The sequence below is a fragment of the Perca flavescens genome, chromosome 6 (genome assembly GCF_004354835.1).
Source record: "Perca flavescens isolate YP-PL-M2 chromosome 6, PFLA_1.0, whole genome shotgun sequence".
NCBI classification, from domain to species: domain Eukaryota; kingdom Metazoa; phylum Chordata; class Actinopteri; order Perciformes; family Percidae; genus Perca; species Perca flavescens.
In genome coordinates, this window is record NC_041336.1 from 33,647,521 (window position 1) to 33,719,609 (window position 72,089).

The 72,089-nt window shown below is 40.7% G+C and overlaps 2 protein-coding genes across 2 annotated transcripts in view; both read right to left on the reverse strand.

Moving 5' to 3' along the window:
- Positions 1-13,002, reverse strand: part of cdk14 (cyclin dependent kinase 14) — a 261,388-nt gene extending 248,386 nt beyond the window's left edge. Inside the window, exon 1 of the mRNA XM_028580347.1 lies at positions 12,497-13,002. Coding sequence (XP_028436148.1) covers positions 12,497-12,590 — 94 coding nt within the window. The 5' untranslated portion in view covers positions 12,591-13,002. The remainder of the gene's footprint in view (positions 1-12,496) is intronic.
- Positions 13,003-23,367: 10,365 nt separating this feature from the next.
- Positions 23,368-45,145, reverse strand: LOC114557812 (pituitary tumor-transforming gene 1 protein-interacting protein). The gene is made up of 7 exons (XM_028581480.1): positions 44,824-45,145; positions 44,551-44,597; positions 43,717-43,825; positions 37,909-38,023; positions 36,093-36,158; positions 28,891-28,937; positions 23,368-23,821 (listed from the first exon to the last, which is right to left on the reverse strand). Exons 1-7 carry the CDS (start codon positions 44,942-44,944, stop codon positions 23,772-23,774), a joined length of 555 nt encoding a protein of 184 aa, XP_028437281.1. The 5' UTR covers positions 44,945-45,145; the 3' UTR covers positions 23,368-23,771.
- Between the last annotated feature and the right edge of the window lie 26,944 nt (positions 45,146-72,089).

The window sequence follows — 72,089 nt, forward strand, 5'->3', positions numbered from 1 at the left end:
TGATGACACGACTGATAATAATGATACAGTTGAAAGGGTGGCGCTGTAACCGCTTAAGCAAACATTAGCTTCTCAAGCTGCCGCTGTATTTATATAGCACTTTTCTAGTCTTAAAGGAATACGCCACCGTTTGTTGAAATAGGGCTTATCACGGTCTACCCTGGCTGTAGATAGGTGGGCCAACACATTTTTGTCTCAATGCAAGTAACTAGGTTGCTTTTTTGTCTTTTGTTGGCTCACTTTTACTCACAACATGCTAACCGGCAACATAGGATTCCATTCACTATGCTAAGCTAACTAGCGGCAGCGCTGCCGGTGTTGCACCGGACTAAAACGATGCATGCACAAAAAATGCGTTGGCCCACCTATCTACAGCTAGGGGAGACAGTGATAAGCCCTATTTCAACAAACGGTGGCGTATCCCTTTAACGACATACTCAAAGCGCTTTTACATGGGCTGCATCTCACAGTCCTTATTTGATAGCTCCGCGACTCCTCGGCCCTCGGCTGAACCGGAAGTTGTTCTGTCCCTCCTCGGTGAAGGCCGTCTCAAAGCCCTTATATCTGCCGCGAGGACCGAGGAGGGATCATCAAGGAGCGATCACCAAGGAGGGATCATCAAGGAGGGATCACCAAGGAGGGATCACCAAAGAGGGATCATCAAGGAGGGATCACCGAGGAGCAATCACCAAAGAGGGATCATCAAGGAGGGATCACCGAGGAGGGATCACCAAAGAGGGATCACCAAGGAGGGATCACCAAGGAGGGATCACCAAAGAGGGATCATTGAGGACCGATCACCGAGGAGGGATCACCAAATAGGGATCATTGAGGACCGATCACCGAGGAATGACGAATTCATGGGACGCTTCAGGAGGAAAGGACACTCGTTGCCTCTCTCCTCCCGTGATTTTCCTCGCGTCTCTACCGTGCCTCCTCGGTGGGAGGAAGGGAGGCAAGTGGAGGACTCGAGGAGGCGATTTAAGAGACATGAGAAGCACCGACAGTCTTGCCCAAGGACACTTCGACATGGGACTGCAGGGCCAGGGATCAAACCACCAACCTTCCGATTGGTAGGTGCCCACTCTACCACCTGAGCCCCAGCCGCTCGCTAATTGGCTAATAATAGTAATAGCCTATGTGAAGTTAAACAGTGGATTCCATCAGCTGTGTTCGACCAGCTGTATGGTATTAACTTTCGAAAACTACCATTTAGTTCGAAAACTAAATCATTTAGGCGTTTTTAAAACGGTAAAAACCGACACCGGCCCACAGAGAAAATATAAACCAGACAGCCAAGAGTTTCTCCTGCTGCAGAACTCTGCCGGCAGGCAATTAGCTTTGCTTAGCATAAAGACTGGAAGCAGGGGGAAACTAAACCCACCAGCACCTCTAAATTAACACATTGTGTTCCGCTTGTTTAATTTGTATTCAACATGAAATGTAAAAACTGCATGTTGTGGTAGGACGGGGGTTATGTGCAGTAAATATTATTTGGCATCATCCCTGACTTCATAGTTACAGGACAGATATGAGAGTGGTACCTTTTTTCTCATCTAACTCTTGGCAAAAAAAAGAAAATAAGCATATTTTGTTAGAAACAAATCGTTCAGCCCTAGATATTACGTATGACAGTATTTCTCATGCAGAGAGAGGATCAAACTGGATCTTAATGGGGATTAAGAGATTTCACATTTCTCATGTTAAAACCAACCCGCGCAGAAAGCATGTGCTAAAACACTTATGGGACTTTTTGCAATGTTATATGAATAAAAAGATATTTTGAAAACTTTCCAGAAAAAAAAAAATCTGATTCATCTTCATCTTATATGTGCTGAGGGATAGTCTCAGGGACACTAAGTGAACAATGTCAAAAGATTTAGATTGTGATGCTGCTGAGATGCTGTCAGAGCATTCCCCTCTCATAAGCAGAGCAATATAGTTATTTCTAGAGTGCATACCGAAAATAATACTCACGTTCTGAAGGAAATAATGAGAAGGAGAAATATTACAGAGAGAAAAGAAGACTGTTTTCCCCAAACTCACTGCAGAAAAACAGCACAAAAAAAGAAAAGAAAAGATAAGAAATGCCACTTCTGCCTTAAAACCCATAACACCTCATTACTGCTTGTACAGCCTTTCATACCGCATCTCTCACTTGGAAAAAAAAAGCCTTTTGATCAAAGTTGTGAGGAAAACATTAAGAAGCCAAGCCTCTCATACAGAAAAGGGTGTTGCCATTGGTAAATTAACATCAGAGATGGGCTGATAAATCCAGCTGAAGGAACTATCGGAGTGCAAACTGCGAAGGGCGGCTGTGTGCACACATCCACACATTATCCAATCGATCTGATGGCTACTCTGTCAACAACACTTGCATTGCGTCAAAAAGCGACGCCTGGTCAGGTGCCTTTGGCGTTTGTTATTGTCGCTAAAAGTCTCCATTAGCACCATATTTAGTAGGGATGGGAATTAGAGGATGGATACCCGAACCCAGCCCGTCGGGACCGGGTGGTACCCGACGGGCTGGGTTCGGACAGATATTTAGAAATGATGTTCAGGATCTAAGGCACGCCCCTGTGGACAAGATCAAGGCAGCATGGGAAAAAGACCTGGGCCTCTCATTGTCGGAAGATACATGGAGTTCTGTTCTTAAACTGGTTAATTCCACCTCTCTATGCGCTCCCCACTGTCTTACTCTATTCAAAGTGGTCCATAGGGCTCATGTCTCAACAGCCAAACTATCTACTATGTACCCTGACGTTAGCCCACTTTGTGTTAAATGTCAAATGTCTGAAGCCTCTCTTATCCATATGTATTGGTCATGTCCCGGCCTTAACAAGTTCTGGAAGGGGGTCTTCCAAACATTATTTCCGGTGTTTAAAATCGTATTAGAACCAAACCCTCTAATTGATCTTTTTGGGGTCACAAAAGAAGAGGTCAGATTATCTGCAGATACACAACGTACTATATCTTTAGCCTCTCTTCTGGCCCGGCGAGCAATTCTGCTAAGGTGGAGGGAATCTGCCCCACCCACTCACAATACTACACAATGGCTGACAGACATTAAGTCCTGCCTAAAGCTTGAAAAAAAATCAGGTTCTCGCTTCAGCATTCAAATGCAAGGTTTCGGAAAGCATGGGGACCTTTTTTGAACTCATTCCAGGTTTTATAAACATTTATTAATCAAGCACAGTTTAATAGAATTACAGTGTCACTGGGACAGGCGGATACTGACTAGTGATTTGGGAGGGATTACTTTGAGTATTTTGGGCTTTCTTTTGATGTTGTTGGTTTGACTTGTATGGCATACACTGTTTTCTGTTTGTTCCTTACATACAACCTCTCCTTGACGGGTCGACAGCTTTGTACGTTGATGCACTGGAAACTAAATAAAAAAGATGTTGATTTAGAAATGATGTTCAGGTTCGGGTTGATCTCGGTCACATCAGCGCGATAAGCATTGAACATTTTACATTTAAAAAAGCTTATTATGTAGGTGCGCGGCTGTGTTAACGTGCTTTTGGTGCCCCGTGTGTGCTGATATGCTCATCTGTTGACATTTCCGAATGCCTTCCTACAAACGTACACGTGTCATTAGTATGAGAAAAAAAAACACAAGATTTTAACTGTGTCGGGCTCAGACAGAAATATCTTAATGCCTGTCGGGCTCGGTTACTGCTCTGTCGGACGCGGGCCGGGCTCGGACAGAAAAATGCGGCCCTATCTGCACTCTAGTGGGAATCAGCAGGGGTCCCACGATACAATATTTATATTTATGCCATTTTAAACATATTGCGATATTCTCGTATTTATATTGCAATTTATTACCATTTAAGCTACCCAGGGATGTACAAAGAATTCCAGCCTTTGGCTGACAATAAAGTTGTATCGTATCGTATCATATTTTCCAACTTCAAATGATTTCCCCAAAAGAAAACTTTGTCACTTTGTTTGTGTTAAAGAGCCAGAAACTAAACAGTGTTAAGTTGCTATCAGCATTAACTACATTAACTTCTATTTTCAAAGATTGGTCGGCACTCTTGGCGTCACTTTTTGACGCTCTGGGTCGGGTCGTACGTTTAACTGACATGCAGCACAAGAACGGGACAGTTAGGTTTAGGAAAAGATGGTGGGTGGGCTTACAAAATGTACGTTTCAGTGACACAAGGGACAAGAACGGGACATGAACCCCGGTCTCCTGGGTGAAAGTCAGCTTGACATTAACTTTTTGAGGCACTTGTCCTTCGGACAAGTACATTTACGTTTCACTTGTCCATGCATAAAAGTCACTTGTCCGAGTAAAGATTCATAATTTTATAAAAAAAAAATTGTGTTTTGCTAATGCAGAATTTGAACAAACCGTTGAAAGCATCCAAACACTATCAACATTAATACAATTCTGTTGAAACCGTAGAAACAAACTTGCCTAAACTTGCCTCTCCAGACTCCATAATACAAAGTAATATGTTGCACGCCGGTGTGCAGAAGTTAATATATTGAGATTCTAAGTCAATATTTTAAAGTTTGTCATTACTTTCAGATTCCTAGTCAATATTCTAAGTTACTTAGTCAATATATTGCGATACTAAGTTGATACTTTGAGATATTGAGTCAATATATTGAGATTGTAAGTCAATATTTTAAATGTTCTTATTGGTTTGAGATTCTTTGTCAATATTGTGAGTTACTAAGTCAATATATTGAGATACTAAGTCAATATTTTGAGTTAAATCAATATATTGAGATACTGAACCAATATAGTGAGATATTAAGTCAATATATTGAGATAAGTCAATATATTTAGATACTAAGTCAATATTTTGAGATAAATCAATATATTGAGATACTGAACAATATAGTGAGATATTAAGTCAATATTGAGATACTAAGTCAATATTTTGAGATAAATTAATATATTGAGATTCTAAGTCAATATTTGACATTTTCTCATTACTTTGAGATTCTTAGTTTATATTCTGAGATACTAAGTCAATATTTTGACCAGAGGTAGTGGTGACTTGAACTTCTACTATATCTAAAATAATTTTGTAGACATAACAATGGATTTTGCCACTAAATGTTGGTGTTAACTTTTTTTTATACAATTTCACAAATTTCTACCCGGCAGAGGCTGATTTACCGAAAGGATCCTTTTAAAAAGGTGTAGCTACTTTACAGTTGATTATTACCTGATATTTAATCAGCATATTTTTTTAATAATTTTTTTTTTCCAAAAAGGAGCAAAAAAAAAAAGATTATAGAACTGCTTGTTTATTGCTAAGGCTAAATTAAATGATTTATTAAAAATGTAACAACAATAACTTATAACTAACTTATTTCACCAGTAAGTTCTTGTTAAACGACAAAAACAATCACTGGATAGGAAAAGGGAATTTTACAACAACTTTGAATGAAGCACGACGCTGGCGGGGCGAATTTCAAGTGAACGCAACATCTGTGTTTTGCCGACAACAGCAGCGGCACACTGTCATATGTTCCTCTCCAGTGAAATACAGACACACTTTTACACCGTTTAGCTGTCAGCATTTTAAATTTTTACTCCAGCTGCTAGCTAACGATAGGCTAACGTTACTTGCTTTTGAGTGTAGCGTTAACTAGCGTAACATGCGGTGATGTTTAGGTTGCCTCTAACGTCCATTTTCGGAGAATCCGAGAGAAGCGCAGGCATTTCAGTGGCACCGCGTTGCAATTCGGTCCGGTAGATAACGGTCGTTAAGGCACCGGTGCCGTATTAGCACCGGTCTCTCGTTTTCTGTCAACGATGTGGCGAGGAGGTAACGTTAAGGCGGAGTTAGCAAGCTAACGTTAGCTAACTAACACCGGCAGGTTCGCCTAGCTTTCATGCTGCATCGCTTACAGAGAACGAGCTGAACAGGGGGCTGGGTCTAACGTTAGCGGTCCGCTGACCGGGATTGCGGGGGGAAAGAAATTATCTTTTCAAATCGGTAACATAGACGTAATGAGTGGCACATGACGTGAACTAACATGGCATTTTAGTTTGTTTGAGTTTTAACTTGTCCAGTGGGACAAGTACATTTCTCTTCCACTTGCCCTACAAAAAAATCCACTTGTCCCGGACAAGCCTTGTCGAGCCCTGCGGGGTCCTGTGTTGTTTGACCCATCCACCCTCCCCCCCCAACCAACCAACCTCCTTACTCTGATTATTGGTCTTTCATACTACGCTCTACCGTTGACAGACACACACACACACAGACACACACACACACACACACACACACACACACTTTGCTAACTTATAGTCTATTTCAACGACATTCCACTCCTGGGATTGCCTGGGATTGTTGGAATTTTAAATTGGGTGGATTTATGAGGACTATGGTTAACTGAGACTAAAACAACCTTTGAACATCCACATTCCACCAAAACAAGTTCCTTCCCGAGGCTAATTTCTAGAGGTTCTGTTGCTCCAATTGTGATTGGTTTAAAGAAATGCCAATGAACCAGAGCAAGTTTCTTTCCCATGTCGGAATGCTGTGTGTGGACTAACCAGACCTTCATCTGCAGCGCTATGGAGGAAGGTCTGGCAATGCGAGACTAGCTCCGCTTATTAAATCCACGCGTCAGCGTTACTTTATGTGGTTAAGCGACTAATGCCGTTTTGAAATGAATACCTGCACAGCAGTGTTAAGTTTGTTAACAATAATAGCCATTATGACCCACAGACACACCCGGCCAGCTCACTCCGTTTCTGTCCGTGTCTCAGGACACTCTTAACCCATATCTTTGCAGAGTCGAATGTCTGTGATTAGTTCACGTCTGTAATTACACCAGCTGCATTCAAATGTTTACTTGAGGTAAAAGGAGAGGCATATCAGCACATTGTACTTAAGTTTCCTCAACGTCTGTTTAAGGCGGAGCTTTTAACTCTAATATACTGCTGGATAGTTTCGTGAATAATAATGCATCATATTATAATTGTAATATTTTGTTAGAATCTGAATGTGCAACATGACCAGTAACCGTTCTCTGTCAGGTAAATGGATTAGTACAATGTTTTGTAACGGTAGCAATCGGCAGTTCCAAACATGCACATTTTGAAGGGACACCAGTGGCGGTTCTAGACCATTTCAAAAGGAGGGGCCAGGCTGGGTCCACGTGCCATTTTAGGAGCACCAAATATATTAAGCATAAGTGTTACATACCACAAACTTTCCATAGGTTTGGTTCTACAAAAGACTAAAGATACACATATAACAATAAATACAAGAATACCCATTCAGTGTTAACCTACATGAAATTATTTTCCACAGTTAAGGCCAGAGGGGGGGGCCAAGGCTTAATAATAAGGGAGCACTGGCCAACTGACGGACACTGCACTAGTACTATAAAGTCACATAAATTTGGGAGCTTAAAAAGTGATTTTCTGGCTTTGCTAAGCCACCCAATCAGGGCAGAACCTACCCTTTCATCCAGTAATGTAGTCCCAGGGTCAGGGCCCCCACAGGAGATTTGATATTTGATATACTTTTAATTAAAATGTATTAAAAAAGGGGGGTTTTGAGATGTTCCATCATTTCCATATAATCCATCTGGCGCTTTCTTCATGATCTTGAAAACACAACATGCCACCCTCACATTCACATGCCAAACTGACAGCTCTCATAAGGATCAAACCTGGGCTCAGCCAAGCTCGAGAAACTCTGCATCCGTCCACTAACCAGGTTTGAAGCTTTTAAAATGAAAGCATCCACAGTGCATCATGTCGCACAGTGCCATAATTTGACGCGTGATGCAGCCCTGCCCGCTGGGACCGGTTGGATCAACACGGTTACAAGGACATTAAACAATAAAAAGGTGGCTCTTGACTGTGCTTTGTTAAAGCATCCGTAGAGCAGGGGGCAAGAGCCCGATCAATGCTCAAGATGTGTTGATTTAGATGGGAGGAAAGATGGCCAATAGGAGATGAGCGGCAGCACAGCGAAAAAGTCAATGCCAATCTTTCTTTTCCCCCACAACATCGACCCAAACTCAATTCTGTCCATGTCTCATCTTTTCTTATAGGCTGCATTCAGCTATGCATTCTGTACACACACTGCTTTGAAGGCCAATGAACTCAAGCTCTGTGTGTGTGTGTGTGTGTGTGTGTGTGTGTGTGTGTGTGTGTGTGTGTGTGTGTGTGTGTGTGTGTGTGTGTGTGTGTGTGTGTTAGGAAAAAAAAAATGGCAAGAGCGAGAAAGAAAGGTGAAATGATATTTGATGGCTGCACTAGTGGCGTGACTGTGTGTGCGTGATGATTTTTTTGTTGAGAGTCACATACGAGGTTACTTTAGCAGCATAGCATTCATTATCAGATAAGAACTATATCTAACAACGGGAAGTGAAAAGAGATGATGATGATGATGCAGGGATTTAACTCTCACAATATCCTAACCGATTTTTTTCACAGTATTACTATGTATCGGAGGCAGAATGATTTATTGGTAGGGTTGGGTATCGTTTGGGTTTTTTTCCCCCCCAGATACCGGTGCTAAAATGATACGGTGCCGGTGCCTAAACCGATACAACAGTCGGGCGACACTAACGAACGGCAATTTTATTTCTTTGGCCATTCGGTCCAATTTAAATGATTTATTTAGCGTCATGACCATAATTTATTTCACCAGTAAGTTGCTGCAAAATGACAAAACAAAGAACCAATTAATGGCAGAAGGGAACTACACAAGCTTGAGTTTCTCGAGTTTCACTTGAATGTAGCGCTGGGCGATAAGGAGAAAATCAGATATCACGATATTATTGACCAAATCCCTCAATGTGGATATTGTGACGATATTGTAGGGTTGACAGTTGGCGTTTTAACAAAATATTTAACAATTACATTTTAGATAAATAATCATCAATAATGTGGATATAACGACTGAGTTAGAGGTAAAGGCAAATAACAGAACAGCTAGAACAGTCTGGTAAATTCCGAAAATGACATCGCTTTACTGTAACGCTGCCTAAAACCAGAAAAAGACTAAACTTACCGTATAACATTATAACAATATCCAAAATTTAAGATGAAATCTAAGACGATAGGCTATATAGTCTCATATCACGATATCGATATAATATAGATATATTGCCCAGCCCTACTTGAATGCACCATGAGCTTACGAGTTGCAGTTGAACGCACCAACAACTGTGTTTCTCGGACAACTCTGACAGCGGCAGTGTCCACGGTGTCTCAATGTGCAGCTAGTCTCCTCTGTGTCTTCAGCTGCAGACTGATGGACGTCCCCAGTGGTGGAAGAAGTATCCAGATACTTTACTTAAGTAAAAGTACTAATACCACACTGTAAAAATACTCCGTTACAAGTAAAAGTCCTGCATTGAAAATACTAAATTAAAAGTCTGTAAGTATCATCAGGAAAATGTAGTTAAAGTATTAAAAGTAAAGAACTCTCCTCCCATTGTAGAAAGTGTAAAGGATCCAAACAGTTGTGTGTTTAATGGTCTTATCATCTCAGCTGGACCTGTAGGCTGTTATATTGTTGGCTAGTTTCACTTATAATAAAAGATCAGATTTTATAAACTACATGTGTTTTGTGTGCAGAAATCTTAATGTGTAAAGTAACTAGTAACTAAAGCTGTAACAGATGAATGTAGTGGAGTAAAAAGTACAATATTTCTCTCTGAAATGTAGCGGAGTAGAAGTAGAAAGTGGCATGAAAAGAAAAGACTCAAGTAAAGTACAAGTACCTCAACACTTGTGGGTTGTAACTAAGTACATTTACACATGTACTGTACTTAGTTACATTCCACCACTGGACGTCCTGCGGTTGGAATCCTTTCCAGTGAAATAGAGCCACACGTTAGACCGTTTAGCTGTCAGCATTACAACTATGTTTAAGCCAGCTACTAGCTAATGGTAGCCTAACGTTACCTGCTGCCAAGTGTAACGTTAACTAGCATCACTTGTTATTGGGTCGCGTAGATACCGGTCGTTTCGGTACCCAACCCTATTCATTGGCATTGTTCATTTTTATATAGTCCTGAAAAAAAATATTTAAAAATCAATTGGTCAATTGACAGATAATCGCCAACAATTTTGCTAATGATTCATCGTTTAAGTCCTTTATTAAATGTGTGGGATATATATATATATATATATATATATATATATATATATATATATATATATATATATATATATATATATAGGCTGTATTAATCAATGAATTGGTTTCGGTGAAGCCTGGGATTTTATGTGTCTGAGTTGTGAGGTTCAGAGGAGACTGAGCCATTATTAATGTGACTATTATCACCACTGTTTATCACACCCCCAACCGGCCCGTCAGACACCGCCTACCAAGAGCCTGGGTCTGTCCGAGGTTTCTTCCCAAGAGGGAGTTTTTCCTCGCCACTGTCGCACGGCTTGCTCTTGAGGGAATTACTGGAATTGTTGGAATTGTTGGGGCTTTGTAAATTATAGAGTGTGGTCTAGACATACTCTATCTGTAAAGTGTCTCGAGATAACTCTTGTTATGATTTGATACTATAAATAAAATTGAATGGAGAGTCAGCATTGAAGGGGACGCCCCTGTACTGAGGAAGAGCTAAGATACTGGACAAATGATGAAGACTCAGTGATTCAACCGACTGTCATGATGTCAGCAGCCGCTGTTCGTTGGTTTAACCGACGCTAGGGCTGTGCAATTAATCAAAATTTGAATTGCGATTACAACTGTGGCTCCTAACGATAAGCGACTTTGAGTTTGTGAAAAGCGCTATATAAATTAAATTTATTATTATTATTATTATTAACAATCACAAAACGAATGGAAGTACAAGGGAAATTTCAAAGTTCAAGGTGTTTTCACTGTTGGTTTTTTTAACTTCCAGAATTGCACCATTTTTTCCAACAGACAATGAGTAATTGTGCTAAAGAATTGCGATTTCAGTATTGACCAAAATAATTGTGATTATAATCTTTTCCATAAATCGAGCAGACCTACCTGATGCTATGTAAAAGGCACTCGGAAAGTCTGTAGAGAACACCACGTTTGGGTCTTTTTTCCATGCCGCATCAAGTAAAGAGATTAGATTCATCACATTGACTCTGTTATTTTTCTAACAGAACTAGAAGAACTTCTCCGACACAAGCAAATCTAAATTTTTTTTATTTAATTTTGGACTGTTGGTCAGATAAACCAAACCATCTGAATAAGTCAAGCTGGACCCTGGAACTTTACCGTTTTCTCATATTTTAAACACAAAAATACTGGTCAGATGAATCAGCAACAATAAGTACAGTATAGTTGCAGCCTTTCACTGTGAAATTACTAAACATCTGTTCAGACGGGCTCCGAGCGATTTTCAGGCAGCTGATCTGATCATTTCAGTGAAACAGTGAACTGTTTAATTGAGAAATTATTGATGGATTCCACGATGAATGGGAATTTATGTCAAATGGCAGAAAAAAATCTGTATTATTATTGTATCTCATTTTTCTGAAATATTGAATGAATATTACTGGTTTCACCTTCTTCAAATAAGAACAGCTGAACTGAAATGGTACACCATTTTTTACTATTGTCTGACATTTTAGAGACCAAAGGATTCACCGTTTAATCAAGACAACCGGCCGATTAATCGATAATGAAGAAAATCATTAGTTTTGGCTCTAAACAGCTGGAATAATTATCACTCAGGCTCCTGTGTGTTTCTGTTTAATGGCAACAGAAATGGCAACAACGCTTACTTAATAAAGTTTTTTGTGGAAAATCTTTTTTAAATATATAAATATTAGGTTAAAGGTTATGGTCATCGTGGTTCCACCTCCTTTACTGTAAATTGAGTCTACATGGTTCACATTCTGTTCTTGCATACGGACAGGAAAATGGCATTGTGGTTTAATTTGACATTTAACATTTAAAGAAGTTTGAATTTAAATGTTAAGGTCAACTACATCCTATACATGAGATTCAAACCCAATGGAATAATCAATGAAGATGATGATGATTCTGTAAGCTGAGTCTACATGGTTCACATTTTGTTCTTGCATATCCTGACAGAAAAATGGCATCCAAGTTTAATTTAACAATTAACATTCAAAGAAGTTCTGAGGTCAAGATCCATAAGTTACATGAGAAACAAACTGATGATTTTATGGAAAATGATGTAACCTGAGGATCAGAACTGAGCAATGAATCTCAAATTCAACAGATTTTTTTTCAGGGAAACATTCCATCTATGTTTCGTCAGACTTTGTCCTCATAACTCTTAAGAAACCTGACCGTATTTACTATGGATCTGTCTCTTAGAAATCTGGCAGTACCCAAAAAGGAATTGTGCTGAGGGAAATGTGGACAGGCCAAGTTGATGCAGGTTTTCCATGGCCGCTAACCCCAAACTGTGAGCAGGCATCACCGCGGTGAAGGAAGAGACATTCACACTCACATTTTGGACAAAGAGCTGCAAAATGGTCTGGAAAATGAAAAAAAAAAAATAAAAAAAAAACGTTACTCACCAATACTCCTGAAACTCTCGGACAAAGTTCTCCTCAACTTTTTCATTTTGCCTATTTTCTCCGGGGGCTGGGAGGCTGGCATCAGGTCGCACATTTCTTTTCCACCGAGTTTCGCGACAGCGGGATGGGGCAGCGGACTGGCAGCGGACCGGCAGCAGTTAGAAGCGGGGAAGGAGGACCGGTGCTCAGTGAGCCCTGCGGGGCTTCTTCAGTCCAGCTGCAGCGCTGCTGCTGGGAAACAGGAAACGGAGCCTTAACGGCTCTCACTTCTCTCATCAACTAGCAACAACAAACGCCTTCTGGAGATTTTCTCAACAATGCAACTCCATTTCCAAAGAAGCGATAAAAAGTCTGAAGCAGATCCAAACTACACGCCGTAATTTGCTGTGCCTTTCTGCTGCGTCTTCTCTTCGGTTAAGATCTATGAATCGCATGAGCTAGCTCGGACTTCTTTTCTTCTCTCAGCGTCCCAGGCGCTCCCTTGCTCCTCCACCGCAATCGAGATGTCATTTTTGGGATTCTCTATCTGGTTTCGACCCCCTAGGCCCCGCCCTGGATGCGAGGATTGGAGGAACTCCCGCGGAGCACCGCGTTTCCATTGGTCCCTGAGACTGGCCGTCAGCGAGTAGGCCCCGCCCCGTTATGTGTTGCAGGAGGAGGGATATTTTTTCTTTTCCCGGGGAGTCAGATTGTTGTCAGCGCCGCTGCTTGAGACTGCTGCCCTCAGGGCGACCCTGTGGCCGGGTACAGGGCGAGGTGTTCCCCGAGCAGCAGCCTCAGCAGCGGGGTGTTCATCCGTTCACCTGGGAGAACCAGAGGGGATGTTTCAGACTTAATACAAGCTACCAGATTAGCCCGGGCTCTGCTGTGATCCGTGTTTGATTTAGACTCAGAATCAGAAAAGGGTTTATTGCCAGTGGTGTAGTCTAGATCAGGGATCCTCAACGGGGGTCCTCAGAGTCAATGCAGGGGGGCTCCCGAATTATTGTTAATTTTGGAAAGTTTTTTCAAAAATTAAAAAGTATTAACATGAATCCAACATATTATTAGCAAATATAAATCCCCACTGCTTACAAGCCTAGGTGGTCTCTAAGGCAATCCACGATACAGTTATTCTAAGGATTCACTGTGCCACATGTATATTTAACATTAAAACATGATTTATAAAACCATGCCAACAATTATTAGGCTATTTTTAATATCTTAATATTCTATGCAAAAAAACTATGTATATAGGCTTTAGGCCACCCTCAACATTATTGTAGGCCCAGGGTTGGGGGGTAGAGATCTCCATTTTTTAGCAAAATTGAAATTTTTAATGTCAAACACGCATTCTGGTGAAATTCTGCAACAATTTGTGCCTTCTCTGCATCAAGTTATGGTGCAAATGTCTTTATTTATGTAAAGAAAATTCTAATAGGGTTTTGGGATAGATTGCGCTGGCCAGTTTTGATTATTTACATTTACATCCCCCCTGTAAATGATGCCTATGAACGTAGGCATACTACTACATATAGTATGCCCACTAAAAAAAAAAAATGGAAAAATGGAATTGATATTAAGGCTTTTAAAGTAGGCCTAGTGTGATATTAAGGTAAACAGATTTAGTGCCCTGTGTATTGCTGTGCCTTCAACCTAAAGCAATACAGTGGTGCAGTAAACTGATACTGGGGTCCTGTCAAATGCATTGTGACCGATGTACCGAAGCAAATGTCCATATAGAATCAGCTAATACCGTTCATTAAACTTCCTCCAGTTTCAGCAGAGTGAAGAGTTAATATGTAGACCTACTGTTATGAAATATATATATATATATATATATATATATATATATACAGTATATTCATTTATATGCATGTTCTGCAGCGTTTGTTAGTTGTTAATTGGTTTATGGCGTGCGCCTGCGTATCACATAGACTATACCAGTTTATTGCCCCTATAAGTTACACTTGCGGAATTTGCCTTGCCATTAATATGAAATAAACTATAAATACAGAAACAAATATATACTGTACAAACAAAATAACGACTAATGAAAAAAAGTTGATTGCAGAATGTGCATTTTTTATAATGGAAGTAAAGGAGTAAATAAAATCACAATATTTAATTTCACTTATTTTTCATTTATGTTATTTATAAAGGACAACGCACATTAATCAACATTTCTGTGAATGTGCCAGTGTTACCCTGCCGGTTAATTTTCAACTGCAGTCCTTTGGCTAGATGTTTTGAGAGCAGAGCAACAGAAAACAGCAAGACATTAGTACGGGTTAAAACATACAGACAGAAGTCAATAAGACACCATAAAGACAGCTATAGCAACAAAATAAGCTTTCTCAAGAAGCCATGCAGAGCGACAGGAAGCAGCAAGCAACTAAGCACAGTCAAGCAACACAGATTAGATTAGATTAAACTGATTTTCTTTAACCATGCAACCATGCAAAGCAGTAATACGCAATGACACAAACATTTAATTAAATACATCACTCATGATGGAGATCTTGATACAATATTAAAAGTTGCAGTAATTCATTTAAATTTTATTTATAGTATCAAATCATAAGAGTTATCTCAAGACACTTTACAGATAAAGTAGGTCTAGACAACACTATAATTTACAAAGACCCAACAAAAAAGCATTTAGTGCAACAGTAGTGAGGAAAAACTTCCTTTAGGCAGAAAACTCGGACAGACCAAGGCTCTTGGTGGGTAGCCGTAATAATCATTATAATAGTTGGTATGATGAACAGTGGCAATCATAGTAACAATAAAAATAATGGAACTATGACTAGAAATAATAGTTGTAGCAGTTCAGGGCGTAGCAGGGCATCAAGCAGGGCACCGACCATGACCTCGGCTGCTGCTGCAACCACAATCCAGGTGCCACCCCAATCCAAGGAAAACTGGGAGGCGAGAAAACTTAAGGACTCCGGGGAATAAGCTCCCCAGCAAAGTTAGTAACAAGCATTACTGGGACATGGATGCACAGAGATGGAAAGAGAGAGGAGAGAGGAGCTCAGTGTGTCAAAGGAAGTCCCCCACCAGTCTAAAACGATAACAGCATAACTATTAGCTGGTCCAAGGCAAACCTGAGCCAGCTCTATAAGGGTTGGTAGATGAATCTGATGACTATGAAGAGAAGCAGATAAGAGAAGGGGTGCAGTGTCTGTAGATATACACCCTCCCACGCCAGTCTTGGCAAACACTGAAACTCCTCACTCCCTAACTATAAGCTTTATCAAAGAGTAGAGTTTTAAGTTTATTCTTAAATGTGGAGACAGTGTCTGCCACCCAAACCCAGATCGGGAGCTGGTTCAACAGAAGAGGAGCCTGAGAGCTGATGGCTCTGGCTCCCATTCTACTTTTAGAGACTCTAGGAACCACAATTAACTCTGCATTCTGGGAGCGCAGTGCTCTAGTGGGGCAACAGGGTACTATGAGCTCTTCAAGATATGATGGTGCTTGACCACTAAGAGCTTTGTAGATCAGGAGAAGGATTTTAAATTCAATGCTGGATTTTACAGGAAGCCAAAGCAGAGAAGCTAATACAGGAAAAAAATGATCTCTTTTCTTAGTTCTTGTCGGTACACGCGCTGCAGCATTCAGGATCAGCTGGAGAGTCTTTCTATTTTTTATGTCTCATATTTCTGCGAAAATACAGTGCAGAAATTTGGTTTGGATATAACAGGAATCGGCAAAATCTCCACTTCTGCTGCCTTTTATCCCAAGATCATGTCGTGTCACTCACACGGCGAATTAGGAGACAAGGAAGATGGCTTGTGATACTCTTCATCTGCGTCTCTGTGTATAATTGGTGGACTTGCGTTGGTAAACTAATGAGTGTAGGTGTCAGGCTGGCCGAGTGCTAAAAACTACAACTGAAAACCACAACCATGACAGTAGGTGTGTTTTCAAAAGAGATTTGAAGAATTTTACAATAGCGAACATCAACTTTTCAGCTTTAGGGCCAAAGTATCTCTTTACAAATTGCTCTGTGACAAATATAGGCGTCACTATACAGAAAGTTGGGTTCGTTCTGAACATTTTGATATGAAACACATGGGGATCAGTTATATATGCAAGTACCCTTAAAAGGTGAATTTAGAAGATATGTAAAAATCGAGACAATGCCCTTAGACTTCAGAGGTTTAAAACCAGGAAAAGACAACACTTGTGGTGTATCACAATATCATGACATCCAAAATGTAACAGGATATCTAGCCTCATATATCCATGTCGATATAATTGCCCAGCCCTAATCCAGCAGCCCATTTCTGCCACAATAGTATCATATTATGTCAGTTCATTTACAATAGCATAGAGATGGGATTAAAGCTAAATCAGGCCTATCCAACCCCTGCATCAATAATCTAAATTCTGCAGCAGCTGGCCCATGAGCTCCGCTCTGCTTCTGCCATGTGTCTCTATGTGCTGGCTGCTCTCTCAGCATGTCTGCACTGCAGTCGCCACTGCAGCTGCATGAGTAATTCAGAGGCATCGGAAGAACAATGGCGTGGCAGTCTATGTGTATAGCTGACATGAGGGGTCTTCAACGTTTTTTAAGCCTGGGACCCTATAACTGAGAGTGATGGAGCAGGGACCTCCTACTACATATATTCTATAAAATGAAGTTGCATATTAAACTGGGCCTGCAATAATATTTAGGGCTGCCCACATATCATACCTTTTAGTGCATAGAATACTAAGCTATTAAACTAATAACTGTTGACATGATTTTATAAATCATGTTTTAATGTTGTGGCATTAATGTGGCACGGTGAAGCCTAAGGATGAACCCTCTGAGGTCTAAGGGCATTTTCACATGTCTTCTTTACCTTTTTAAGGTATTTGCATATACTGTAACTGATCCCCATGTGTTTCCTATCAAAATGTTCAGATAAAACTCAGCTTTCTGTATAGTGAAGCCCAATTTTTTTTTCTAGAGCGATGTTTAAAGAGATAACTTGGCGCTAAAACTGAAATGTAGCTGTTTGATTATTGAAAGTTCTCAAACCTTAACTTATGACATGTTGTACGAATTGTTTCGGTGCTTGAAATGAGCTTATATATGATTAAAATAGTAAATAAATGTCTGAAATGAAATGATTAAATATCGCTTTTTGAGTAGATGCACTGGTGTGTCTTTTGTCCTCAGAGGGTTAACTGTATCTGTGCATGGTTACCTTAGGGACCACAGTACTTTACCTAGCATATCATCAGTGGGGGCGGGTGGTTCACAAATAGGCAGATTTTAATTTGCCAATAATGTTGGATTCATGATAAGACATTTTAGTTTTTGAAAATAAAAACATTTAAAAAATGAACAATAATTGGGTTCCCCCCCACCCTCTGCAGCATCTCTGAATGGAAGAGACTTGTGTTGGATCTGGTCGTCAGTTAAACTGTCAGAGAGCAGCATGGTCTGACTCGAAACACCTCTGGAATGCAAAGGGCTGAAATGTTTTACGGGCTAATTGCTTTGACTGGAGCACAGCGATAATTGAGACAAATATACAGCTTCATTAGTTTGAATTGGTTCTTCATTATAGCGCCAGTGTTAATGATGCATGCACAAGTTTTGCCTCAATTGAACAGCACACCTCTACAGTCTGTGTTACAACATTATATAATGCAGAGATCTTACACAGGGGGTCAGGGACACCTAGGGGGCCCCCAGAGATACTGCAGGGTACAGCCGGTCGATATGCAAAAAAATCCAATATCAGGATATTTTTGACCTTGAATGCATCGATGTTGATATTGCGGTGATATTGTAGGGTTGACTATTGGTGCTTTAACAAAATATTTACACAATAAGAGTTTTGACAAATAATCATCAGTAATGTGGATACAATGACTAAGTGGGTAAAGGCAAATAATAGAACAGCAGGTTAGTCTCATAAGTTTAGAAAATGACATCACTTTACTGTAATGCAGTTTTCAAAACCAGGAACAAGACAACACTTATCACAGTATTACGATATCCAAAATTTAAGATGATATCCAGCCTCATACAGTATATCAATGTTGATAGAGTATCAATATATTGCCCAGTCCTACTACAGGGGGGGCACCAAATAATTCTTTATTAGCACCTAGACAATACACTACCACAACGTTTACGTTTAATTTAATATTAAAGGTCCCATATCATGCTCATTTTCAGGTTTCATTTGTATTTTGGGCTTTTACTAGGACATGTTTACATGCTTTAATGTTTAAAAAAAAAAAGCATTATTTTTGTCATAGTGTCTGTGTGAATATACCTATGTTCACCCTCTGTCTGAAACGCTCCGTTTTAGAGCCTGTCTCATTAAGGCCCCCTCCTGAAAAAGCCCAGTCTGCTCTGACTGGTCAGTCATATGCCAGTCCTCCGCATCTGTGCTCTTGGAGTTTCTGCACCGTCATTGCAGCCAGGGAATGACTGTAACGGCACAGTAGCGGCATTTTCTACCTATATAGAGCATAGCTGTGACATCACAAGTACAGAAGTCCTGACGGCTCATTTAAAGACACAGTTTCTGAATACAGGCTGAGTGCATTTCTCTGTGGATTGAGTGTTTCGATACTTTCACAGTATTTATATAGCACCTCAACCTGCTTTATAATAAAAAAAATGCATGACAATCTCAGTTTTTACAATAGGGACCTTTAATGTTTTGAGTCACCTGGCTGCAGTTCTTTTCCTGGTGACAAAAGATGGGGCAGAGGGTGGAGCCTGATTTTATGCAGAGGCCTCAGTCTTATGGCGCTTTTCCATTACATGGTATTTTGGTTTTCCATTACGAAAAAAAGTACCTGGTACCTGCTAACAGGTACTTTTTTTTAGTACCTGCTCAGTCGAGGTTCCAAGCGAGCTGAGGCGAGCCAAGAAGGTGACGTGAAACCCTGCAGGCTGCTGATTGGTCGGAAAGAAGCGTCACTGATCACTGCATTGCTAGCGAGAGACGGCATTTTTAAATAGTTTAGCCAGCGGTGTTTTTTTGCTGCCGGAGGCTCCACGCAGAGCTTTCTCCGTAGCATACAAGTGGCCTGATGGTTATACTGGTGCGCTGGTGTGTGCATGTGTGATGTGTGTGTGTCGAGTCGCCGTATGTGTGTGTGTGGGGAGCTAGTGAGCAAGGGAGAAGTGAGAGAGTGACGGCGATTATCTCCGCAGCGAGTAGCAACTCTAGAGTCATATATATGTGACCACGGTGGGAAATCTGGAGCAGTAAACGTTAACTATCTCTTTGATATCATGTTGTTTACGGAGAACCAGGAAATGCGTCGGGGATATGTCAATGGGAAAAAACAAGCTACTAAGCCACGCCCACGGCAGTCGCTATGACGACCAGCCACGCTGAGGCGATACTAAAATCTGCAATGGAATACGGACGCACAGCGAGTCGAGGCGAGTAGAGTCAAGGCGAGTCGAGCAGGTACCATGTAATGGAAAAACGCCATTAGATCTGACAGCAAGAGGTGAATCAAGTTTCTTTCTGGAAGTTTAAGTTATTATCCATGTTGTCCTCCCCTCTGTGTGTTTATTGGTTTGATCAGTTTGTATCTAAGTGTCCCTCACGTCTAATTTGGGAGGTCTGTAAATTGAATTAACCTTTCGATTTTGTTACCCTTATTTTTCAGTAGAATTGATGTTTTGTTGACCATTTTGTAGGGCCCCATAACTCTTTAGCTCATTTGCTTGTTGAATCTTTGTTTTGGGAAAAATTAACCCAACTTTTTTAACTTTAAACCTGTCTTCCTGTGTCCCTCCCACGACACAAACAATGGAAATACTTAAGTAAAATACAAATACTTTAAAACTTCACTGAAGTAGAGCACATGAGTAAATACACTGAACTGATGTTCTGTGACAGTTGCATTTCAATGGTGATGTTCGGAGAGGAGCTACTTAAATTATTTACATACTGTTGGGTAGTTCACTCTATACAAACATATATTTCATAGGCTGAGGATAACCTATGTGTGCACAATAATAATCTGTGAAGTAACTAGAATCCAAAGCCGTGGAAACAAATGTATAAATGTAGCGGAGTAGAAAATATGAAATTTCCTTTTAAATTGTAGTGGAGTAGAAATGTTCATTAGAAATTATTTCTCTAGCGCCTTTAACACCATTCAGCCTGTCAGATTGAGCGACAAGCTTGTGCAGATGGGGGTTGATGCTCACCTGGGATCCTGGATAACAGACTACCTGACGGAGAGACCACAGTTCGTCAGGCTGCAGCACCGGAGTGCCTCAGGGGACTGTGCTTTCACCGTTCCTGTTCACCCTGTACACTTCTGACATTGCAATTGTGGGGGTGTATCAGGGATGGACAGGAGGACGAGTACAGGAACCTGGTGGATGGATCAACCATCTGCAGCTGAACGCAACAAAGACCAAGGAGTTGGTGGTGGATTTCAGGAGATCTATCCACATATGCCACAAGTCTCCATTTGAAGGGGTCAGCGTTGAGGTGGTCAGCACATTTAAGTACCTGGGGGTACACATGGGCAAAAAAACGGACTGGTCAGCCAACACGGATGCGCTGTATCGGCAAGGGCAGAGTCAGCTTTACTTCCTGAGGAGGCTGAGGCCATTCAATGTCTGCAGTAAGCTCCTCTGCACTACCACCACACAGGCTACCTTAGCACCTTTAACTCTTTAAAAAGTGATTTTTATAACTCTTTAATTTTCTGCGAGTGATTTTTATGTATGTGAGATATATGTGTGTATGTGTCTGTTGTGTTATGGCGGTCTAAGCTACTGGATGCCTAAAACTATCTACTATCTAAAAATCTATCTATCTATTGGTAATACTCAAAGTAAAGTACACATATGTTCAAACTGCACAGAAGTAGGGCACATGACTAAACCCACTGAGGTACATTCCACTACTGTATCACACTAAAACATCCCCACATAGAACAATCCAATTTATATACATTCAGTTATTACATTATATTATAGTGCTGCAAACTAGTCCAATACCAGTCAAACCATGAAGAGGATTCCAAGTTAGAGATGGACTAATTAACGGCCTGGTCGATTATCGGCGCAGATATTTGGCAATTCACAGATTATCTGTATCGGTGTTTTATTTTACTGATAACCAATAAAGTTAAATGTTAAAAAGTGCGCTACTTTGGCTCCACTACAGCTCTGTAAGCAGTCTACAACACTTCCAGTAAACTGTTAGTACGTTTAGACTTCAGGAAGCTATTTTAGTTTTTTTATTTATTCATTTTATTGACTGTGTATTATGTTTTGAGTTTTGGTTTCATTACATGATTGCTTAAAGCATTTAAACAAAGTTTTGTGTTGGAGTTTGTAACATTTCCAAAAGGTGTCCAAAAATCGGTTCCAAATTTCTGTTATGGGTTTCATTAACTACTAATAATCAGTGTTGATATCGGCCCTGAAAAAAAACAGTATCAGTCGACCCCTATACCAAATACCAAATGATTTGACATTTGATATTTTCACGCGCAGCACAGAAAATGAACAGGAGAAAGTCACTTAGCTTATAGTACTACTTAGGAAACGATATTTTAGTAATTATTTAGTAGGAGCTGAAATATAAATAAAAAGATTTGTGCTGGAAAGTTGTAATTTATGTTTGTTTCATATAATTGGTATTGAAAAAAAGTATTGTTTAGCCACCGGTATCGAAGTCAAGGTATTGGTACAGATATTGGAAATTTTATAACAATACCCAGCTCTAGGCTACATTTACGTTGCTTAAAAACCAAAACCTAGGCCTAACGCTATATCTCATAACCCATAACTCACCAATGTTCTCGTACAATGGGCATAAACAGCAGGCATCATGTATACTCCGCCCATTGCTAGTAGTTGCCATGTTAACGTTAGAAGCTTTAAGGCTGTTTTACAGTTGTGCGGAGGCTCCATGCAGAGCTCTCGCCGTAGCCTTAAAAAGTGGCCTGATGTTTATACTTGTGCGCTGGGTGTGTGCGTCGAGCGAGCCGCATGTGTGAGTGTGTGTGGCGGAGTGTGTGGTAGAGGGAGAGGTTTATCGGCGATTATCTTCGGAGCAAGTAGTGACTCTAGAGTCATAGTGAGAGAAACAAAGTGTCTCCCCTGTGTTTTCTGACCATGGTGGGAAATCTGTAGCAGGAGAAGTTAACCCTCTCCTTGATTTCATGTTGTTTATGGAGAAGGAGAACCAGGAAATGAGTCGGGGGGGAAATGCAACGCTACCACGCCATGGCCGAGCTACGTGCGTCGCCGCGACGTGTAGTTACATTTTTTGAGAGGTGCAGGTCAGGCTACGGCGCAGGGTCCGGCGTAGACGCAGACCCCTCTGCGTCTACGCCGGACCCTGCGCCGTCGATTTGACGCACAACTATAAAAAGGCCTTTAGTCTCAGAGAGCGAGACGTCGTGACCGATAAGACCCAATCAGGAGGAGAAACGCTGGCGTTGCCAAAGGTCTCCGTTTGCGGCCGTTGATTCTGCAACACAACCCTGCAGAGGGCAAACCAAAAACGGGTCGGATGTCCAAATGTCTCTGGTTTAGGGGCTCGAAGAAAAAGACATTCCCTTTTAAACCAAACCATAATGGCACTGAAATCATTCTTAAAAAAGGTAGAGGTAGTGTTCGGAGTTTTGCCGACCGGATACGGCAAAAGTTGTAATCTACTGTATCAACTAGCGTTGCTCTGCCTGGTTGTAGCGCTATCCTATTACGTGCAGAGGGAATTTGAAAGACAACCGTTTATCCCGCCCCTCGGATTGAGCCCCGCCAATGGCGAGTTTCCAGACCCAACATCTTGATGTGGGTCTGGCTTGTCAGCCTACTTCTTAACATTCTGCACAGAAAATCTACAAAATCTCACAAAAACTCATTAGAAATGAACAAAGCCTTGTTGTTGAAAGATAAGGTCATTTTATTCATGTGACAGAACACATCTGGGGTACAATCAATATTTTGGATTTTTATTAAATCCGTACTATATGTACAAAGTGCAAAGACTGATATGAAACTACAACATTTAAAAATAGATCACGCACATGAACAAAGAAGGCAAAAGAACTTTGCAAGAAGTTTTAAAACAAGCTTCAACTCACAACAGTGCATCCTCAGCAGGAATAAAGACTGTGTTATTGTTTAATAAAATGTAAAAGGGCGATTTCTGTCTGAATTGGATCATTCTCAGCAGCATTTGTCTCATTGTTTTGCGGTTTGCGTGAGCGACGGGCATCACTCGAGCTGAAACTAAGCGCCAGCTCCACATGCTGCCGGTGGAACTCCTCCAGCCCAGCTGCTTCACTCATTCTCAAACTTGCTGTATGGGTGGTCCGAGTCGCTCATCAGACCTGCGCGGAGGAAAGAGGGAGGAGGAGGCGGAGAGAGTGGACACAAAAGAAAAACACACAAGTTCATGGCGGATCGGGGGAACATGATGCAGCTATTCTTACATCTTTAAAAATCAGATGTTCAGCGCATCGCTGAGATGGTTCAATTTATCAAGTTCAAGGTTTACTCTTGATTACAATCAACAGGAACTAACAGAACAATCTGCTACAGTGCGTTGAAAGACACAGAGAGACAAAACTAAATAAAACAACCAGAGGAAATCAAACCCCAGCCAACGCATTTTTTTTGTCTCAGTGCAAGTAATTAGGTTGTTTTTTTTGTCTTTTTGTTGGCTCACTTTTACTCACAACATGCTAACCGGCAACATAGGATTCCATTCACTACGCTAAGCTAACTAGCGGCCCACCTATCTACAGCTAGGGGAGACTGTGATAAGCCCTATTTCAACAAACGGTGGCGTATCCCTTTAAGGTAAAACTTTACTTGAAAAGGTATCTACGTAAGAGTGACATGACACTGTCATGAACACATGACACTGTCATAACCCTAACCATAACTTAACATAAAAGCCGAATGACACTTACTAAAAGAAGCGTTCTGTCCTTTGTGACTTGTTTATAATGTTTATGACACGTTCATGACAGTGTCATGTCACTCTGAAGTAGACTCCTTCAAGTAAAGTGTAACCAAAATTAATACAATTTCACTTTGCCCTTACTGCACTAGAATAACTAATTATTGCACTAGTAAATGTAACTTCCCTACCTATTACCGACACACATATATTGATTTTTACTAAGCAATAAAAGTAACGTTTTCCCTGCAGGACTGTATTGGGAAATATCAATAGTGGATCTCTTGACGATTAATCTAATGTTGGTGGTGAAGGCGGGAGCAAGGGCAGCTTGGGATTACAACAAGAAAAAGCAAAGCCACTTTCTTCAACCCTTGAACCCCCAACATCCTACTGCGATGAAAAATGAAATGGGGAAGTGATTCATCATAAAGGTTTCTCTTATACTAAAACATAAATGTGTACTTCTCGGTTTGCTTCACTTAAAAAGGTGTACAAAAACTAAATGATTTAGAGTCTTTTTTTTTTACTTTAGGTAAGGTAGGTGAACAACACATTCCAAAAGGTGTCTGAACCAGAAACACATTTGAACATCTCAAGTCATAGATATGTGTGTGTGTGTGTGTTTGTGTGTGTGTGTGTACTAGCTGTGGATTTGTATTTTTGATTATTTAATTTTTTTACAGTATATGTCTGTAAGGGTACATGATGATTAAAGAGTAAACTGGAACCCAGTCAAAACAGAAAAAAAAAAATGCTGACAAAACAACAGCTGAGCTGAAGGCCTTCCAAAAGGCAGCTGAGGGGAATTTGAGGATCTCTAAACTATAACATTGGTCTTTATATGCTGAAATCACATGACAAGGAAAGCTTAAGACCATGAGATGTTAGCATGGAGAGGTTAGACAGTCAAACAGTGGTGCTCTTAGGCCTCATTCAGTAAATTGAAATCAGTGGGGGGGGGGGTTAAAGAACAAGAACAGCTCCAACAGGAAGGAAGAGTTTTTCCTCGCCACTGTAGCACTGCTTGCTCTTAAGGGAATTACTGTAATTGTTAGGGCTTTGTAAATTATAGAGTGTGGTCTACACCTACTCTATCTATAAAGTGTATCGAGATAAATCGTGTTATGATTTGATACTACCCCCCCCAAAACTTTTCAGCTTGTGTACACTTTAAACAACCAAGATGTAATGAGCTCTAGAGTTGTTGTTTATAGCTGCTGTAATTATAACTCAACACATGCCATGGTATATCATTTTAAACGAGTGACACAAAACTATTTTTCATTTGACCGAATAACGTCCTGCCCCCCTCCTCAACTTATGAGAGCAGGAGGCCCGAGGAACAGACCACCATCCATCACTCTGTCATCTTGTCAGTACACAAAAACCACATAACCTGCCATCTTAGCTCAGGGATGCCGCCAGGGCACTCACTGCTAACTAGGGCTGCACAATACCAGAAAAATATCTAATGGCGATCATTTTGACTGATACCGCAATTGCGATATGATTCACGATATTGGAGGGAATGATCATTTTTGTTATTATTTTCACTTTCATCAAATAATCATTAAAATTAAAATGATTATAGTGCAATTTTTGAGAGGATGCTCTCAGAAATTAGCCTAGAAATCCCCCCCACCCGCGATTACGATATTGCCCTAGTCCATATTGCGATTTCGATATAACTGTGCAGCTCTACTGCTAACCGTACACTGTAAAAAAAATACTAGCCTTCTCCATCCATATCTCAAAGCTGCAATCTAAGGTTAAGGCCAAACTTGGCTTCCTTTACAGAGAGCGCTCCACTTTCACCACTTCTGCCAAACTCCGTCTCATTCAACTGACCATTCTACCTATGTCAGATTATGGTGACACTATATAAAGGGTTGCTTGCAAAAGCACTGTATTAAAACTTGACACTCTGTACCACTCTGCTATAGATACTGGTATCGGTATCAGCTCCGATACTGCCTAAAACGCTGGTATCGGAAAGTACTGGGTTTTATGCACTGATCCGATACCACGTAATAAAGCCCTATAGAAAATCTACGTTAAAGTAGTTTATTTATGTTCTTTTTCAGTTATAAATGACTTTCAAACTGGATAATAAAAGAAAGTTCGGTGGCATTCATTTGTTGTGTTTGTTCATGTTTCACAAAGAGTTAACCTGAGCCCAACAGACAACAAAGATAGAAATAATATCACATCCATACCGGGATAGTAGTATACAGTTGTTAAAACATAATCAAATATATGACACACTGGTATCGGATCGGTACTCGGTATCGGCCGATACGCAAGTTCAGGTATCAGAATCGGTATCGGGAAGCAAAAAATGGTATCGGGCCATCTCTACTCTGCTACCCAGTTTGCCACAAATGCCCCTTTCAATACATACCACTGGACCCTTTATTCACTAGTCAACTGGCCCTCCCTTCACACTGGCCGAAAGATTCACTGGTTCACTTTCATTTACAAGATCCTTCTTGGCCGATCACCTTATGTCACCTGCTGCAGCCAAAGTTTGTCACATACAACACCCGTTCCTCACTTCATCTTCTCGCGACTGGAATGCTCTGCAAAAGACTCTTAAACTGGACAAACTAATTTCCATTTTCATCTTTCAAAGCCACCATATCATCCTTGTTCTCTGACATATCCAGTTGATTCTCCACATCATCATTTTCCAGCTAAGTATGTGTATGGTTTCTCCCTCTCTTACTCACCCATGTACACGTGTGTTCCTCTCGGTATACGGGTCTACTGCTGTCTGTGTTGTATTTCAAATTGTACTTTATGTCATTTAAACGGTATGTATTTCTAATGTATTTTATTTTCTAGCCCTCCTTACCTTTCTCCTAAGCGGCTTTGCCACTTGTCAGGCCACCATTGTAGATAAGAACCTGTTCTGAATGACTTGCTTGAAAAAATGAAGGGTGAAAAAAATATGATAGATATAAAGTGACTTCACCCATTGGTTTGTGGCCTCAAGTTTGGCAATTTGGCCATCTAGCATTTTTTTGTGCTCTTAAGCAGTTTGATTAATACCACATTGTTGGAGAGGGAGAATAACTCATCTTGCAGAGTTCCCCATGCTTTGGGTGACTATTGATGAATCTGATTTTGCCCCATTTTGACTGTAGTGCCAGGCTTGCAGCATGTCACTGTTACTCCACATAGACCTGGATGGTACAGGCTATCACACCAAAGACAACCCTTTGTCTCTTGCCTCAGTGAGGTTTAGCATCCTGCTCACGGTCTAAGGGGACTTGCATTTGACGCCACTGTAAGATAAATTATGCTTGATTGATTTAAGCAGACAGGAGTTAGTGTAACCTATATGTGACCCGAACTGCCTTGCTTGAGGACAGAAGGCATGTACTGCTGAATAATGCATTGCTGGCACAGGGTTATGGGAAATGAAAGTCAATGACAATGTCCTGGAAAATCTGAAACCAATTCAACATGCATCTGAGACAAAGCTGACATTAACAGAACAGAGAGGCACTGTGTGGGACTGCCTGATCAACTCAAGTACACCAGGTTTACACATCTCAGGGGGAGGTGGGTACTGGGTCTGTCAAATCATTGAAGAGGTTAAATGGAGTATATATGGTAATTAGGGCTGTCAAAATTAATGCGTTTATAACACAAATTCCTTAATGGCACACATTTTTTTAGCGCGCAATTGGCGCACGCGCGTTCTGTGATTTTGCTCCGTAATTTGGGAAATCAGAAAGCTGCAGCAGTAACGTTGTTGACAGTGTGGCCGACATGTTTTTTCTATTGTATTTCATTCCCAGGCATGCAGTCCACAGTGCCTGGGTTAATAAAAACTAAACAGCGCAGCTCTCTCTCCCCCTCGGTCGTCTTGCGCAGCAGCACTGCGCAGGCAGTCAGTAGGGGTGAGGGGAAGGAAACGAGACGCAAAACGGGAGCAGGTCTTCCAGGTCTTATAATACATCCATGAACGGAAGTGGGTGGCTAGCAGCAACAAAGCTCCTTGAGCAGAGATGGATAAAGAAAAGGCTCTTTTGAATGGCAAGTTGAGTTTCAAAGTCCTTCCAGATGGTTCTCTCCACAAAACTAAAGTTATCTGCTCGTACTGTCCATGTCAACTGAGTTACCAATGGAGTAGTCGACTCTCAAATAGCCTACCACTTGAGCATTAAAAACTTGAAAAAATATCATTTTAACGTACATTTAGAACCGATAAAGCGAGTTAACTATGGACCCTCATGGGCGCCCGGGCCGCTCAGTTGGTGGAGTGCACCCATACTGTATATTGAGGTTTATTCATGGATGCAGAGGTCCAGGGTTTGAATCTGACTTGCAGCAATTTCCTGCATGTCTTCTCCCTCTCTCTCCCCTTTCATATCTATGATGTCCTGATGATTAAAGGCAGAAATGCCCCCCCCAAAAACCTGCGGACACTCATGCGATTAATCAATTGACAGTAGTACAATGTTGACCAAGATTCATACGTACCATACTTCTTGCGGATCTGATCGTGCCTTGCCTTTCTCTCCACGTTCCTGTAAAGAAACAGAAGAAGAACCAAAAGTTAAGTTATTTCACAGCTCAGAAAAAAAATGTCACTTTCACACCTGTAGTTAAGGGGGAAAACAAATGTCATTGTTGTGTTTTAGTTCCGGTCCATTCTGCGTTCCCACTGACTTTTAACGAATGAATCCAGGTGTGAACATGACTGGCCCTATTTTAACGATCTAAGTGCACAGTGCGTTTAAGGAGTGTCCAAATCACTTTTGCTAGTTTGACGGCGGGAAAAAAAAAGGGTCCATGCGCCGGGCGCATGGTTCAAAAGAGTTTTACTTAATGTCTTAATTTATCATAGGTGTGTTTTGGGCGTAACATACAATAAACCAACCAGAGTGTCATCTGATTGGTTCCCTTTAAAAGCCAGATGCGTTTGGACCTTGGAGCATTGCTATTATGATGGAGGATTTGCTGAGCAGGAAGGAGAGATTTTCAGGAGAAGAAACTGATCTGCTCGTGCGTGAAGTGAAAGTGCGCAAGCAGATCATATCATAATACTATTTCACATTGTAAGATTTTTATTATTAATCTTTTGCACGTTTGTGTGCCGCTGGGCGTCCCTGTGTGTGTAACAAGCATAGGGTGCGCGCGCTGTGCACGAGCCTAGCAGCATTTACTAATGCGCTGTCAAAATAACAATGACATGCTGCGTTATTGACTTTAGACCAGGTTTTTGATGGTCAATGGTGCGATCACATTCCGCTGCCTCAAGATAGCAATAAACCAAGAATGCACCTGAACATACCTCCCTGTAAGGGATGTGCATTTGCTATTTAAACGACGCGGGCGCTGGATGGGAAATTGACAACTGTGTCGGCCTTTATCTAGCAAAGACACTTGCGTCGGGCTTTGAGCTGCGCAGCGCCGGGTACAAGATAGGGCCTGAAGTCACATGGACTTACAGGTAACATTAACTGGACAATGTGAGTGATTTCATCCAACATCAGCACAAAACCTCCAAATATCAAAAAGGGACACAAGCATGTAGCGGATTTGCTAATGAGCATTCATGTTGCGATGGTTACCAAATGATCCTTCACAATAAAATACACATCAATTAAAAAGGACACTTTCTTCACATCACTTTCTTGACAGTTCACAATCAGAAGAGGGGACTTTAAGTTTAGCTTTTGAATAGTCTTGCACTGCTAGTCCACACAGCATTCTGGTATGCGAGAAAAACGTGCTCTGGTTTATTGGAATTTCTTTAAACCAATCAGAATCGTCTTGGGTGGTGCTAAGCTCCGGACACAGTAACGGTGCCTCTTCAAAATAGCCTCCGGAAGGAACTTGGTTTGGTGGAACATGTGTACGTTCAAAGGTTGTTTTAGTCGTGCGACAGAAAACTCAGATTGGACAGATAGCTAGCTAGCTGTCTGGATTTACCCTGCAGAGATCTGAGGAGCAGTTAACCATAGTCCTCACAAATCCACCGGAGGTTAGAACGGCAACACAAAGAAAGAGGAAGGTGACGGACATCCGGCGGCACCTGAACAATCCCGGAAGCGGAATGTCGTCGAAATAGACTAGCTTTTGAATTGTTGCTTAAATTGCATGCTGTATTTATTACCACAGCATTCTGTGGCTGGTCTGCTTTCCTTTTACACCATAAACCCCACCAGTCTGCCGGTTGTGTTAAGTCATATTTTCATTCGTTGCAGACTTCACTGCATTTAGATGGCAGCGAAACCCAAACAGAGCAACAGGCCTGCTGTCAGTCCATAACTCAGCCTTTCTGAGGAGTTACAAAAGCCTGGGAGGAAGTTTTTGTGGTCGGGGCCTACAGGGCCTTCACACTTCAATTCCTCTCTGCACAAAAAGCTTGTGTAAATCAGTCGGTGTTTTATTGCCAAGTAATCTGTGAGCAATCAGGGTGCCTGAGCTCTGCCTGCCATCTGTCCCCCTCCACCCTGCTGCCAGCTTGTAGGCAACTAATTGACTGACATGTTCACACACTCCCTCTACATAGATATGGCTGCGTTCAACAAGTGGGAAGTGAAGAAAGAGGGGAAAAAGGGAAGTGGAAAGGATGGAATCCTATCGAGCACTCATCCTAGGAAATGCTGAGCTACAACTGAAGGCAACAGAGAGCTTCATTTCCAGAAGATGTTGACGGTTCTGCTCCATTACTTCAAGGTTTCGTGAATATATTCAGACATTGTCGTTTAGCTCGTTCGTTTGTCGCTAGATAATCAGTGATGTCCATGTGGCCAACTTGGCAGCCATTTGTGAAGCACTATTGCCATTAAACATGTGTCCCACTGATTGCTTAAGGCATTGCAGGGGCCGACAAATGAACTGTGTAAAAAAAAAAAAAATTTAAAAATGGAACTATAAATAATTTAAAAAAAAAAGAGCGCTCTGATGCTAACAGCAAACTAAAAAGTCAAGTTAAAGATGGACAGATTTTTTCTCAGCAAGGAAGAGAAAACAGGTGATGCTCATTAAAACAAATCAGTCAAACACTTCAGTCAAGAAAACGTGAAGTCTACCTTCAAGTTTACCATCAATATTATATGAATAATATTAAAATCAATATTGAACAGTTATTTTGGTATTTTTCAACCTGGACCCTATAGTCCCATGAATTGGTGTCTGAGTGACTAATGTGAACAAAAATCTTTGAAATTGGTCCAGTATTGAGCGAGAATTCAGTAACCTGCAATTTAACTCTATAGGGAAAATGCACACTGTCAATTTGCATCCACTGTAATGCTGTTTTTGTTAAAGAGTAAGATCCTTTTTGTTTAACATGAAACAGCTCCTAAATCAGTACATTTAGTGTGTATAGAGCCAGCATACGTTCACATCAATGGATGAATTTCTGTTCATTTTCAATGTAGTGTGTTTTACAATGATGAAATTACTGTTCAATTACCAACCTCTGTTGGGATCCTTTCCATAATGTTGTCAGACACATAATACAATCTGAGCCTGTCAGTGGCACAACACTTTTAGCAGATGGAAATTTAAGGTGTGCATTAACATTACATTGTAGCTTATTTCGCCGCTGCTGACTGCCGCGATCTTGCTTAATACTGGACCAACTTCAAAAAACGCTGTACTTATCAGTCACTTAAACATTAAAACATGGGAAAACAGGGTCCAGGTTGAAAAATACCTTAAAGTTACACTGTAAGGGAGAACTCTGTGTTTTGACTTTGTTGCCTTTTAGGCTAAATTTAACATGCATTTTTCAATGGCATATCACAAGATAAGAAACATCTAAGTTCTATTAAATTTAACTACTTGTCACTAGTTTCCCCAGTACTGTTACTGGTTGATGAAGATTCAATCGATTTATGTTTCATCCATTACTCCCTTTTTGGTTTCCAAAGGGGGGCATGAAAAAAAGGGTTTGGGACCACCTAGGAGAATGTTTATTGGCTATTGTACACTAAGCTGCTTTCTTTTTGAAGTAGGAAAAACTAAAAAGGTAAAGTCAAATTTGGGTGGATTTGGATTATCATATTTAGCAGTGTTTTATTATACAGACTTCTAAAGCTAGAATAGACCTTTTTACAGCGAACATTTTGACATAGTAGGACAAGCACAGGTCAAATTGATAACAATACCTATAGCTCAGTTCCATTAAATGTCTCAGTACGCTATTCCAGTGAGCCAGCATGAACAATACCAGGACCTCTACTAAGTGGAATGCAGCCGTCATTAATGTTACTAAATACTGTACATATGCACTTTTCCTACAAGACTAGTCCAAATTGCCGCTGCAAAAAAGGTTTCTGCTGAGATGCACGAAAACATTTTTGCAAACTTAGCAGACGAGGGTTGTATGGGTAGCCAACGTACAGTCCCACCAAATCTCAACGATTAGTGCTGACCTGCACGTAAAAACCAAGCCAATTGGTTAAAAACAGGAAACTAAATTCCTCTTTAAGGCTATTGTCTTCAGTGTTTCCCACACATAGACTACACTATCAATACCGGCCGCCGCACATTGCGTTATTAATAAAAAGAATTTAACGCTATTTAAAACATGTTCTTCTGTATTTCCTTTTCCTGCTCTCCTCCGTCTCTCCGTCACTTGTGTCTCGTTCACTAGGGCTGCTCCCTCTTAGTCGATTAGTCGACTAATCGGTCGTTTTGGTCTTAGTCAACTTAGATTTCTTTAGTCGATTAGTCATGTTTTATGCTTTTTTCATGCTGCATGACTTATTTCCAAGAAACGTACGAGCACATCTGTGGTAAAAACAAGAATTAAAGTGGTGCTTTTGCATGACTCATTGCGGAGAAACTCAGATTTACAGATCTGTCGATTAAATCACCTAATCGATTCGTCGATACAATTGAATGAACGTTAGTCGACTAAGAATTTCTTCAATCGAGCACAGCCCTATCGTTCACACACACACACTTAAAACTGGAGGCTTAAAACACCACCGAACCCACGGTGCACACAGCGTCTGTCTCCATAAAGGAGAGAAGAAATTCACAAGTTCACGAAAAGTTGGTATCTATCCCGTAAACACCTTTACACAATCACCGACCCGACTCTTAGCAAACAAGCGATTGTGGCTGCTTTAGAAAGTTAACTAGTCGCAAGTTTGTCAAATAAATCAAATAAACGTTATTTTTCAGATGAGTATTGAAAAGTATTTTCCGCGACTGAAAAAGGCAAATGTTGAGGATGAGGACCAGCCTGAACCGGAGGTATCGGTCAGAAACAGAGCTGAACAGTCCGACCAGCGGAATTAGTTATCTTATTAATTTGTTTACAATATTTTCAGGCTTCAACCAGTGAAAGACAGGGTCGAGGAGAGAAAGAAATGGAGTCCTTAGGCATTAAAGTAGGAGAGGAGGACAGCATCCATCCTCAGTTTTTGATACTTATTGTTACAACAACACCTCCCCCACCCCCTCCTCCGCCCCCGCCACAAATTGCTTTCTAATCTGTGGGAAACACTGTCTTATCATTGTACCGTCCATTCATGTTGATGAATCCAACTTCATTTTTTATTAACGGTTATAGTTAATTAATTAATTTATTATTTATATTTATATAGCGCTTTATCATTGACATTGAAAGCACTTCAGGGGGGAGGACTACTCTCTAATACCACCAATGTGTAGCACCCACCTGGGTGATGCACGGCAACCTTGTGACGCCAGATGCTCACCACACATCAGCTTGGTAGAGAGGGAGGGGAACATATTTTTAGTGGTGGGGAAAACCGGAGTAGCCGGAGAAAACCGGGGGAGAACATGCAAACTCCACACAGAAAGGCCCGGGATGACCAGGGTTCGAACCACTAACCTTCTGGCTGTGTAACCGCTGGGCAACCGTGCTGCTTATATAGTGATTTGTTTACGGTCACAGGGGTAAAAATGATTTCTGTTCCTGTTCTTCTAATTTTCTTGACAATGTAACATACACGAACGTGTCCAAATTACACCACTGTATGTTCGCCTACATGAACCATAATCAGAGTTTAAGAAGGCCTAACAGCAAGGTCAAAGAGCTGCTAATGAAAATATTTTCATTATTTAGATATCATTTCTAATTCTGTGGGGTTTTTAAAAATGGCAATATCTGAGCATAATATCACTTAGCATTCAAAAAGCTGAATGGATCAATCTCTTGTAGGACGATAAAGGTTCAGCGCTGTGAGCTGGCCTTTCCGGGGTCCAGGCAGCAGTGTCTGGAGGCACTAGGTCCGATGTATTCGAAAAGTCCTGTTCACAACGTGAACTGCATCTATGTAGGTCACTGCACTAACTCCGACTTGAGAGATTTGATCATGCTCACAGCAGGAAACCCTTGCGAGATTCTGTGGCACGTGAGAGAAAAGCTCATAGAGGTTGGATAATTCAACTCACAGGCTCACACACACACACACACACACACACACACACACACACACACACACACACACACACACACACACACACACACACACACACACACACACACACACACACACACACACACACACACACACACACACACACACACACACACACACACACACACACACACACACACACACACACACACACACACACACACACACACACACACACACACACACACACACACACACACACACACACACACACCTCTGGTGTTCCCAGCACAGCAAGTGATGATGATAAACCAGAGTTACTGACTCTGTTTCTGCTCGACTGCCTTGCTAACACATCACCATGCCATCATGGTGGATGAATACACTGGGAGCACAGGCACTAAATAGAAAGATGAGGCTGAAACATTTATTGGGTGCAGGAAGAGGAAGGCTTCCAGGTCTACCAATTCAGGGACTAGCACAGTGTTTCCTTGACAGTGGAGGGCACTCCACAGGAAGTAGCCCACTCTATTTATGAGTGCATTACCAAAGAGCAGCTGCTCAGCCTTGACAATCCAATTGGTGTTTTGGGATGCGAGTGGAGGAACACGGAGCTCCTCCTCTGGGACACGGACTTGTTGAGGCTACACACACACACACACACACGCACACGCACACGCACACGCACACGCACACACACCAGTTGCTTGAATCCCAAACATACAACGAGCCCTTTTGTTGGAGACTATGAACTATTCCGTTGCAGGAAATCCCATGTAGGACCAGCTGGGATATCATGAGGCAAAAACACCCAACCGGTTGACAGAAAATGATTAGATATTTAGGTCATTTGCTTAGTCTAATCTTTTTTTTAAGTTTGATATGATGATACAGCTAGCTGAAAAAAAAAAAACAAAAAAAAAACTTTGTTTAACTTTAGTGCATCTGACTCCTGGAACCAGTTACAACACTTCCTTAAAATCAACTCACTTGTGCCTTTTGGACAATTTGGAAATCTGGTTGTAAACCTGCAAACTTCTACTTGCTTTACATAACTGTTCTTTCTTTTGCATACTTATTATCTTAATTTATTTATCTTTAAAATATTAAAATGTATTTGTTTTATAATTTTTTCAATTCAGAAAGTTTCAGTCACTTTCTATTTTTTCTTATGATGGTGTCGCTTCTTTTTTATGTTGCTGTTCTGTTTTTGTCTCTGTAATCTGATTCGATGACATTGTAAATGAGAGCAGCCCCTCAAAGATCTCTCGAGGAGAAATAAAGGTTGAATGAATGAATGAATGAATGAATGAATGGATATGTTCTTACCGTTCCTCAGCGCGCTGTTTGATCTCCTCTCTCCTCCTGACAAATATCTCATCATCTCCATCCGGCCTTGGCAAAAGGAGGCGTGAACAGTGTCAGAATTACAGAGCAAGAGAACAACAAAAACATGCACATCTGGATGTGACAAATGACATACAGTACATCTACATATTGCACATCTACATATTGCCTACAACTTTGATTCCTGATTTGTCTCTGCAACTTGAGAAACAAAAAGGAAACGGTTGTTCAAAATTAAACAGAGCTTTTTCTACAAAAACAATGTGCGTCACCTTTGATAATGGAATTACTAATGTAAAAGAAGCTGAGCAATCAAGAGGTGAGAAAATAAAATTGCCTCTAGGAAATGTAACCACAGGGTCAATTGAACAGAATGTTTGGGGGGTGTGTGTGTGTGTGTGTGTGTGTGTGTGTGTGTATGTGTGTGTGTTTCAGGCATATTCTCTATTCCATTTTCTTCTGACAGATGACAGACATGAACGCAACTCTAACACCCACAGGACTGTCAGTGTGTGACAGGCCAGCCTGCAGTTGATGGACTGACATGACATTTTCATTTCACTGCAGCACAATGACAGCACTACACACACAGTTGTCTTGTAAAGGAAGCAAAGTTATGAAGCTACAAGAGAAACAGTGAATGCAGCCTTGATTCATGGGTGCTCCACTTGAGAGCTTCACTCAACAGTTGTTCGCCACAAATCAATTAAGAACTCCCTTTTATTTGAGCAGAGAGCTAATGTCACAGAGGAACTGAACTTTAATTCACAGACATGGCTGCCACCTTTATTAAAATGTTAATCTAACGCTTTAAGGTCACTAAGTTGCCAATGCACTGGGTATTAATGAATGGGAAGGGTACTTGTTTTGGTGGAACATTTGCAACCCGCAAAAGAAAATGCCTCATACAATATTAAATGAAGTACAGTAACGTGAGCTATTTAAATCAGCTGGATACATGGTTAAACCTCATTAGCTCTTACCAGCGTATCTCCGTGTGTAGTTTGTAGAGCTGGGCAATATATCAATATTATATTGATATCGTGATATGAGACTAGATATCGTCTTAGATTTTGGGTATCGTAATAGGGCATAAGTGTTGTCATTTTCTGAACTTAACAGACTGTTGTAACTGTTCTATGATTTTCCTTTACCCACTTAGTCATCATATCCACATTACTGATGATTATTTATCAAAAATCTCATTGTGTAAATATTTTGTGAAAGCACCAATAGTCAACACTACAATATCGATATCGAGGTATTTGGTAAAAAAAAATTATATTTTATTTTCTCCATATTGCCCAGCCCCAGTACTTCGTCCACAGCAATCCCACCAATCGGTCCCAAAACCTCCCAGTTAGACAGGAAATGCCCTAGTTCTTTGTGACTCTTTACAATCATTCTCTGAAAGAACCAAGCAGGCCTGCCTTGTCTCACCGTCCAAATGTTCCTTAAAACTTGACATTTTCAGCGTGCTAACGTTGCTCCTGACAAATGAGACCGAAGTTTAAAGTCAACACAAAGAGAGCGGAAAGTGAGGGACATCTGGCGGAATTTCCGGCGGGTGCTAGAACTATCCCGTAAATGAACCGTCGTTGATATAGACTAGTGCTGCATTGGACTGCATTTTCACCTCTGAAACTCCTGAAGAGATCATGCTTTTTGGTCTCCAACTAGAATAATCTGTAGATCTGTACAGTCTAAGTTCTTTGTGGTAACTGAAACGTGTTTTTTATACTTATATCTACATGTCACAATTGCACTAAAATGTCACAGACTTGTCATTTGACTTTACCTTGCTCGGCGCTTCTTGCAGCAGCTGCAGCAGCAGTAGCAGCAGCATACAACAATGCTGAGGATGATGGATCCGCCCAAGACAGCCAGGGTAATGATCAGGGCTTCAAAGTTCACTGAATCACACCAGAAGACCAATCATTAATATTCAATAACATCATTTGTTCTGAGGTCCTATCATAAAACAAAACCTGAAACTCTGGGTGCCTCTTTCCTTTGAATGGAAACATAAACTCAACTCATTTGGCAATGGTGCCCCCTGCTGACATCTGGGCAACACTACAAGTAACCATAGTGTAATGATGAAACTCCACCTCCGCTTCACTTTCATTTCCAGGGAAAACATAACAGAGTGAAACATAACCGAGACATCAATCAAGACTTCTTTAGATCAGCGTTTGTGTCAACGCCCGACACCACTTCAGCAGCCGCATAACTGTAACCAAATTTTGGTTGGAAACATATTAAAAGTAATAACACCACTTTGCAAAGTCAGTGATAAAACACCTGACCTAGCAGCAGTAATTAGGTAACCACAGTGACAAATGCAATGCACACCAGTTTCCTGATTCTTTGAGGGACACTGTGGGTCAGCAACTTCCGTCTACTGTAGTAACTAGGAGGCTACAATAAGGTTCCCCACTGTGGCTTTCATAAAACTTTCCATATATAGCTTAAGGCACATTGAAAACATTAAAATGTTCTTCCCATACATCTGTTAGTATTGATTTTATAGTCTGCTATCCGCAACAGTTGAGCTAAAAACTATCTATGGCATCAATGACTGAAAACTACATTTTTTGTGTAAAATACCCACACCACCCCCTTCACTTTAAAATGGATACACTCCCCTCAGGCCAAAGGTTCAGAGTAACAATGGGAGTAAAAACAGCTTTGTTCCCTGTGCAATAACTTGGCTTAATTTGCACATGCAATTTTGAATTTTGTTTTATTTGAATTTTATTCGCCAATTTCGGACCCAGCGGATAATGCTTGTTTAGGCCAATCAATCAATCAATCTCTATAAATGGCTGTGTTCTGGGATACCTAAGATCATTTTTTTGGGCTTTTCCGCCTTTAACAGGACAGCTAGGTGAGAAAGGGGACAGAGAGGGGGAAGACATGCAGGAAATTGTCACTGGTCGGATTCGCAACCTGGACCTCTGCGTCGAGGCATAAACCTCTCAGTATATGTGCGCCTGCTCTACCACTGATCCAACCCGGCCAAATTCTGGGATAACGTTGATCAATGCGAAAATGATTTAATTCTGATGAGCCTTGGTGCAAGTTAAGGATGTATTTTATTTTACAAAAACTATTTTTACATTCAGTAATATTGCTGTTGCATTGCTCCATGCACCAGGTAGTTGTAGCCACAAACCCTGACTGGGCCATTTAATTTACACTAATGTGTTAAAGATATAGTGCGTAGTTTCTGTCTCCCCCATGAGGAATTCTAAGTAATGGCAACAAAACTGTTGTTGCATCCACATGATACAAGCCTTCCGTAACCGTGCCTTCCCACCCCTCCTCCACGCAGTTGCTAGTAACCAAGGAGGACACGGAGGATTAAAAAAAAACATGGACTCTTCAGAAGAGGTCATTATCTTCGCGAAAGCTGCCGGATGACACCATGTTCTGAACACAGACATACTGAGAAATCCAGAGAGTTGTGTGAAGCTGATAGTCTTAATTAGCTTTGTAGCAACTCAATTGGCAGTGGCTCGAATGTAACGGACGTTCATTAATATCAAAATGTTATAAGTATGCAGATAAGAGCACATTTCCAATTGAACCTATGGCCATTATGTCTCATTAAGGCCACTTCTGTCTCTGATCAGCCAAATGTTTGCCAGCATGTCTATTTTGTTTAATTTACTTGCATATTTATATTTATTTCCCCTACACATCATCCAGTTAATGTTTTAAATGTTTGAGTAGGGCCACTCTGTATCTGCACTGTATTTATGTGAATTAACTGAGCTTTGGGCCTTTAAAAGAAATGTGTAACACGTTTGACATTTGTTTATTGGTTAAAAATGACTTCACCCAAAGAATTTGCAACCACAAAAATCCCTTAGCTGGATACTTTCTCCATCTGGCTGGCTACTCAGACATTAGGAGGAACTCCCTGCCAGTCACTGGTTTTTATTTCATTTCTGTACCTACTTTAATAGGCATGCTTCGGTGTGCACGAAGAGGAAATGGTTCTCTTCTATAAAGCTGATACAGAAAATCAACCATGCAAGAGGAAGCAGGTAGAGTGCTGCAGGAATGAGATCATAAGTTGACACTGAAGCAACATGAAGTGAAGGGAACACAGGGTTTTGGCTGACTCCTCTCACCTAGCTTTGCAAATTGTGCCTTTCAGCGAAAACAGGCCAGTGTTTGTCTAGAAGAACCATCCTGCAGCTATTTGCCTCCTTAACTCTAACTAACATGTTTTTCATAGAGCCAGATCACTTAAGGCACATGTGTCAAACTCAAGGTCTGCGGGCCGAATCTGGCCCATTGCAGACAGATTTTGGCCCGCCTAGTAATGCGTCAAACCAAAAACAAGAGAACATGTTTTTCAAACTGCAATTACGTGACATTCAAAGCTGAATTTGGCAGATTTGCTGACTTTGAGACTCCTAAATTCCCACAGAAGCAGAGGGTTTTCATATTCAGGCTGTGAAACAGGTTGCTGTAAAAAATGTTACCGCTGTGTTGCTTGATTTGCTAAATTCTATGATGGCTAAGGAACTTTTTGCTGACTTTTGTAGGGCTTTATGTCGAAAAAAATGCAAAGGGACAAAATAAAAGCGACATGCGGTAATACAGTAAAAGATGTTTGACCTTTCAATGAAACAAAACATTGTAAAAAAACTAAACATGTCTGGCCCTTGATGCGATTCTCTTTTTCCAGTGTGGCCCTTAGTGAAAATGATTTTGACACCGCTGTTTAAGGAATTCCACCTGCACACGTGCATCTGACATTGCAGTTATTTTATTTGTTTATGATCTCCGTTTTGCCTGTTAAAATGGCAATTAACTAGTCCATCTTCAGAGTAATGAACCAGGACATTAACTTCCTCATTCCAGTTGCTACTGTCTACATTCCCCTGAAACCATGAGAACTATAGTTAACACTTGACTATTTTTTTTCCCAACAGCTTCCTTCTCCTTTGTAGCCTGTAACGCATTATGTAATAACAAAGCATTTTGTAATAAAATGTCAAAATGTAATAAATGTATACTTTATTATGCAATAATACCCGCATTGTGTAATAATCTGCCGCATTTTGAAATATAAACCTTATAAAAAGGTAATACTAACCTACTGAACAAATAGTATATTTTTTAAATTCATTTGGAGTCACCACGATTCACACTATTTATAAAACAAACATGACATTGTTATAGAAAATAAGTAAAGACATCCATTTTGATTGGTTATTACATAATGCACCATATAACATTTGAGTAAAAAACAAAAACTCCCTCGTTTTTGTAAGAACCGCCATATTATGAAATCATTTGTAACAAAAATGCGGAGAAATTGATTACACATTGGGTTGCGGTTTTTATTACAAAATGTGGCAGATTATTACATATTGCGGGTGTTATACATAATGAAGTGAATATTTATTGCATTTTGACATTTTGTCTGGGTTTTTCCTACAAAAAGGAGGATTTTTGGCTTTTTTTAACCAGTTTTGTTAATTGGTGCTTTATTCAGGGTGGCTACAGGTAAACAAGTTAAATTTAAGACTTTTTAAGACCACTTCTAAATGAAATTTAAGACTTGAATGCGATGCGTTTGTAATTATGTTCAACGACACACTGAACCAGACAACCAAAAGCAAACAACTGGACTTGCATGTGCGTTATTGGTTAAATGACCACGTCCAGTCAAGATTATATGGAGCAGTTCATGGGCCATGCAACTGCCCAGGATCTACTTCAGCATTTCAAAGTAAGTGTACCATAAATAGATTTATTAACTAACCTCTTGTATGTTGTGTATCATATAGTTAAGCTTTATTGATTTGTCAAGTGAACAACAACTATGGATAGGGCACTACACGTTAATTAGACAAATTAAAATGAATGAATTAAAAACAGCCAAATTGAGTTTTAGAATGGTATTAGAGTCTGCGGTTTACCTGCCAATATGTATAAATAGTATACAGTGCTGCTCATAAAAAGAGCAAACCAGCTATGAGGCTAACTGAAATAAAACCATGCCAATCTCTAGGTATGGTGAAGGGTATGTGATGATGTGGGGCTATTTGAATTCCAAAGGCCAAGGGAACTTTATCAGGATGCATAGTATCCTGGATCCATGAAATAACTGGCCTTTAAAAATAAAAATCTGCCTGCCTCTATGGGAATTTAACATAGGGGTGTACTTACTTGTGCCCCCTGTATTTTAAGGAAGGGCATTTATTTATTTACGATACATTATTTATTCACAAAGAAAATTGGTGTCCTTAAAGGTTGGACTTTTCCTACTTTTTTTAATTAAAGAATTAAGATCAATTTCCAAAAGATGATTTGTGTATTCCTATTTTTAATCAACTTATCATGGGTTCATAAACTTATGAGCACCACTTGTCATTTAACCAATAACGCACATGAAAGTCCAGTTGTTCGCTTTTGGTTGTCTGGTTCAGTGTCTTGTCGAACATAATTACAAATGCACCGCATTTTTGGACTTAGGTGATGAGTTATTTTTTGATATATGGCACCAGTCCAAATTTAGCGTAACGTATCTGGTCTTGTCCTTTCCACAGGTAAATGACTGTAGGACACTTCTTCAATCCCGTCATTAGACCTGTAGGAATTGTGGCATGTCACAGTCCTCAGCACCCAAATCACCTCTGCTCCGAGTGTTGGCATAGAGCCACAAATTGCTCGGAGGTCAGCTGGCATTATTGGCTGTGGATTTCCCATCCTAACATCCAGCGTTGTAGCGTTGACATCGTTGCTAGCGGTAGAAATGGTGTAGCAGAAACTAGACATTACATGCTGCTGGCGAGCCTTTACGTAGTACGTAGTTTACCAACTTTGAAATTCTTCCGACGCATAACGCAGTTCACTTCATAAACATTCCCAGGCACCGACCTTAACCAATAATACTCGTTCTTTTCAAGCAATTTGTAATTGAACTTCCATTTCCCCATGTTTCTAGGTGGCTATCAACCATTGCTGTGTTACCTGTATGCGGCAAAATTGCAAATCCCACTGACTACGGCCACGCCAAGACCCGCCCACGAAGCAACTCGATTGGTAGGGGTTAGGCATTTAACCTCGGTTAAGGTTAGGATAGCCGATTGGTCATGTACAAATGGGGTTACGTTACCTTGCGTAAAAAATATTCGACCGCATTTTCGCAGTGACATGACACAAACATATTTAAGACTTATTCAATCTGAATTTAAGACAATTTAATACTTTTTAAGGCCTTATTTTTAGGAAAAGTGATTTAAGACTTTTTAAGGACCCGCGGCCACCCTGTTTATTTGTTTCTCAAATTATCAGAAATAACAGGTTCATGCATAGATTTGTGTGACTTTTGGTAACACTTATTTACTGTACGCAAACCGATCATGCTCACTGCCATGCTTAGCGCCCCCCCCCAAATCCCCATTACATGATGCATTGTTACATAGCCTAATCCAATAAAGCCTTTTGTTTTTTCAGAGAGAACCACCCCTTTACAACTCCAGAGGGACAATAATTGCAGTCTTGTAAAGTGGCAAATGAAAGAGAAAAGCACACATAGTGACCATCTTTCACATCGTAATAAGACTGATCAACTCACACCAACACACTCCCCAACGGGCCTGGTCCAACTGGCAGAGCGACGCTGGAGGCAGCAGCCAGGTCACCGGGTATTCTGTGCAGTTGTTGGTGGTGAAGCACCACACACACTGTGGAGACAAAACACAGAGATCTTTTGAACGTACACATGCCGCGCTGGCGGTTAGAGTGGATCTTTAGTCGTGCTGCTGGAGGTTTCATTAACCCGCCTACCAAACAAACAAGAGATCATAAAATTATCATTCATGACAGCAGTTTGGAACGTTCGGGCAAAGGTCTGCTCTTATCTTTCAAACGCTGCTCTCTGATCACCAGCGCTGGAAGAAGCATTCAGATCCTTTACTTCCGTAAAAGTACTAATACCACACTGTAATAATACTCTGTAAAAAGTAAAAGTCCTGCATTGGAAATGTTACGCAAGTAAAAGTATGTAGGTGTCATCAGGAAAATGTACTTAAAAAGTAAAAGTACTCAAAGCAGAAAAATCCTCCCATTGTAGAAAGTGCAAAGGATCCAAACAGTTGCGTGTTTAATGGTCTAATCATCTCAGCTGGACTTGTAGTCCGTTATATTGTTGGCTAGTAGTTTAATTTTGAACAAAACATCAGATTTTATGAACTACATGTGTTTTGTGTGCAGAAATATTAATCTGTAAAGTAACTAAAGCTGTCAGATGAATGTAGTGGAGTAAAAAGTACAATATTTCTCTCTGAAATGTAGCGGAGAAAAGACTCAAGTAAAGTACAAGTAGCTCAACATTTGTACTTAAGTACAGTACTTGAGTAAATGTACTTAGTTACATTCCATCCCTGCTTACTACTTTTGGCAACCTTACCTTGGCATTTGGAACACAAGAGTCACAGCTTTTGAAAGTCGAGCAGTCTGAAAAGAGAGACAAACAGAAACGTCATGTCAACTAGCTTAACGTTACCTGAATGTAAACAGTTACGTATTTAAAAAAAAATTCAATTTCACTAGTTAGCTAACTCTAACGTACTAACCTACTTATAAACTGACATGAAAGTCTCTAATTACCATGCAAAATGGTACCTTTGTCAACTGTAAAAAAAGACTGTACTTTTCGAGCTACGGTGTAGCGGTAACTTACGAACTGGTGGTGGTGGAGATGTTTGGCATTCCCCCAAGCTAACAAAGCTGAGGCACAGCACGACGGCTCCACATAACACCCACTTGGTCGGTGTTTGTCTCTCGGTTGTAAAAAAAGACATCGTGAAAACTTTAAAACAGCTGGGAAAGCTTAACTGTGTCTAACAAAATACACAATATTTGCTCGTCTACAGTAGCCGCTCGCCTTTAGCACTCCGCGGTTCTCGATAAACACTGCTGTTTCTGTTTTGCCTGGGACCAACGCCAACAACTGCTCTTACTTCCTGGTTCTCCAGGGTTAGCGTGTTTTAATCATCTTGACAGCCCGGGCGGGAGGAGTATATGCTTTTAACCGAGTTAGCCTAAGTTACAAACGCCCGCCCGCTCAGTTTCACAGGTCCTGAAACGCAGTTGAAACATTTTCATTTATAACTATTTAGTTCACTTATTTGGTATGTTGATACATGTTGATACGTGCACTCATTCTCTCGGATCTGCGCTTCCAATGGCATTGAATATTTTAAAAGACAGTACCAATAACTACCTATAAAAAATTGCCATAGTAAAACCTACTCAGAACTTACTCTCGTTTGGGATTTTTGTACAACATCCAACAATTGTTTTATTTCCCCTTTTTACTGTAGGCCTATGTCTTGTAGGTTAAACATGAATCTGTATTTCATTGTACAGTTTTCATTTCACAGTTTTATATAATTACCTTTGTCGTGGCCTGTTTATGATGAATATGATAATGCCTTTCTAGTATGACAAATGAAGGGGCATTGTTGGATTTGAATCTTGTGGTCCATCAGCCCACAATATGTGTGAGCTGATCGAATGTGGGTGGAGAAGTTATTGTGTTTGAGAAAAAAGCAATACGTTTTCATCTGTTTACCTGCCACATACTGCCTAAACCCTAAGAAAAGTCCATTCTAAATGGCCCCACGTTAATTTCCTGTTGCAGTGTATGTGAATGATATCAACTGACAGGAAGTTAAAAAGGGGCCAGGCTGTTGCCTAGCAATGGAATACCATTAAAAAGGTCTATAGGATAAAGTCCTATTGGACTCCTATTGAACTCTATCCTATAGGATTTATATATATGATACCACTATCGGATTAAGTCGGTATACCAAGGAGTTGTTGTCACTGTTTACCACTTTTTTTCAACCAAATTACTCCATGGGATTTTAAAGACTACATTAAAACGCATTAGACACCTTGTGTGATCAGTAGGTGGCAGTGTAATGTCACACAAGCCCTGACTCTCTGTTCAGCAGTAACTGTCTGTCTCTTAATTAGCTCTTTCACAGATTCTGTGTTCTCTACAAGGTAATGAAAAATGCATGTGTTTTACATGCACTAGAGTCCTAGTTACTGTATTGCACTGGTGGTGGTGAAATATGGACCTGATTCCCTACTGAGCATGATCCCAGTTGAGCTGAGCCTGAGGCTGAACATGCTCCAACATAGGGCGTGTTGTGTTTGTCTTTGTTTTCCATCCTCATTACCGCTTGTCTCCAAAAAGAACGTATTTTGAGGACACATGGAAAGAAAGAGACGAAAGTGAAGGAGGTGAGACAGAAATGGGATAATTGCTTATTTTTATATCATCAGAGTCTTGCGTAGCCAGACCTATCTCCTATCATCATAAAACTAATACATCCAGTACAGATGACATGGTCCTGTCTCAAACTTCAGTTCAATAGTCAATCTTACAATGTAGACCACATCCAAATAATATGAATACAGTCCTTTATAATTCTGAGGAACAGCAGTGACTAAAATAGAGTAGCCTACTTAAAAGAAATTAAATGTCCTAACATTGTCAAGTTAACATGAACTGGCATGCCAACTGCAACTGTGGAAATCTCAGTAGTTATATAAAAACCTAACAAAGGGGCAATTAGCCTAGCCAGACAGTTTTAGTGTTGGATTTTATTGGTACTGTGAGGCTGCAGTTGCCCCTGTGCTACTTGTCATGGATTTAGACTCATTTGTAAATGGCTCACTTCCAATTAGACTTGGCAAAATACCTATAACACTTCTAGATCAAAAGTCCAAGTCCCAAACGGTTTACAAAATGAATTTGATTGAAAAAATTAGGAAGCAGGTTTGATCTAGCCTGAAATATCATCTCATCATAATCATGAGGCTGACATGTTTTTTTGTGTGTAAAAATGTCCTAACAGCTATGAGATGGATTGCCATAAAATTTAGTACAATTGTGTTTGTTGATCCCCAGCATTTTCACTGATCCATTGAGATATCCCCACATCTATTGGATGGATTGGTACAAATACCGTACGACTTTGGTGTTTCTCTAAATGTTCACCTATGCATTAGTCCAATCATGATTTGGTTCATGACCAAATACATGCAAAGCTAATGATATTCCCATCAGTCCAGAGTCAGTCCACAAGGACAGTCCACATCCCAGAGGCCCTCTACTGGACAATCTTCACCCGTGGTCAAGAAGGCTCACCAGCGTCTCTTCTTCTTGAGGATACTGGAGAAAGTCCATCTGTCTCCTTAGATTCTGGTGAACTCTCACAGCTGCACCATCAAGAGCATCTTCACTGCCATACCATACTGGCAACTGCTCCGTCCTGGATATATATATATATATATCTTTTTTTTTTTTTTTTTTTTTTTTCTTTTCCTTCTTCATGTTTATCCAAAGTGTAGTCTGAAGAGATGTGTTTTTAGCCTTTGGCGGAAAATGTGTAGGCATTCGGCCTCTTTTCCTCGCTGTGAGGGGCCAGCAAGCAGGTTGGCTGATGCAGAGCGGAGTGGGCGGAATCGTCAGGGGACACCTAGTTTCGCATTGCCAGACCTTCCTCCACAGCGCTGCGGAGGAAGCTCTGGCTAGCCTACACAGCATTCCGGAGTGGAAAAACATGCTCTGGTTCATTGCCATTTCTTTAAACCAATCACAATCGTCTTGCGCTAAGCACCGGACCTATCTCCTATCCTATTTCTGTATATCTGTATCAGTGTCTCAGATGCCCACCCACCAAGAGCCTGGGTCTGTCCAAGGTTTTTGCCTGAAAGGAAGTTTTTCCTCGCCGCTGTTGCACTAAATGCTTGCTCTCGGGGGAATTGTTGGGTCTTTGTAAATGATAGTGTATTTTAGACCTACTTTATCTGTCATGAGATAGCTCTTGTTATGATTTAATATTATAAATAAAATTGAATTGAATTGAAAAGCGCCTTCTTGTCTGGTTGAAATATAGTTCAAGTAAAACTACATGTGACAGGCAGGAATTAGCCAGACTATGAGGTAAAGCAACCCTTCAATTTCTGTTCTAGAATTTGTCTTCATCTCTTAAAAGTTATTCCTTTTTAACACGTTATACACGCTATTAATTCAAAGTGTGCGAGAGAACTCTTTATCACTAAGTAATTGCTTTTTTTTTTGTAACTTGGGGGCAGCAGAACAAGCTATAAACACAACCTGGACACATTTTCACATTCCATTTAATTCACCCGTCCAACATCCTGAGAGACTACAGTGTCAATCACTACAGTATGCACACTACTGTAGTGGATGAAGCACATCCTGATACATGTTTCACATGTAAGGCCTTAAGGCAAGTAAGGCTTGTAGTTTAGTTCATCATGACTTTGCACTGTAAATGTTATGGTAATCTATTCATCATGTTTTAATATTTCATGTGTACAAGTCAGAATTGCGGCCCAGTGGTGGTACTACAAGAAAGATCACAGGGTCACCAAAACATTAAAGAATACCAACTCAAACACAGATTATACTTTTACAGCCTGTTCAGTGAACGCCTACTGCATTATTCAATTGAAGCATAATGTTACTACATAATGAAACGTGTCAAGTTTCTTTCATCTTGGCGTCTTCATCATAATGCTTTGTGTGAATCTTACAGCCTTCAAACAACATTTTTTGAAAATTCAAATTCAATTTCAATTTCAAAATTCAAAAACCTTGAGGAAATAATCTTTTCATCTACTGCAGCGGTTTTAAACTCATTTTTGTTCATGGGCCACATACGCCTAATTTGATCTCAAGTGGGCCAGACCTGTAAACCACTCCAGAAATATCAGAAACTGTATCTGCAACAGAGTTTCTTTTCAGTTTGATGTTGGCGAACGCAAGTTGCTTCTGCTACGACAGCGTTCTAAGGCCATGGTAGAAAAAGAAAATAATATTATACAGACTCGGGAGAGAGGGGCAATATTCGAGACAAAACGTCTTCTCTAATTTCTGAGATTAAAGTCGTAAATTCACTGAAAAAGAACTTTGATATTCTCTCAGATTAAAGTGATAAATTTGGAATTGGAATTAATTACTTACAATTTTCACACTTTGCAAAGTCATCCAGTGGGCCTGATTGCGCGGGATGGTTCTGGCCCACGGGCCGTATGTTTGACACCCCTGATCTACTGCCTAGTTTACGGTTTTGTCTTGAATGCACAAAGCTTTGGCAGCTTGAGTTTCAAAATATCTTTATCGACATCTGCCTTCAAAAAAAGCAATATGTGTGAATGTCCACTGCATCCGCTTATCGATACCTTTCCATTTTGATCGTTGACTAAGGCTGTTCACTTGGCCGCACGCCTCAATTTGACTTCCAAATGTGTGCTAAAACACCATCAGTCATCTTTACTCTATCAGGTGAAAAAAAAAACTCCCGCAAACTTGATGTGACAGCTTTTCCAACAGCTGAGTCATGTTCTAATGGTCCTAATCGCCCTTTATTGTCATCTCCTCTGGCCTTTTTCTCTCACTGTGCCGCTCATTTGAGAGGCTGATCGCTGGGAGATAATGGGGGCTAATGGTCTGACTACAACATAGAGCAGAATGTCTGGATGGTATCACCTTTCCACAGAGACCCAAATGTATGATGATTATCTACAAAACTATCATTTCAGCCAAAGATTAAATATGAAATGTTTGATAATAGAAAGTTTGCTGTGGTTACAGAGGAACGTGGCTCTCCCCTAGAAAGTCTATGGTCATACTGAATACACATATACACATAGACTACAGTATGTAAACCATGCAATGGCCAAATGCAAGTCTAATTAGACCACAAAGCTGTGTCCAAAATCACCTCCTTGTTAACCTAATATTTTAAGGGTAATTTGTTTTTTTACAACCTGGAACCTTTTTCAAGCTGCGAGCCAGGCTTCAATGTAACCCTAGGGCAAATCTTCACCGTCAATTTATGTCCACTTAAAGTGCTGCTTTTGACGCTGACAGCCTCAGATTATTATCCGAAGTGTCTAACAATATTATGGAAAGGATCCCTACAGAGATAGACCTTTTTGTTGAAGAGAAATATCCTTTTTGCATCTAAATGGTCTTCATCTGCAGATTGGATTTGCCCAGTTATCATGGAATTCAAGATTTCATTTGTTAACTAGATTAAAACACTTTAAAGTAAATGTCCTCTTTTTAATTAGGAGAATTATTTTAGTAAATAAATCATAAATCATTACAAAGTCACAAAAAATACAATCAATTAGCTTCCTTAAATAACTTTTTAATGTTGGTTGACTTCGTAGAAACTGAGCATGAGCCTATGTTACTGTCAGCTTTGTCTGGAGTAAGAAATAGAGTTGCGACTCGGTAAACATGTTAAAGGTCATTTTCTTTGACTAAAAATGTTTAATCTCAAATGGTTAGATGAAATTCTGAAGATTACATAAATACCTTCAAAACAGCGGCAGCTTCTGGCTTTCAAAGGTTGCCAGATATTCATCTTTCAGAAAACATGATCTTTAGAGCTGTGCACGTGAGCCTCCAGAGAAGCGTCAGTGCTATGTGTCATAGATTCTCCCAGGGTGTGGAACTTTAGACATTCCCTCATTTTTTATTTTTTTTTGTGATGATTTTGATAATGATGGTGGAGACCGTCTAACATGTCACTCTAAAATCTCCCATAGGTCTTGAGTTGGGTTGAGATCTGTCACTGAAGGCCACAACGCATCGAACCAATTCAGTGAGCCTTTGTGACCTGTGTGGAAGCCTCTGCTTTCATTATATTTCTCAAATGCATTCAGGATTTCACAGAGCTACACTTACTCTCATTTTGAACCTGCAGTATCTCACGTTTACCACAAGGTGGGGCTAGTGGCCTGCAGAAAAAAGCTAATCTTCAACCATTATCACGTAGAGACAGACAGTGATTCGGTGGGAACGAAGGGAAAGAGTAGGGATCAGTTGAAGCATATTGGCAGACATTCTCCTTACATTCTCCTCTAACATGTTCCTGATTTAGACCAGTGCACTGATTACGGATTAAAAGGAGGCTCATCTTTCTTTAGAAATGCCCCCGATCCACCTGTAGTGTAATCTCATTCTGCATCTGTTGAGTACAGCACATGGAACAATGATGTCCTGTTTTTAAAGTACCCTAATCTCTATGATAATACCTCTAAACATGGTGAATTAATGTATGTAGCGATAGATACAGTAGATAGATAGATAGATAGATAGATAGATAGATAGATAGATAGATAGATAGATAGATAGATAGATAGATAGATAGATAGATTTTATTGTCATTCAACTGTACATACAGAGCGCAATTATAAATTAAATTTCGTTCCACTGCCTCATAAATACATGGTACAACAAGGCAGGCCTGCTTGGTTCTTTAGGGGAATGATTGTAAAGATTTACAAAGAATATGTTTAGGGCATTTCCTCTCTAACTGGACGTTTTGGGAGCGATTGGTGGGATTGCTGTGGACCAAATTACACATGGTGATACACTGGTAAGAGCAAATTATGTTTAACTGTATAGAATTTAAATAGCTCACGTTTCTGTATTGTGACAGTAAAACGAGGCGATTTAAAGAAGCATTAGAAGGGGTTAAGATGATCAAAGCTTGATGTGTTATATGCAAAACTCCAGCTGATTTATGAACAAAGATGAGCCTGAAGAAGTTGTTGTTGTAGAGAAGAGAGTCAAGTCAATTTCATTTATGAAGCCCAATATCATGAATAACAAATTTGCCTCAAGGGGCTTTGCAATCTGTATGGCATGCAACACCACGGTTTGGATAAGAAAAAACTCCAAAAAGAACCCTTTAACAGTGGAAGAAAGTGTCCTTTTGTCATTACGATGCTGTACATTAACTCTATACGCACGCATTTTGTCATTCTCTGCAAAATCTGAAAGACAAATCCAAACTCTGGGGTCGCTCTAAGTGATGAACTTTCAGTGTGTGAGTTTCAGCTCATTGTTTAGCCGTCTGGCCCACAACTTTACTGTTCTCTCAGACTCTCGCCGCAGTGTTGTTTTTCAGAGTAAAAGCTGTTATAAGCCACTGTAGTCTACCTAACAGCAGATGGACACAGTCAGAGACTAGCTGGTGAACACAGTGGAGCATTTAGCAGCTAAAAAGACAGATATTTCCCTCAGGAGTTGGTAGAGACCAAAGAACTAAAAGTGGCAGAATACTAGACTGACTTCCATACATTTCAGTGTCTAAAACCCTCTTTTCTGATTTCAGAATCTGAGGCTTCTGTGTCCAATCATTTTCTTTTCTTCATCAATTCTTTCCAAAGCAGACCACCAACAATCATGTCCACTTAACGCACTGACGATGTGTGTCTCAAGCTTTTTTCATTCTTCACACAAACGCCATGAATGCCTTTTAGGAGACACCGTTTAAAAGTGTGGGCCATCCCCCATTTGTATGATACATTGTGTCATTGCCCTTAGACATGGCTGGATGACTCATCGTACCACCTAGTTTGTTTGAAGCATACCAACCTGTCACATAGACCTCTATAGCTGTGGACTTCGGGAGACTGCTTCAGAATTAGTGTTAAACTAAACTGTTGCTAAAATGACTTTGAATGAGTGGGGTATCAAAGGCAAGAAAGTTTCGGGGAGAACTAAAACTTACGATGAGACCAAAGAAAAGAAAGCCGGGAACAGCGACAAAACCAACGTAGAGAGGATGAAACCTGTTGGAGAGAGGGACAACTTTACCTTACCAGCACTAAATCAATCCAAAGCCTGAGCAGGGACATGCAGGACTTAAAAAATAAACTGAAGAAAGGACTAATGAACTTCAAAAGCCACTACTCTATAAGCTGCCCCCAAATTCAGGGACCAATACTTTCGAAAAATACCGTTCTCATTGGATAGAAAGGCTACAGAGGAGCTGCACTTCCCCAAAGAATGTGGTCTACAGAGACATAGGTTATGTCCTCCGAAATCCAGTTAAGGAAGACTCCTTTTTGTATTTCTTGGCCACATTTCTAAGAACCGTTTGAAGAGAACAGTCTTTGTCATGCTCACACAGACCCATCAGTATGATCTCATGATATTGCGAGAATCCAGCTGCCGTGCAAAGTAAGAAGTATTTAGTCTTGAAATGCAAATTTTGAAAGAAGTGGTCTCAGACAGATGTGGGATTCAGTGTATATATATTGAAGAGCAGTAAGTCAGAGAAACAGCTTCTCTGGGGTTTGGCTTGTGATGGCCGATCTTTTCCTGTCCTGGTAAAGAAAGATCTGTCAGACTCAAATTAGGGAACACCGTTAAGCCCTCATGTAAAGTTTCCAAGGTATGGTGAAAAGTAGGGATGTAACGGTATGAACATTTAAACTCACGGTTTTAGTGACCAAAATTATTACGGTTTTCGGTACAATCGCGGTATTTTTAAAAGCAGAGGTGTCAAGTAACGAAGTACAAATACTTCGTTACCTTACTTAAGTAGAAATTTTGGGTATACTTTAACTGGAGTAATTATTTTACAGCATACTTTTTACTTCTACTCCTTACATTTTCACGGAATTATCTGTACTTTCTACTCCTTACATTTTAAAAATAGCCTCGTTACTCATATTTCAGTTCGGCTTGTTTTCATTCCGGCTCGTCATTGTTAAAAAAACACACACACAAAAAAACCCTATCCAGATAAATCGCTCCATCCGGAGAGAGTGAATGTGATTGTGGTTGGATGAGAAGTATAAACATAGTCATTACGACACCCTATTGGTTTGTACGCGATCCATCAAACCTGCACAGACCCGGTGCTAATACGCCACCGGTGCCTTAACGCCCGTTATCTACCGGACCGAATAGCAACGCGGATTTCGGTGCCTTATTTAGGTGCCACTTAGATGCCTGCGCTTCTCTCTGATGCTCCGAAAAACGGACATTAGAGCAAATTGAAACATCGCCACACAGGACGCTAGTTAACACTACAGTTGGCAGCAGGTTAGCCTTAGCGTTAGCTAGCAGCTGGAGTAAACACGGTTAAAATTCTGACAGCTAAACGGTGTAAAGTGTGTCTGTATTTCACTGGAGAGGATTGTAACACCAGACTGTAGCTGCCGTTGTCTGATAAACACAGAAGAGATGTGTCACCTTTTTCAGCCCTTCTGAGTTTGCAGGTATGATTTTAATATAACTTTATTATAGTCATATGATTTTGTCCTAACGTTTTGGGGTTAAGCTGTTGTCCTTAATGGCATTGTTTCCCCCTTACATCAGGGGTCTTCAACGTTTTTTAAGCCAAGGATCTCTTTACTTAAAGTGAGATGTAGCAGGGACCCCCTACTACATATTGTATGAAATTAAGTTGCATATTAAACTGGGCCTACAATAACAGTTAGGGCAACCTAAAGCGTTCTTACATACCCTTTTTTCATAAGCTATTAAAATATTAATTGTTGGCATGATTTTATATATCATATTTTAATGTTACATACTGTATGTGACATACTGTATGTGGCACAGTAAATCTAGGATTAACTGTATCTGTGGGCTGATATCTTAGTGACTACCTTACCTATAGGCCAGTAAGCTTATCATCAGTGGGAATTTATGTTTGCTAATAATATGTTGGAATTATGTTAAGGCATTTTAATTTTAAAAGACTCAAAGATAATAAAAAGACTCAAAAATTTACAGTAATTTGGAGGGCCCCTGCAATGACTTTGAAGACCCCATGTTGAAGATCTCTGCCTTACATTACTTTTACTTTTATACTTTAAGTAGTTTTGAAACCAGTACTTTTACACTTTTACTTAAGTAAAAAGCTTGAGTTGATACTTCAACTTCTACAAAAGTCTTTTCAAAGCCTAGTATCTATACTTCTACTTGAGTAATGAATGTGAATACTTTTGACACCTCTGTTTAAAAGTGTGTTCAATATGTTCCGAAAGCCCTAGATAGGCCTAAACAGGCTGAAATAGTTTCAAAAAGTGAAAAAACCAACTTTTAACATCAAAGGAACAAGGGTTCAGGAGATTTGACGTATTGACGCCTTTAGCAGCAACTTTATTCCTGCACGTTCTGCAGACAGGATAACTATCTTCAATCAACTGACCTTCGGCATTCTTATAATAACCAAAACATGCCCATGCTTCAGATTTAGTCCTCTTAGAGGGCTGATAAATGTCCTGAGCGCTCTCATCTCCTCCTTCCGCCACAATTCCAACTTCAAGAAACGCACGTTGTAGGCTACGCAATGCACCCGCGCGGCAACTTCAGGAGACTCGGATGAAGCTGGGAAGGATTAAACACACGGTTTCCACACCGTAATAATAATGACATTTTAAATGAAAACGGTAATTGTTATCGTCCACATTTTTATCGTGGTTTACAGTTACACTGGTAATCGTTACATCCCTAGTGACCCCCAGACTGGTTGTTGGCTACAGATTGCATCGTGGACCTACAAACTTGTGAGCCAGACAGTTCCTCTCCTATGTTTCCTGTGTACCTCCACCTAAATAAGAGCTCTGGATCTGGACTAGTCCCGGTTTTCTTCCATCACACTTCTTTTTACCTTTACGTTTGTTTTGCAGCTGAAAATGGTGCGTCCGATTCCCCCCTCTGTGCTGACTGCCCGCAGAGTGCTACGGACTTTAACCACATTCTGTTAACTTTTGGTTGAATTGAAATTGGTTGAACAGACTTTTAAAAGACAGGAGACGCCCCACTGAGGAACGTAATGAGGAGAATTAATTAAAGCAAGACATGGGAGTGAGGGACTAGGATTTCACACTGTTGAATCCAAATAGGGAACTGCTATGAAAGTGAGCACAGTATGAATTCTAGTTTAAACAGACAAAATATAACTACTTTTAAATGACAGCTTTGTCACAGCACATATTTGTATTATACCTTAGCTCTATATGGTTATTTGATAGTCAAGACTTTGAACTACAAAGTAATAAGTCTCCCACTGCCATGGCTATCTCCACAGCGCTGTGGAGTAAGATCTGTGCTACGCCACAGATACATTCTGGGATAGGAGGAAAAAACGCTCTGGGTTGTTTGCATTTCTTTAAACCAATCACAATTGTATTGGGTGGCGCTAAGCTCCGGACGCAGCGACGTTGGCTCTGCTAAATAGTCTCTGGAAGGAACTTGTTTTGGTGGAACATTTGCACCCTGCAAAAGAAAATGCCTCATACAATATTAAATAAAAAGTCCTCATCTGTTCAAACCATATCTTTATATGATAATAAGGATAGAGCTTTTAGAGAAAGTTTGTGTGTGGGTTTGTATGTGTTAGGGCTGCCCGATTATGAGGAAAATATGCGATAATGTTGTTGAATATCGCAATAAATGAACAGATATTAAAATGTGCTCGACGGTGTTTCAAGCCCCCAGCGTCTCTTTACAGGCAGCGCTGTGACCGTCGACTTCAAGGCACTTAAACCTAACCTTAACCCTAACCCTGACCCTAATCCTTGGGCAGCGCTGCCTGGAAGGCGCTGTTGGGGGGTTAAAACACCAAACACCTTAAAATGTACTTAGTTCTGCCCTTCTGCTGCTTCTAGTGTTCTGCACAAATACAACAAATTGCTTGTTGAACATAAAACAAATACAAGGAAATCATTTCCAACATTCTTTTATTTGAAGAAATTGAACATTTAATTAAATATAAAAGGCAGCACTAAAAAAAGAATGACGGTAACATTTTAATGTGCAGTTTTCTACTGATATTTCCATTCAACTAACAGTGGAGAGCCGGGACGATTGAAACGCGGGACGAATGAAACGTTCCAGTTTTCTCCGAGTGCAATGATGACAGACAGATTTCCTTAGGTCAAAACATAGAGCGTGTTAACCTCCTTCTATCAGCCAAATATTTTCCTGTTATTTCCTTTTATCACGGAGTTACAGCCGATAAACAAGTTTTGATGGTCGAAAATTCATAAGTTAAATTTTTCCGATTATTAATGAGGGTTTTTCATTTAAAGGTTTGACTACATGCTTATTCAGTAGACCATTTAGTGTTCTCCACAATCCCAGACTTTCATATTGCATACTTGTGAAAGCAAAACAGGCTATAATGGCTACGTCGGGACAATTGAAACAGCTGTTTCAATCGTCCCGTCCAGGCTGTAACTCCATATATTTTAACTAAATGCACAAATATCTGTGTTTATACAATAATGTATGGAGGTGAGACATGGAAAAGCAGTTTTAGAACGATGAAAATATATTTGGGCCCACCAGGTAGGGGGTCGAGTTTTCCCATGTTATCCTATGGAGACTGACGGGCTGTGGGTCGGTAAGGGCACTTATTTGGATGTGCATGTGCAGTGGCCTAACCCACGTAAAAACCTAGTGAAACGACATTTTACACAATAGAAACATGATATGTTTCAATCGTCCTGTAATAATTCCTGAACGGTTTTGTTCAAAACTGAAAATGCAACTGTATTTGACAGATAACAGGTGTAAGTTGCTAGTGACAAAATATTAGCTTTCAGTGCGATAAGATCGCTTTGTAAATTACGTTTAATTAAAAAGTGTTTCAACTGTGCCCGCTGTCCCCCACTAAAAGTCTGTTTTGAAATATTGAAATATGTCGCAGATGTGTTTATTGCACCAGTTGATATCACCATGATGATAAAAAAACAATATATTGTGCAGCCCTAGTGTGTGTGTGTGGTGCAGGTCAGTAAAGTGGTGTAAAAGAGGAACAGAAGGTTGATAATGGCTCAGCCTCAGACCTCCAGAGTGTGCAGCAGATTCCCAAGTCCACAGTCATCAGCATGCACACCACGTGATCTCTCTCTCTCTCTCTCTCTCTCTCTCTCTCTCTCTCTCTCAATTCTTCTCCCCCTCCTCCTTCTCTTTCTCCTCCCTCCTCTCCCGCTGTGTCTCCCTCTCTCTACTTCTCCTCTGGCTCAGTGGTGTGTTTCCAAGAGATAAGACCCTTGCTCATTTCACACATGAGCAGAGTGGAGTTTGGTAAGGCTATATGTGTGTTCATTGTGTGTGTGTGTATGCGCGTGTATACCTGTGTTTGTGTCTGCATGTGTGTGTGCGTGCATGAGTTTGCACTCTTATGTATGCGTTGAAGGTTGGAGAAAAAAAGAGAGCAAGTACAGACTCCGACTCTAAGTTTTCTCCACTTGCCGCTTTGCTTCAGCTTTTCGAGGCGTTGATTCGTCTATCCTCCAGAGCTGTCTGACAGAGGGTGAAAGTAACATTCATTTCACTGTTAAACTCTCAATTTTCACTTCAGTAAGTGTGTAAGTCTAGACCAAATTGTAAACCACTATTTGTTTGGGGGGCTGAAACAGGCAAACATAAAATCTAATTTGTTGTTTTGAGAAAAATACTTTGTAGTGTAAATCTCTAGGCAAACTGCACCGGTAACAACGAGAAGGCCTGCACGGACTGAATCAAGTCCAGTACGCTTTGATTGGACCCAACAGAATAGAAGAACAACAGAAGCTGCATTATTAAATCAGTCAACCAATATGCAACAAATTAAAATGACAACAATGGGTTTTAAACAACGTAATTAGGAAAACAAGCTGTTCATGTTCTGTGAGGCTGCAACTAGGTACAGTGCTACTTTAAGGCCAAATGCTAACACATCATAGCATTGCTCCAGGGAGGCCAATGTCAGTCTGCCTGTGGAATCCTAATATATTTGGTGATCCCCTGACTTTTTTGGTTCTGAGTGAGCTGTTGGATAGGTTGCCATGACATTTGTTAGAGAAGTTCCTGCCTCCCTCAGGGGGAATTGCAATACTGTGATGAAAGTCAGGGGGACTTTTCATTAAGCCACATCATCAGGTCAAACTTTAAATTTGTCCAATAATTGGCTTCTGTGAGATGGCTATCCAGGACTGGGATACATATTAAAATACTCCTGAATTGAAGCCATAGACTGTAAAACTAATGGACGGCCCCAATGCCTTAAAGCTGCATTCTAACTAACTTCCAGCAGGGGGAGACTCCACTTGGTCCAAAAAGAAGTCTGTTTCTATAGAAGTCTATGAGAAAATGTACTTTTCTACTTTTCTCATGATTAATTACCTCAGTGAACATTTTCATGAGTTTATAGACTCAATCGCTAGTTTCAAGTCAACTTCAATACAGCATGATGTTCATTTTGTGAATTATGGTGCCATTTATATTAAAATAGATGATAAAGAAGGGGGTGCTTTAGGACCTGTCAATCAGGACAGAGGCTTAGCAATGCTAACCATGCTAACACTCTAGGCATTAAAATCGCTGTGAACTTGTTTTTGGGTTCCGTGTTTTCATCAAACTTTGACTCTCAAACTGTGTTTCACTTCCTCAAAGTTAACTAAAACATTTTGGTAAAAAAAAGGTTCTGTTCAGCTAGCTACCTAGCGCTAGCTTCAGAAGGGTTGAACATCGGCGACTTTCCTCCTTTAACATTTCGCTTAGCGCCATTGCAACCATAAAAAACACTGGGTTGTCAGATCCAGTTGCAAAAAACCAAGATGGCGACGCCTCTATCGCCAATCTCGAGGCTTTAAAATGGCAGTCCACAATTCAGTGGGTGACGTCACAGATGCTACATCCACTATTTTTACAGTCTATGATTGGAGCTGGTAAACCTCTCACACAGCCACCTACTTTATTGATTTTACACTATAAGAAATGAAGCCCGTTGAAGTAAGTAGCCACAGTCCATGGCAGGTGTGTGTGTTATTTCCTCATGTCTGCTGTATTGAAACCAAACAGGCAGCGGCACTCAAGAAGTTAAACTTACACAGTACAGTTTTGAACAACAATGGAAGCCATTCTCTACAAGGCAAAGCAAATATGTGAACAAAACAACTATAGCGAAGAAAAACTAAATGTACAAGGTTGTTATATTTTTGTACTCTTGGAGACACAGGAGTAAGGTTGTGACTATGAAATCCACAGTGTGCAAAATCATATTTCATTGTCAGAATCATTTGTCTTTTTCTTTATTCTTCATTTTTGGGTGGCTGTTTAAGCTCGGGCCCAGCTGCTGCTGGGTCCATATCAGCTTGGGTTTGGAAGACTTCATTAAAGGTTAGTGCAGAAAAGTCACAGCTCATTTTAAGTGGGTACAGGTTGTCTGGAGGTAAAGACCTTTGTAGACAGCACAAATCTACCAATAGTTTAATTCACATTAATTTAGGGAATAAACAACATCTCTGTACTGTAATTTATTTCCATAAAGCCCTTCAACATTATTTCCCCCTCTTGCTACCATTAGTTCCTGTGTGTTTCAGAGTAATAGTGAAAAATGACTTACCTCGCAGTTAGCCAGTGTCACGAGGGACAGTGAGAGAACGGCAAAAGACGACACATGAAGAGAGTTATCCATGCAAATACAAGCTAATGACGAGTTTGCTCCGTCTTCAGAGGAGCACCTTTTGTCCCTCCTACTCAGGCTTTTCTGAGAGTAGTTTGGCGAGAGGACAGGCGCTCGCAGAACTGTTCTTTTGCCCAGACAGTTGAGTCCCTGGGGGCAAGGAGGAGCTGTTGCTGCCGAGGAGCTCTCAGACAGATTGGAGTGGTCTGCTTGGCCTGTGCCTCAGTTAGCTGTCTCATCCTTTGCTCGCCTGTGTTGGGCTGCATCGACCCTCACTGTCGGAGCTGGCAGAGGTGTTTGGAAAATCATCATCAGGTAGCGTCGTTTATAGTTTCAACCTGTGTGGGACAAGAGAGTGTCTTACATTAAACAGTACCCTATGTTTTGCATCCTTTCTTGTTTGAGTTTAAAATTAAATTATAGGTAACTTTTAACACACTATTGACCATTATGGAGAAACTCAGGAGCAGCATGACGTCTGGATCAAACCTTTCTTACTCCCAACTCGTAAAATACTGATGCTTGGTCAGCGTCTCACAGCATCAGATACAGATCAAAATCACCCTTTGAATGCACCGGGCAGAGCAGCAGCTCGACCACGGCGCTGTGAGATGACGTAGTATTAAGAGAGACAACGGTAGAGAGTAGTATGAAGGACCGAAAATACTCATAAGGAGGCAGGTTGGGGTGGTGGATGGGTCAAACAACACAGGACTTTCATCCTGTTTGTAACCCCACCCATGATCTTTTCCTCAATCCAACTGTACCGTTCTTGTGACACATGTCAGTTAAACGTAAGTCCTGACCCAGAGCGCCAAAAAGTGACACCAAGAGTCCCCAACCAAGAGCCTCTCAATATGATGCCAAAGGGCAAAACTGTCCCTAGAGCATCATAAAGTTACACCAAGAATTACTTTTTGCTGCAGAGGAAGGTCTGGCTAGTACACACACACACACACACACACACACACACACACACACACACACACACACACACACACACACACACACACACACACACACACAGCATTCCGGGATAGGAGAAAAACGTGTTCCGATTTATTGTCATTTCTTTAAACCAATCACTATCCTTCATTGACGGTGCAAAAAAGCCTCGGGAAGGAACTTGTTGTTGTAGAACATGTGTACATTCAAAAATAGTTTCAGTTGTGCAACAGAAAATTGAGATTGGACAGATAGTCTAGCTAGCTGTCTGGATTTACCCTGCCGAGATCTGAGGAGCAGTTAACCATAGTCCTCAGAAATCCACCAGAGTTTAGAACGCCAACACAAAGAAAGAGGAAGATAACGGCTGAAAAGAAGAACAGCGGATTTTCTGGCGGCAACGGAGCAATCCTGTAAGTGGAAGGTCGTGGATATAGACCAGCCTAGACCAAACTGCAGTAGAGCCTATCCTTAGGTGTGTGAGTATAAATGTGAGTGTGTTATGTGTTAACTTCCTCCATGAGCTTTGTGTGATGGGAGCACTTGAGGCAGCACTGTCTTATCATCTAGCGGTTACATCCCCCATCATCTACGGAGACAGAGTTGAAGTACGAGAGGTTATGAGGTTATGTTGGACACACCTTATTAAGCATAAGTTCGTAAGCTGGAAATTCGAACTAACACTGTATTGATTAATGTGTCAAGATTAAGAACCTTGACAGCAGAAAATGAAAATAATTACAATCTTCTATTCAAGGCTGGATTCCCAATCGTGGCAAACTGCTCCAGACCCTCAGGGGCCCCAAAAGGCTCCAGATTCTTAAAATGTCAGAGCTTCAAATAAGTGAAAGAATACTGGAGGTCCTGGTCTCTTTTATCTAGATAAACATCTACCCCAAATACGATAAAAGTCAAACAACATTGCGTAGTCAGCACTAGATAATCCAATCCATACTCAAAGTACAGATTGTAAATGTATAATGGTTACTTCCCAGAATATATAAAGTTTAAAAAAAGATGATGGGATACTTTTGTAATTCAAGAAAATTGCTTATCTTGTGCTGACATTGTCTATCAGTACATAGTATCGCATTGCCAGCTCTATCTCACACTGCTAATAGACTGATCTGGCCCACTGCCTGGTTAATTTTGTGATATTCTTGCTATAGCACAAGACTGGATCATGTGTGAAGTTGCTTTGCTTCCATTTTTTTCCCAAGAGAACGATAAAATAATCCATATGGAAAGCTTACACTAAGGTGATCATTAGTATATAAGTATTAAAAATTGGAAGACTATGTGAAAAGAAAACCTAAATTCAACCCAGGAGATGTAGAAACAGAGTGCAACTTTCAGTCCCAGCACAGCCCCTAAGCTTAATGCCTCCAGATAATACAGTGCTGCCCAGAGTCTGAACCCTGTGCTTAGGTAATACAGAGGCTAGGCTTGGAAAAACCTGCAGCCAATTTGTACGCAACTTAAATGTGATCCGAGTGTGAGCTTCAATCTTGAATGGCCCTCGATGTCCAAGCAGGTAGTCGTCACTGGCTGGTGGACACCAGGTCTCACACTTTCCAGACAAACATACACAACTTCTCTCGCTCAGGGCTGAAGCTGAATATAGCTATCCAATCTTGGGTTATATTAATAAACTCCAATGTACACTTATTTATTACAGGAGTGCCACACTGAGGCCAGAGGGAAATCATACACCCACGGTGAGTTATATTAATCCTATATGGCTAGTGTCAAATAATACTTTTCAGCAGCCCTGTGCCAAACTCTTAATGCTGCTCCCCTCCTGAGAGGATCTAATATTAGCCTTCAGTTTGGTAGTTATGTCACTCTAATGATAATCATGGAAAAAATCATATTGACTTGATATAAAAGTTATTTCGATTACACTGTATCCATGGCGGCAAAAAAATAGAAAAAGTTAAAAAGCAGGTTATCATTATTTAAAATATGTATTATATTATTAGTCTTTCCTTGCTACTGAGTTTTTTACCTAATTGGCACAACACAGCTTTGGAACTGTGGGCTACTGGAAATCTGCGACAGTAACTCGAGGAGAGAGAAATTTCCGGCGGTCTTACACAAAGAAATCAGCCCTGCATCAATTTGTTGTATTCACAGCAAAGAGAAAGAGAGAGGGAGTGAGATAGAGAGAGAGAGAGAGAGAGAGAAAAACCTAGCTTTAAAGGTCCAGTGTGTAACGTTTTTAGTTGTTCATTATCAAAATCTGTGTTGCCTGTTCACAAACTTGTCCTTTTCCATGAATATTTACCATCACCATCAATTCCAAGTATTCCTATTGGCTTGAAATTTTACATTTGCATTTGCATGAACTGGGGTAGACGCTCCATATTCATGCGCCATCTTGAAATACGGGACATACAGGACATACTGATCCGCCATTCGCGTCATTTTCGCTGTCGCATAATAAACTCACAGGGGCTGCTAATGCTGCTAATGGGTATAATACGTACTTTGAACTACGTGGCGTGAGAGAGTTGATTGCGATATGTGACCTCGACGCTAGATGGGAGATATTCCCACACATTGGACCTTTAATTGAGCCCTCTAAACTGCAGATCTAAATGCTTAAAACCTGTAATTTTCCCTCTTTACAAATGGGTGGGCTGAGCTCATTACAGTTTCCTCCAAGATTAGTGGTGGGCTGCTTATAAAAATTATAGATTTAGAGGTTCACCTAATTCCATGTTGCATACATTAGTAATTTGTCCAGAATATTAACAGGGGCGTTACTGCTGGTCTTTGGCTCCATGTTGAGATTTGTTCTGATGATATGTTAGAGAACAACCACAACCAAGACTAATGGAAATTAATTTGCACTATTCAAGATACTGTAATGATCTGAATCTGAATGAATCTGTCACTGGCCCTCTCTGTTTTTAGGCACCTGTGTGTGTGAGATTTTGACTAAGGGTCGCTTGATTATAGAAAAAAACATAATTGCAATTATTTTGGTCAATATTGGAATCAGGATTATTAACACGATTACTCATTGTTTTTTGGAAAGCTGTTGCAATTATTGAATTAAAAAAAAAACAATCAGTTAAACAAATAACAGTGAAAACACCTTGTTTCTCCATTCAGAACTACAGACAAAATAAGACAGGGCTTCCTCTTCCTAAACCGAAATGAATGTAGACGGTCCGGAATTTCATATCTAATTTAAATGATTATTAGGGCCGGGACTCGATTAAAAAAATTTATCTAATTAATTACAGGCTTTGTAATTAATTAATCGAAATTAATCGCATTTTAATTCCATAAATATTTGACCTGAGAACAGTGAGAAGTAATTTTTTTCACATGGATTTTTAGTATACCATTGAATAATGACTGAATACATAAGGTTAAGCAACACAATATTGTTTATTTTCGTTCAACCAAGTCCAGCAGACCAGTGCAATTTTTGCCATTAAGTGTAGCAATAGCATATTTAGAAATATAGTACATTTCAGAAATTCAGGTAGCCTATAGGTAGGTAGACCTTCTGTAAACTATGTTTTTTTAAGTAAAACACAATACTTTCAAGTACATTCAGACTTAGTTACCCTGGTCCTTAAACCAGTCATCTGGTGGAGTGTGGGTTGGGTGTGGGTCCTTGTACTCGGGCTAACGTCCATGCTAGCTGCTAAATGTTTTGCGTCGAGGTGATACTTGAGGCTCGATGTGCTGCGGTGATATGCAAATTCCTTGTTGCATAGCATGCACACAACCATGCTCTAATCGACGCTTCCATCCGTTCGTTTTTTATAACAAAATGTCCCATCCACGGAGCCAACCAAAGCTATCTCGTCAGCTTCTTTGTTCATGTTCACTGTGGTTTGTTGTTGTCTGAAGCATTGACATATATAAAAGGTCTGAAGTCATGAACTCTAGTTGGTGCTCCGGTATAATCGGTCCGCCAAAACTCATCCAGTGAGAAACGTCCCCGCGGTGCAAAAATAAGTGTGATTAAAATGCGTAAAAAGTGTTTAACGTGTTATTTTTTGTGTAATTAATTAACGCATTAAAGTCTGTAATTAATTAATCTTAATTAACGCGTTAAAGTCCCGGCTCTAATGATTATATAATCAATCATGAAACTTTTTATCTAAATTACTCTGAAAAGATTAGAGACTAGAGGTGAATCAGTCACGCCACAAACAAAGGCTAACAAGTGCTGTCCATAGGAAGAAGTTGGTCTTTGCATAGGGCCCCCAAAAAGTTACAAACACCCCTGCTAGCTGCTGTGTCTAAAAACAGCGGTGTCAAACTCACTTTCACTAAGGGCCACACATGGAAAATGAGAATCACATCAAGGGCCAGACATGTATAGTTTATTAACATGCTTCATTTAATCAAAAGAGTAGTATGCTATCATACAGCCGACTCACAGGAAACTGTTTCACAGCCTGAATATGACAACTCACTGGTTATGTGGGAAGTTCTGAGTCTCTGAAGTCTGTAAATCTACCAAATTCTGCTTTGAGTGTTGCATATTTGCAGTTTGAAAAACATTTTCCCATGTTTTTGGTTTGGCGCACAACTAGACGAGCCAAAGTTGAACCTAAATTGATTTACGAGGGGCCGAATTTGGCCAGCGAGCCTTGAGTTTGACACATGGGGTCTAAAAGTGGGAGGAGCTGCTGGATAAGATGCACCCGTCACGGGGAGATGTGCAGCATGTTGCCAAGGATGAAATACGATGGAGAGATCTCTTTGCAGCCTTATGTCCCACAGGGGATGACAAAGAGTAAAGGCCGATTTATGCTTCGGTGATAAATGTTAATTGTGGCTACGTACGTAGGTACATGGAGACACGGACCCTACGCAGTAGTCTGACGTCACTCTCCCTCTCCCTCTACGCACACACCAACGCACGAGTATAAACTTCAGACCACTTATGTAGGCTATGGCGAAAGCTCTGCGTGGAGCCTCCGCAGACGCATAAATCACACTTAAGTGTTAACGTCACTGACACGATTTGAGCTTATCATAATCACGATAAGACACACAATGGCGTCCATGCTTTGTACAAACCTAAATACAGGAGAGAAACACCACATCATGCTTTTACAGATTTTGCGGTGTGAGAATTCCCCTATATGCATCACTATTACAAGAGCACCAGTAGCGGGGGCTGAAAGGATGTAATTAGAGTGCCAGACTATGAATTATGGACTCATAAATCATACTGGTGGGCAGGCAATAGTGCATACTAGTGAAGTGCCAACAAAAATTGGTCTAATTACCCGCCAATTACCTGGTTAATAATGCTTTTCCAGGGCCAGTCTGTTGACATGTCGCTGAGATGACGCTCACCATAATAGATGTGTTAACCGAAGATGGAGTCTCAACATGGAGGAGAGCCAGAATACAGAGGCTTGGACCGCCTTGAAGAATAAACCCAATCTGTCAAGATCATTGCATTGCTTTTCATCACAGAGCAGTTTAACATGATGTCATTTTCCTTGACATGATTACCTGCAAGCCATAAAAGCCCCTGAGGACCATATATTACAATGATGGAAATGTATCCATTAAATTTAGTGATTGTCAGCAAATTGTGTTTGTTTCACTCCTGTGATTTGGCAGATATAATTACAAGATACATTTCAGATTAAGAATTTACAAAATGTATGATACACTAAATACATTCTTATGAACAAAAACCACCAACTACAATAATAAAATGCTGCTTACGTCCAATAATGTAATAGGCTACTTATATTATATACTATATTATTATAATAATATAACACTCACAGGGCAAAATGAGTACTAATGAGTACTCATTATCTGTGTTGCAGCATGATGTTCATTTTGTAAATGATGGTCCCATTTATTTTAAAATAGAGGATAAAGCAGGGGATGCTTTAGGACCTGTCAATCAGGACAGAGGCTCAGCAATGCTAAAACTATGTACATTAAAATAGCTGTGACTTGCTGTCCGTGTTTTCATCTTAAACTTTGACCCTCTCGCTGTGTGTTTTCATTTAGTCAAAGTAAAGTGGAACATTTTGGTTGCCTAAAAAAGGTCTTGTTCTCTATTCGGTAGTGCTAGCGTTAGCTGTTAGCTTAAGGGAAAGTCTGCCGATTTTCCACCAGCTCTGTGTTCTTCTGTACATGCTGATGAACTGCGCCAGGAGCCTGGAGGCCAGTAAATCTCCACTGGATGACCTTGCTTCAGAAGGGCTGAAAATCGTCATCTTTCCCTCTTTGGCCTTTAGCTTAGCGCAGTGCCATTGATCGCGTCTTCCTCCCTAGCTCCACCCTCTCGCCCAAAAATTGTAACATCCGGTTTCAAAAAATCGAAATGCCAAACTCAAGGCTTCGAAATGGCAGTCCACAAACCAATGGGTGACATTACTGATGCTACGTCCATTATTTTTACAATATCATTCCAGTGTAACCACTTAATTATGTATGTTAAAAACATGCGTACATTATGCTATCATTAGTCTATGTCGACGACATTTCATTTACATTCTATTTCAGAAGAGAAGTGGGGCACAAAGGGTTGTCCCAGTGTTTGCAAGTGCTGCCTTTATATTAAGAAATCATGTGTAAATACTGAGAATTTTCAGCCACACCAGCAGTGTGACAATGGACTGTCTGTCTGTTGATCGCTCCACCACTTTGGTCCAGACTGAAATATCCTTTCCAACTATTGGATGGATTTCCATGGTGATGTCCTTTTCATCTAGCTCATATTGTCTTATATCGACGACGTTTCATTTCTGGGACTGTTTGGGTGCTGCCGGAAATGTCGCCTGATGTCCCTCATTTTTGTCCGGATGTCCTTCACCTTCCTCTTTCTTTGTGTTGGCGTTCTAACCTCCGGTGGATTTGTGAGGACTATGGTTAACTGCTCCTCAGATCTCTGCAGGGTAAATCCAGACAGCTAGCTAGACTATCTGTCCAATCTGAGTTTTCTGTTTCACGAGTAAAACTACTTTTGAACGTACACGCTCCACCAAAACAAGTTCCTTCCCGAGGCTATTTTGCAGAGGCACCGTGGCTCCGTCCGGCGCTTAGCCCCGCCCAAGACGATTGTGATTGGTTTAAAGAAATGGCAATAAACCAGAGCACGTTTTTCTCCTATCCCAGAATGCTGTGTGGACTAGCCAGACCTTCCTCTACTCCTCTACTGCTGTGGAGGTAGAGCAAGACTATGCTATCATAAAATTTTATCATCACATTCCCTCCCATGTTTCCCCAGTTTTAACACCACCAATCACATCCCTGCCACCTTCCCTCCTCCCAATGACTGACCAGCACGCGCAGGCCTGATCCCGCCCCTCGGCGGGTCCCTGTGGCCACAGGAAAAAAAACTGACTGCTTATTAATTCGTTTTTTAATTGAATTTCTCCCACCATTTCTCCGCTTAGTTAATCTCTGCACTGGCCTGTGGGCAGATGATTGGCGTGTAATTACCGGCTGCTGGCATGTGTGCTTTCGCTGGGCTTCTCCTCTCATTCTGCTCACCACTAAGGAAGCAAAGTCTTTTTTGTTGATTTATCTCTCCTCTCGACTCTGCACCTCCTTCTCTCCACCCATCTGTTTCTCTCCCCTATCTTCTCCCTCCCATCGCCTCCCCCGTCCCTCGCACTCCAACTCCCACTGTTCTTCCTTCTCACACTATCCAGGTATCATCAGGAAATATCACACCCAAGAGGAAATTTAAAGAGTAGTGCGGAGAAAATAAAAAAAAAAGGAATGGGGGCCCTTTTTTCCATTTTGCAATCATTTTTTTGTGCTGTTCTATCGAGCGTGGCATCAGTCAGAGCAGGGGCCAAGTTAAGCTTCTCCATTCTTTGAGGACACATGTTAATAAAACAACTGGTAGATAACAGTAATTACCTCTCAGTGGCTCTGGCTCCTCACTGGGGACACACTGGGAGAGAGAGGTCGGCCTTTTTCTCCAGCCTGTACGTCCAAAGATTAATTCGGTTTTTAATTAGAGCGCACCCTGAGTGATACACCAAACGTAGCCTTCCCTCCATCTTCCTCGCTGCTTCCCTGCCTCTCTGTCATCGCCGTATTAGCATAAGTAATTAGAGATTCCTATTTGCCTGCATGGCCTCGCAGTTTAAATTGAACGTCTTGATCTCTTTTGATTCCTCTGTAGTTTGAGGCAGCCTGTCTTGTACAATTAAGATAAGGTGCAGGCAGGGTGGGTGGGGGGGTAAGGAAGCCTGCAACCCCGCTCTTAAAACGCTATCTCTATTTTGTTGTAAACTCTCAAGAGCTCTGTGGAGATTTAAGGAGGTGAGGAGTGGAGCTTATGCATGCTGAAGCTTGAGGGCAGACCGCCTCGCTGCGAGATAAATGTTCAACAGACTCCGAGGTTTGTGTCGTTTCATTGATTTCACTTCAGACCAAATTTGCCATAAAAAAAGAAAGATCTGCACCACCTTAATCTGAAAAATGGCTTTGAATAAAAGCAGATGTGCAGACATCAGCTCATTGTGTAATACTAGTATTTGAGGTGTCCCAGTCCAACAGCATTATCCTCCATTTTATTGTAACTGCCAGGATTCAGACCCCTTAGGTCTCTCATTAGAGCACACCCACTTTCCCCACATTGCTAGGTGATAAGGGATTCATGTATTATATTATATGTAGTGAAATGCTAACTCGGAATGAAGATCACTGAGGCTTCATCCTGAGGCCACTTAAAGGTGACATATTAATATTCTCCTTTTCAGGTTCATACTTTTATATTGGGTTCAAAAACCACAGCGTTTCTCTCACACTTACATTGCTGCAACACCTGTATTGACCTAGTCTCGCATTGCCAGGCCTTTCTCCACAGCGCTGCGGAGGAAGGTCTGGCTAGCCGACTCTCGTCTTGAGTCTGGCAGAAGCGAGAGAAGGAAACACAATACCTGTTGCCGGTCTCATCATTTTCCTGTTCTTTTCAGGTTAGTTGCTAGCAAAAACACACAACTGTTGGTCAAAATAATGTCAATATAATGTATGAATGCTTTTCCGTGTTTTATACTGGATGAAGATTGTAGTTAGTGGTTATTTAGAGGAACACAGAGTAACGTGGTCGGAATGCTACAGCTAAAGCCGAGCACACTAGCTTCGCTTACAGAACGTGTGTATCACGTCGGGTATATTGTCCTATTTTGATGCTCCTATGGGATTTTATTTCGTAAAGCCCTGTCATGTTAAATGCTGTTTAAGCATGTGTGTGTTTGAAATACTGTTAAGTTAACGTTTGATTCTGTAATGTCTCCTGCCAGCTGTACTTTTTTGTTAATAGAATTAACAGCATTCTGCTAATATGTTAGCAGTCAGCCTGTGCCGAAAGGCCGGAAATCAACATTCAATGCCCGTGACCTTCAATCCCTCAGGCGGCACTGCATTAAAACCGACATCATTACGTTAAGGATATTACCACGTGGGCTCAGGAAAGTTAAAACTCTACCATGCAAAGCGAAAGCCATATATCAAAACCCAGAAACGCCTGCTGGCTTCTCTGGGCCTGAGCTCATCTCAGATAAACTGACGCAAAGTGGAAAATGTGCTGTGGTCGAAGGAATCCACTATTCAAATTGTTTTTGGAAAGAGGGTTAGGGACACTGCTGCTACATGGTAATGTCAGGAAAACCTGCAATCTTGTATTGGATGTAAATTTCGCCCCGATTTCGGATCACATTCCTGCTGGAACATCGTCCAGTTGTGTAGTTTTTTTTTGTTTAGAAGCCTTTATTTAGATTTTCCACTGTATAAAGTCCAGCTATATGCTCCGTTACAGTCAGTCTCCCCGAGCTACGGCAGTAGTCCAGAGACAGCAAGAAAAAAATGGAGACATTTGACATCATATGTACCTGTTGCATAAGGCTTAGTGGCAGTGTCGGCTCACTGCCTGGTGTTTACGAGAGACCCTGTGCAGTTGGCTGAAGAGCCGTGGACTTTGATTAGCAGCATGCATGGAAATCAATTACAATGTAATATATCTCGCTTTTTCCCTGATGGTCTGGAGTCTCTAAATATTGAGTCGCTTTTTAGAAATAAAGTTGCTAAGAGGGTCACAAAGTCGCTAAATCTAGTCACCAAGTTGGCAACACTGAGTGGAGCACAGATTTTTCGGGAGGGTGGTTTAAAGAGACAGACGCTAAAACGGAGTGTTTCGGACAGAGGGTGAGTACAGCTGCAGAATGGGCAGTATGAGAAAAAAATGATTTTTTTTTTTAACATTAAGGCCGGTTACACACTGCACGCGTCAGCTGCGTGGATTTTGTCTGTCTTTACACACCAGAAACGTGTCTGACGCGGTGCTGCTTCTGCTAGCCTTGTCTGGACACATGGATGTTTCCCATTTATAAAATGAAATACCATGTTAAACATAAATATATACTGATTTGATTACAGCAAAGACAATGTTGGCAGTATTGACGGCAAAATAGAATAGAATATTTCGTTTTGTATTGACAGGTGCACTTAGAAAATCGATTAAAAACAAATTACATTCATATAGGCCTATCTGCATTTATATCAAAACCTATTGGCTTTCAAACATCAACATGTGTCTAAATGACATATAAACATCTTTTCCTATTCTATTTTGCCTGGAAACGCTTCCAACACGCTCGAGTCTCGCGTGAAAAATAGGCGTCGGTTCTATTTCTAGCAGGCGCGAGTCTCAGGCAGGCAGTGTGTAAGCTCTAACCTGTTAACATGGGAGCCCGAAATTTAAACGGACAACGCCACG

Coding starts and splice junctions, on each gene's coding strand:
- LOC114557812 (XM_028581480.1), bottom strand. CDS start 44,944: ATGTCTTTTTTTACAACCGAGAGACAAACACCGACCAAGTGGGTGTTA. Junction 43,826..44,550: donor CTTGTGTTCCAAATGCCAAG/GTAAGGTTGCCA, acceptor TTGTCTCCACAG/TGTGTGTGGTGCTTCACCAC. Junction 28,938..36,092: donor AAACAGCGCGCTGAGGAACG/GTAAGAACATAT, acceptor GTTTCTTTACAG/GAACGTGGAGAGAAAGGCAA.